A 72,089-nucleotide genomic window follows, 5' to 3' on the forward strand; every position below is an offset into this window, starting at 1 on the left:
GTGAGAGGGGACCAATTATGAAAGTGAACTTAGGCCCTAGGAAGCACAGAAAGTCAAAATCAGGAAGTCTAGGTTGAGTTATCAAGTCCAGAAACGGGTGAGGCCAGAAATGGGACCCTTGTACACTGTGTTCAGTTGCACAGGTTGTGGACTGCACAAGAGGCTGCCTACCATGGGGGGCAAGTAGGAACTGAAATCCAGCCTTTGTTCCTGACTACTCTTTTGCCTTGAGCTTGAACCCAGTTTCTTGGAGAGGCTTCCCACAGCGCCCTGTCTGGTGTGGTTTCTCCGCTGCTGTTCTGGTCCTTACTTCCCTCTTTGGTCTTCCTAGCTCTTGTCAAACTCGGAATTGTGCATCTACGTGCTGAACTTATTTATTACTGGATGTCCCCCCAGGCTGCCAGCTCCCGAGGGCAGGAGACCTCTCTGTCTGGTTCCCCGTGTGTAATCTAGCACCTAGCACATTGTGGGCATCGGTTCACATCTGCTGGATGAAGGACCAAGGGCAGAAGCAGAACAGGGGATGGGGGTAAAGAGAGAGGTTGAGATAAAAGTGCAGGGGGTAGGCAACAGCAGGTGAGTAGGTGAGACCCACACCCAGCTTTCCTAATTAACTGAGCCCTGTCTGGTTCCCAAGATTTCACCAGCTACTCCTGGGTTCCTGCTCAACCTGCCCTTGGCCCTTCCAGGCCCTTGTATTGAGCACCTGCTGTGTGCCAGCTCCTGCACTAGGTGTGGGAGATAGAGGAGGCTTGGACCTAGTCCAATCCTAAGCGAACTCGCTGTCCCTGGTGAGATGAGGCTCGTGGAGCAGAGAAGCTGGCATGGACGCAATGGGACGAGTGCAGAGAAGTGGCAGGGGAACCTTGTCTTGCTGGAGAACCAGAGAGGTCTCAGAGAGGAGAGGGCACCTGGGCTGGGACTCGAAGGAGGCATGTGATTTCCTGGGAGGAAAGAGAAGTGGGGAGAAGGGCACTCTGGCCCGAGGGAGCAGCAGCTGGATGGCCCAACAGCAAGTCGCGTTCTCTGTGGCTGCAGCATGGGCTGTGTCTCAGCTACTGGGCTAAGCGATTCAATACTTTCAACCACTCTGCCAGGTAATTATTATTTGTTCTATTTTACAGATGAGGAAACTGAGGCGCAGGCAGGCTAACTGGGATGGCCAAGGCCACACAGTGACAATGTAGTGAAGATGGTGGAGGTTTTGGGAAAGGATGTGAATGTGAGAAAGGGATCCTCGTATTAGTCCTGCTCAGGCTGCCACAACCAAGCACCACAAACTGGGGGGCTTAAACAGCAGAAACTTATGTACCCCACAGTCCTGAAGGCTGGAAGCCCACCATCAAGGTGTTGGCAGGGTTGGTTTCTCCTGAGGCCTCTCTCTTTTGCTTGCAGATGGTGGGCGCCCCTCTTGTTTGGGGGCTGACACGAGCTCCTAGAAACACCAGCCTTTTGGGAGAAGGCACTCCTTTTCCCTGTGTCTTAACGTGGTCTTCCTTCTGTGTGTTGTCTCTGTCCTAATCCCCTCTTCTTATAAGGACATCAGTCATAATGGATTAGGGTCCACCCTAAGGGCCTCCTCATTTTAGCTTAATTACCTCTTTAAAGACCCTATGTCCAGTACAGTCACATTCTGCGGTCCTGAGGGTTAAGGCTACAACATACGAATTTTTTCAGCTCATACCAGCTGTATGTGGAAGCTGGAGACCAGGGAGGAGCCACGGCACAGCCTGGTGAGGGGTGAGAGGATGCTCTGGGGGTGGAAGGTCCCAGCGTCCGTCCTGTCTCCAAATGCCTGCAGCCTGTCCTTAGAGATGAATTGGGATGTGGCTCTCAGGGAGAAAAGCCGTGATCTCCAGAAGGCCCGGCACAGATGCTCTCGAGGGGCATCCCCTCTCTCCATCCTGGTCTCCATACTGAATTTGGGACATCCTTTTCTTAAAGGAGACTAATTGATAATCCAGGGTGATAAATGTTATCACTGTCATCCCACTGAAAGCAACGGCAATGCCAGGTCCTGTAAATCACCCGGAGCTTAAGAGGAGAGTGAAATGAGCATTGCATTCGAAACCACAAAGCCCATTAATCACATGGCTACAAACCATAAATATGACAAGTACATCCATCAATCCCGCACCTTTCTTTCTGGTCTGCGAATGCATGCATTAGCAACTTAATGGATTTAGAAGGCATTTTCTCCTATGGACTCGGAAGCAGAGAGTATTTTATGATTAGCCTCATGGGCCCAAAAGGAAGGAAGAAGGAGTCACCTTTCACCAAAGTGCTCAGGGGCATCCCAGGCGGTGTCCAGGCAGTGGCTAAAACTACTGATTCTGCCTGTATTCTGGAGACGCAGGAAACGGAGCCTGGCTTCTGGTGGGAAGGGGCCTTCAGTGGCCACGACCTGCCTGCTCCCCCCACTCCACATTTGTCCCCCACAGCTGTGGCTCCTTGACCTGAAGGCTCAGGCCTGCCCTGAGCTAGTCTTTCCCCGGGATTGGAGAGCTTTAGGTAGCTCGAGTTTCATGCTTGGAACCACATCCATTCCTGCTATTTGAGCTACTTTGATTTTGGCTTAACGATGGGCTTCTGTCTCCCCTTTGAGCCTGTGTTTGCACGTTACACCTGAGTTCTGTTCACTTACTTGTTTGTCCTCCATTCATTTGTTCTATAAACACTTTCCAGCACTTTTATGCATGAGGCTCACTGTCTGTGCCTGACACATGGGAAACCTAGGTGAACAGACACAGCTCCTGCCCTTTGGGGCTCACGAGATGCACCCCGAGTGTGGCAACGCAGAGACAGAGGTCCACAGATGGCGAGAGCCCTATCCTCTGCTTAGTCATGGGAGCCCTTACTTGCCACCCGCATCCTGACATCACGACATGGCCTTGCTGGGTATATGGATTTCAACTCCCCAAAGATGCTGAGCTATTTTCAGTGTTTTAGCTCACATTCTTCAGTCTGGAAGGCCTTTCTCCCTGGTCGATGGCTACTCACTCTTCCAGACCCAACCAACTCAATGGTCCCCTTCTCAATGGAGCCGTGACCCAGTCCCCCAGGCAGCCTGGTCTTGCCCTCCCTTGAGCCCTTTGTCACTTATTTATCACCTGTCTGTGTCTTCTGCTGGTCTGTGAGTCCCGAAAGGGTGGGCACTGGGTCTCGTGCAAAGCCGAAGAGAGGAGCTGATGTTTGGCAGGTGATTAATAGATAGTACATAGCACACCCCTGACCTCACGGTAGCTCCTTCCATGTGCATTTCTGTCTTACATGTCTTTGCACCATGTATTAGTTTTCCATTGCTGCTGTAACTAATTACCACAAAACTTGGTGGCTTGAAACAACATGAATTTATGACGTTACATTTCTCACTGAGCTAGAAGTCTGAAACAGGTCTCCCTGAGCTAAAATCATAGTGCCGCCGGGCTGCTTTCGCCGGGCTCTGGGGAAGAATCCCTTTCCTTACCTTTGCCAGCTTCCAGAGGCCGTCCCTTGGCCCCCTTCCTCCACCTTCAAATTCCCGCAGTTGTTGCTTCTCTTTGGTCATTCTTGTGTACTCACATGTCCTTCTGACCACAGCCAGGAAAGAGTCTCTGATTTTAAGGACCCATGTGCTTAGATTGGGCCCACCTGGATAATCCAGGCTAACCTCTCATCTCTAGGTCCTTAACCTTGATCACATCTGCGAAGTTTCTTTTGACGTGTCAGGCAACATATTCACAAATTCTGGGGATTGGGGACACGGACATCTTTGTTATTTTGCCTACCACACACATACAGTTCCCTCTACCTGGAATTTCTTGCTCTTCTGTGTCCACCTGGCTAACTTCTATGGACCTTTCAAGGCTCATTCAAATATCCTTCTCCCCTGCCTTCCAAGAAACTTTCCCTGCACTCCTTGTGTGCTGGGAGTCAATCACTCCCTGCTTAAGTTTCTGTGAAGCCACCTGTATTCTACTGTAATTATTAGTGTATATCTCCTCCTCAGCTGACAAACAAACCAGTCTTTGGCATTGGGGTCTCTGACTTAGTTGTTTCTATATCCTTAAAATCTATTAAAATCTTGGACATAAAAGTGCTCTGTGTTTGTGGAATGAATGACTAATTATGTTTTTTTAAATGCAGTTGTATTGGAGAGAGTGGAATTCAAGGCTTACATCTTATAATTTAAAAGGAAATCTGATTTCAAACCTAATCATTCCTATAGGATTTCAAGTCTTACCCAAAGGCCTTTTATATCTTAAATGTTTTTTTCTTGATTACACTCTCACTGCTAACATTCTGATGTATTTCCTGCCATGTTCTTTTCTATGCCCATATTTAGGTATTCCAAAATTACATATTTTTACCTATGGTATTGTTACATATTCAGTTTTGTGTCTTGTATTGTTATTTAATATTTTATTGTGAGCAATTCTTCACGCCACTAAATGTTTTTGGAAAACATGACTTGTCATGCATGCTTGTATTTCATTATATGAATGTACCATTACATGTTCATTATGTGTACATTATATGAATATACTTGACCATTTCCTTGTTCAATGTCTGGGTCTCTATTGCAATTAATCTTGTGATGACTATCCCTTATATATGAATCTTTGTTTATATCTTTAATTATTTCCTTGGGTTAAATTTCGAGGGCCAGAATTATAATGGCAAAAGGATGTATACTTTTTTTTTTTTTTGTGGTACGTGGGCCTTCACTGTTGTGGCCTTTCCTGTTGCGGAGCACAGGCTCCGGATGCGCAGGCTCAGCGGCCATGGCTCACAGGCCCAGCCGCTCTGCGGCATGTGGGATCTTCCCGGACCGGGGCACGAACCCGTGTCCCGTGCATCGGCAGGTGGACTCTCAACCACTGCGCCACCAGGGAAGCCCGGATGTGTAACTTTTAATGACTATTTCAAAGAAGGTTGGAACAAATTTATACCTACCATGAGATATATCAGCTCAACTTTTGACATGTTCTAATGAATGTTTCTTAACAGGAAACAACTTTGTGTATTTCATGGGTAAAAAATTGTGTCTAATTGTCATTTTAATGTACATGTCTACGTTAGTGAGGGTTTGTATTTTGCTGTTTATTAACCTTTTTTTTTTTTTCCTTTTATAAACTTCCTGTTCTTTGCTCATCTTTCCACTAGGGGTGAATTGTTTTTTTTGTTATCTATATATCTTTGAATATAATGATATTAATCCCTGTGCTGTAATATTTCTGGTAAACATTTGCCCTCACTCTGTTATTTAAAAGCCTCTTTTCAGATAGGAGCTGGGGGCTGGGATCATTCAGTGTGTCCCCACCCGCTTTCCTTAGGGAATGACATTGACCTACCTCTGTCTCCAGTGAAGGCGACACGGCTCCCAGCCCCTGACTTCGAATCGTTCATTTTATCTTCAAGGGAGTTGAACTTGAAGCATTCTTCTGAGGTCCTCTGGGACGAAACCACTTTGCAGGCTTGAAATCATTCATTTCCCCCATTTCTTTTCTCTCTGCCGTTCCTCACAAATTATCTCTGGCAGCTATTAAGGATTTTTGTGTGACTTTATACTTTTGAGTGCTTAACGATCCTTTTCTGGTTCATCAGAGAAAGCAGAACCTTTTCCTCCTTCTTTTGCCTCCTTTGGAAATTCTGGGCTGTAGGCATCTTTCTAACAGAATGACAATTCTTAGAAGGGGTGAAGATCCTGGACAGCACCCATCACCCAGTCTGGATCCAGGCAGTTCAATAAGGGAAATAAAGGCCCAGAGGGTGTGGGGGTCCCTCAGGGCCTCACGGATACTTGATGATGAAGATGAACTGCATTAAGTGAGGACCGAAGGAAAGAGACAGTCCCTCTGCCTTGGACTGAATGTTTGTGCCCAGCCCCCAAATCCATATGTTGAAATGCTAACGCCCCCCCGCTGCCAGGTGATGGTTTTAGGAGGTGGGGGCCTTGGGAGGTGCTTAGGTCATGAGGGCAGAACCCTCATGAATGGGATTAGTGCCCTTATTACAGAGGCTCCAGAGAGCTCCCTTGCCTCCACCATGTGAGGTTATGCTGAGAAAATGGACCCTGAGCCAAGAACTTGGCCCTTATTGACACCAGATCTGCTGCCACCTTGATCTTGGATTTCCCAGCCTCCAGAACAGTGAGGAACACATTTCTGTTGTCTATAAGCCACTCCGTCTGTGATATTTTTGTAATAGCAGCCTGAACAGACTGAGACAGCCTTGCCTGGAGAGGCAGTAGGCTAAGGGTATGACATACCCAGAAACTGCCTTGAGAAGCATGTTCTCACCAGGGTGGCATGTTGTAGTCACAGGTCTACCGAAGCAGGACCCCCATGCTCTCTGGGTCTCAGAATCCTCCTCTATGAACCGATGGGACCTAAACATTTCAGGAGTTCCTTCTGGGTTTGCTATTCTGTGGTCATCCCTCCAGGGCAGAAGTGTATGTCCTGGTATTACCATCATTGGCTTTGGACCAATCCCCCACAAATACCAAGGGACAACTGTATACGGGGGTCCGTCTGGCAGAGCCTGAGCCCATGGGTAATCCTTCCTGCTGCTTGAGGCTTTGTCTCTACCACCAAAGTCTGAGTATAGGTGATAGAAACTTAGATACTAGACTTAGATACTTAGATTTATGCAAAATCCTGTAGTGTACACCCACTCACGGGGATTTTAAGGGAAGGACCTGGGAGCTAGTGGGCTGGAAACTCCAGGTCTGAAGCTTAAACTCTTTTGGACCTGACTTTTGCTGCTTCCGGCCACCAGGGCACAGCTGGCTTGAGCAGAAGGTGTATCCAGACATCAAATGGTGGTCATGTATGTTTATCACTAACCCTTCATAGTGCTAGTGGAGGAATTATAGAATATGGTAGAATGAGGCATTGCATCAGTTACTGTAGCCACAGTGACGCTGTATAACAAACAGCCCCAAATCCAATGACTTACAACAATAAGCATTTATTTAGCTCAGGAGTGTGCAGGGCTCAGCTGATCTGGGCCAGGCTTGGCTGATTTCAGCTGTGGTCACTGAGGTGTCTGGGGACAGCTGCTGGTCACCGAGTGGCTCTGCTGGTCTAGGCTGCCCTCTCTCTCATGTCTCGGGTTTGGCAGGTGTGGCTGAGCCAGGATGGCCTCGACTGGGGACAGGTCACATGTCTCTCACTGGAGGCCATCCAGGCATGTTTGCGGTGATGGCAAATGCAAGAGCGAGAGCAGAAACAAGCAAGTGCTTTGTCGTACCTCTGCTTCAGCTCCATTTGCTGACACCTCTTGCAGGCAAGAAAACCCCATGGCTGAGCCCAGAGTCGAGTCAAGGGTGTGAGCAGTTACACGGCAAAGGTCATGGACACAGGGAGGGGTGAAGAATTAGGCCTTTTAAAGCAACTGGTTTATCACAGACATGGAACTCTGCTGTAATTTTTTTGAGGGTGAGCATTTCAGATTTGGGGGGCTTCTGGACATTACATATCCCACATTTAGGGGTGAGTGCAAATGATCAGATCATATACTCAGGAAGGCTTCCCATTCTTACAGGGATGAGCTGGGCGATCAGGAGATGACTCGATTAGCAAGTTTTAAAAACCTGCCTTCTAGTGAGCCTTAACTTAGTCTGGGTGGGGAGACAGCGACAGCAGCCATGCCCCAAACAGTTGTTCACACATTATGCGGCATTTTACTTATTCAGCTTTTAGAGGGTGATAGGTGTGTGCTTGAATCAGGAACCCTTGCCCTCACTCCACTTCTCCTCGGATGTGATGCCCCCAGGTTGGCAACTGCCGCTATAGAGGAGGGAGGAGGGGACAACTATCTTTGCCTGTGGCTTTCCTGAAAGAGGTGATATTTAAGTTGGGTCTTGATGGATAAACAGGAGTTCACCAGGCAGAGAAAGAGAGAAACGTCATTTTAAATAGAGGCAGCAGCTATGTGCAAAGATACAGAAGCACAAGAGCGCCTGTGGGCAGGGGATCGTGCTCAGGAACAATAATAGCTGATATTCACTGAGCCCTTAATACGCGCCAGAGCCTTGCATGTAATATTTTTACTTCATCTTCGCAGAAAGCCTTTGCATGAGGTGCTGTCATTATTTCCATTTTATAGGCGAGGAAATTGAGGCACAGAAAAAGTAACTTATCCAGACTAGTAAAAGGCAGAACCAGGATTCAAACCCAGAGACCTCTGTCGTCAGGATGTGCTCACTCTTAACCCACTCTGCTGGTTACCCCAGAAGTTAGTTGGCACCCATGACTCAAACACAGGGGTGGGAGTACATTTCAGGATGAGCCAGAAGCCTGTTGGATTTGCCAAGGGGACCCCCTTTCCAGGGAGCTCCATCTGTGTGTGTTGGGAGATTTCTCTGACTCTAGTCCTCTCCTCGGGAGCAAGATTCGTCTGGGTTGTGCTCTTGTCTGAGTCCTGTTCACAGGCCCTCTGCCTTCGGATTCCCTCTCTAGGGAGGGGGTGAGTAGGGAGAAATGGGGAAGGCGGTCAGGGACCTGCTCCAGATGGGGCCCTCAGCCACTGGGGCGAAGGCCAGGCCCGGCCAGCCTTGCCCGAGGAAACTTCAGCCTTGGCCTACCCTCCTGCCTTTGGCCTGAGAGCTGTGTGGTTAGCTGTGCCAGAGACCAGAGGGACCTCAGAGGGCATGAGGAAGTGACATCCCAGGCCAGGTGATGTGTTTTACCCGCCCACCTGGACCTATCCCCAGAGCCCCAGGGGACCTCAGAGGAAAGTCAGTCCAATGCCCTCCTCTATGCAGGCAGCCCGGCAGGAGACAGATGCCTCCCTCAAACTGGACAGAGTGTACTCAAGGGACTGTTTACAAGGTGCAGGTGGAACTAGGAAACCTTCAATGCTGGTGAAGCTTCCCGGCCTGGAAGCATCTGGAGGCACCATCAGTCCTCCACCTGAAGTTGCAAAGGGTGCAGCTGCTCAGGACCTGGAGAGAGTTGTAGCCATAGGAGAGGCCAGGAGACCAGGGGCTTTGGGTCGAGGAAGGAGGGAGCTGGGGCATAAATACTCCAGCCCCTCTCTCCTCCCACCCTCCAGTCTCCTTCTGCTGCCTACCATTGGTGCTCCCCACAGGGAGCCAGAGGGTCAGGGGCAAGAAATCAGTGTGGCCCAGTGGCATCAGACCCAAGTTTAGTTCCTGGCTCTCACTTGCTGGCTGTGTGACTTTAAGCAGACACTGTAGGTGAATCTCAGGGTCCTTGCTGGAATAGTGGGGACAGTGACACTACAACCAGGATTCCAGTGAAGACTAAATGTGATGGTGGTTCACCCCTTCCAAGCCCTGTTCCTCATGGGTTTCTAAATATATCCTCTTGTAAGCTCCCCTCCATCCCTGTGTGGTATCATATTAGCATCTGTATTTCACAGACGAGGATGCTCAGCGAGGGTAGATGATTTGCCATCCCGGCGAATAAGCGGTAGCACCAAAGCCTTGACCACCGCGCAGGCCACCCCCTGTGACAAGCGATACCAACTTCATGGAGAGCCTGAGATACCTAAGCTCAGAACCTGGCACTTAATATCCTTACAGTAACACTATGTAGACGGATATGAATGAATAACTACTGGAACTGTATGAAGCACTTCCCTTGAAGTTGACCTTAGCAGTTGGGCTTATCATCCTCATGGATGGGAGGAAACAGATCTAGGGAGGTTAAATGCTTTGTCTCCATCCTACTCTTGCCGTCAGTTTAATTTTAGCACATGGTTTTGCAGCTTTGGGGAAAAATAAACCCAGTATTGTCACTGTCGCTCATGGGATTATGCGGTCTGGCATATTTAGAGGGGGGAAAAAATTGGGAAAGTTTGCAGAAAAGAAATGCTATGTTCTCCATCCAAGGGAAAAAAAAATACTTGGAATAAAATAAAATCCCTGCCTCTCAGTTTTTCAATATTTTTTTTTTTCTCTAAAATGTTATATCTCTGACAAGGAGCTAAACCTTGGCCTAGGCCAGGGTGACCTGTCACCATGAGTAAGGTGGAGGGAGAAAAATGAGCCAATTCGTTTCTAAATGGCTCTGTAACTCCAGGGTGTTATCGAGCAGAGACAAAGGACACCCCATAATTCTTGGGAAGGAAATCAGGATCTCCGGAAAGCGGCACAGACGCTGTCCGGTCCGCCGCAAACCCCCTGCCACCCTGGAATCCGAGCTCCATAAATACACAGAGAGATCGATCTCCAGGCACTGCTGATTTCCCCTGGCCATTATTGATTGTATTCTTAGATGAGTGGAGACTTTTCGACCAGAACCAAGCTCTGTGTATCTTTCTGGGAAGTCTTTGCAGTGCCGAGAGCTCGGCTGAGAGAGGAAGCTGTGTCTCTGTTCCCTTCTCGGGATGCTGCCCGGCAGCTGTGTCCTGGGCTAGGGGAAATTAGAGGTGTGTCTGTTCGTGGACTCCTCAGTCTTCCAGGAGGTATCAAGGTTGCGAGTTTCCGCAGGGGAGAAGAAAGTGGCTTCAGCTGATGGCATCTATAGATGTGTTCTATGTTCATAATATCAACCCCAATGATAATTCCTTGTGCGTGAACGCAGAGGGGGTGAGATAGCCCCTTGCAGGGTTTCTCAAACTTTAAGTGTGTAAGTTACCTGGGCATCTTGTTAAGATGCTGTCTCTGACTCAGTGGGTCTGGATGGTCCTGAGATTGTGCGTTGCTTACAAGCTCCCCAGGAGATGCTGGTGCTGACATTGCTGGATCTGAATAGCCGAGGGTAGACCCTCTCAGGCCGTGCTTGCGACCCTTTGCTCCTTAGGGCTGCCTTTAATTCCCTTCTTAACCCATTCATCGAACATATATGAGCTTCTGCTTTGTGCCAGGCCCTGTGCTGGGCGCTGGGGGCAGACAAGGGATGGAACACAGTGCCTGCCCTCAAATTACCCACAGTTGGATGGGAGAGACCACTGTTTCACAAGCACTGCTAGTGCAATGTGATTCGGTCCTTGAGTCCTGCTGGGGGACCACCTCCTAGGTGAGGCGCTAATAATTCTGCTGGGAGGCCTCAGGGAGGTGACACTGAAGCTGGATATTGAAGCGAGATAGGAGCCTTTGAGATGCAGAAGGTGGAGGCAGGCAGGGTGAATATCCGGAGGCCTGGAGGTTTGAGAATGTTTGCTAAGACCAAGGAAACCAGAATGTTGGTTCGGTGGATGTGGAGTGCTGATTTGGCTGTTACCACCAGCCTGGGAGTTTTTTGAGGTCAAAGGCCTCGTCTGGCCTATCTCTGCACCCCCAGCCCTGGCAAACTGCTCAGCAAATACCTAATTAAACCAAAATGAAGCTGATTTGTTCACTTTGGGCAGAAGTGCTCATGCTTTAGTGTACATCAGAATCTCCTGGTGGACTTGTTAAAGCAGATTCATGGCCCTCACCCTCAGAATTTCTAAAGCAGTAGGTCTGGGTTGGGGCCCAGAATTTGCATTTCTAACAAGTTCCCAGGCGAAGCTGTGCTGCTGATATAGGAACCACCCTTTGAGAAGGGACAGTCAACATTCAACATCATTGTTTTCAGATAAGTGATTAATTCCTCTAGGGGAAGGGGAGTGGGTGGGTTCAGAGAAGACAGTGTGGATTAATGTAGAAAGCATGGCCTTTAGAGCTGGATAGACCAGGTTTAATCAAGTTCTGCCACCTGTGTGACCTTTATGTGATGCTGCTTTCACTTTCCCCATCTGTAGAATGGGCACAGTCACACCCATCATGCATTGTGGTAATAGGCATTTCCGTCTCCTCCACAAAGAAAGGGACTGCAGATCTGGGCATCACAGGATAGAAGACAGACAGTCCGTAATACCCATCATAGGACTCTTTTGTAAACTCTCAAGTGAACCCAATTTAATCCAGCTTAAGAAATAAAATAAAAATTATTGGCATGTATAACTCCGAAGTGTAGGTGTCTGGAGTCAGGAATGCCTGGATCAGGAATTCAAATGATGCTCTCAGAGCTCTCTTTCCATCTTTTGGCTCAGATTTCTTCTGTATTGGCCCCACTGTCAGGTCGGCTCTCTCCCTGTAGCAGCTTTGATGATCTAGGTAGCGCCAGGATTTTATTGATCCCGGAGGAAGAGGTTGTCTCTCCCAATATCCCTGGCAAAAAGCCCAGAGATTCCTTTGATTGGCCTGGCCTGGGTCATGTGCCCATCCTGAACCAATCACTGAGCCTGGGGACGGAGAGCTGTGATTGGCCAAAACTTGGTCATATGGAGACTTAAAAAAAGAGAGTGTGGGGAGAATTGTTGAGAACTTCCCCTGGAAAGCTGCTTTATGGCCAGAGAAAATGGGGGCAGGGAAAGTATGCCTGGCATTTAAAAATTGCCTTGCTTTCAAAGGATTTCTAATCTGGTGTCCTTCATCATTTTAGAATTCCTCTCAGTCTGCCTGGCTTAATGAGGTTTTTGAAGGGCTGATAAGGACTTCAGAGCACCTCACATTATAATAGTACCGAGCATTCACATGACACAGAGGGGCAGGTGGTGTTTTATATATCAATTTTACTTATTCTTTTCAGTAAGTAGGCACTATTCTTATTTCTTTTCTTACAGATGAGGAAACGGAGGCACAGAGAGGTTAAGTAACTTGCCCAGTGTCACAGAGCTAATGATTGGCCGAGACAAACTGCAAACCCAGGCAGTCTAGTTGTCTGTGTGCTATGTACACCGTCTGGCAAATCTTGAAATCTTATTACTGAAAAATTGCTTAGAGATGATCTCAACCAGTGGCACTCCCCCATCTCCCTACCCCATCCCCCCCCCTTTTTTTTTTCAAACTTGAGGCCTAGAGAGGAGGATTCATTTGCTTGTGGTTATGCAACCCGGTAACACACAGGATTTTGTTTGTTTGCTTCCTTTTTTTAACATCTTTATTGGAGTGTAACGGCTTTACAGTGGTGTGTTAGTCTCTGCTTTAAAACAAGTGAATCAACTATACATATACATATATCCCCCATATCTCCTCCCTCTTGCCTTTCCCTCCCACCCTCCCTATCCCACCACTCTAGGTGGTCTCAAAGCACCAAGCTGGGTTTCCTTGGTGGCGCAGTGGTTGAGAGTCCGCCTGCCGATGCAGGGGACACGGGTTCGTGCCCCGGTCCGGGAAGATCCCACATGCCGCGGAGCGGCTGGGCCCGTGAGCCATGGCCGCTGAGCCTGCACGTCCGGAGCCTGTGCTCCGCAACGGGAGAGGCCACAACAGTGAGAGGCCTGCGTACCGCAAAAAAAAAAAAAAAAAAAAAAAAAAAAAAAAAAAAGCACCAAGCTGATCTCCCTGTGCTATGCGGCTGCTTCCCACTACCTATCTATTTTACATTTGGTAGTGTATGTATGTCCATGCCACTCTCTCACTTCGTCCCAGCTTACCATTCCCCCTCCCCGTGTCCTCAAGTCCATTCTCTACGTCTTCATCTTTATTCCTGTCCTGCCCCTAGGTTCTTAAGAACCTTTTTTTTTCTTTTTTTAGATTCTTTATATATGCGTTAGCATACGGTATTTGTTTTTCTCTTTCTGACTTACTTCACTCTGTATGACAGACTCTAGGTCCATCCACCTCACTACAAATAACTCAATTTTGTTTCTTTTTATGGCTGAGTAATACTCCATTGTATATATGTGCCACATCTTCTTTACCCATTCATCTGTCGATGGACACTTAGGTTGCTTCCAAGTCCTGCCTATTGTAAACAGAGCTGCAATGAACACTGTGGTACATGACTCTTTTTGAATTATGGTTTTCTCAGGGTATATGCCCAGTAGTGGGATTGCTGGGTCATATGGTAGTTCTATTTTTAGTTTTTTAAGGAACCTGCATACTGTTCTCCATAGTGGCTGTATCAATTTACATTCCCACCAACAGTGCAAGACAGTTCCCTTTTCTTCACACCCTCTCCAGCATTTATTGTTTGTAGATTTTTTGATGATGGCCATTCTGACCGGTGTGAGGTGATACCTCATTATAGTTTTGATTTGCATTTCTCTAATGATTAGTTATGTTGAGCATTCTTTCATGTGTTTGTTGGCAGTCTGTATATCTTCTTTGGAGAAATGTCTATTTAGGTCTTCTGCCCATTTTTGGATTGGGTTGTTTGTATTTTTGATATTGCACTGCATGAGCTGCTTGTATATTTTGGAGATTAATCCTTTGTCAATTGCTTCATTTGCAAATATTTTCTCCCATTCGGAGGGTTGTCTTTTCATCTTGTTTGTGTTTTCCTTTGCTGTACAAAAGCTTTTAAGTTTCATTAGGTCCCATTTGTTTATTTTTGTTTTTATTTCCATTACTCTAGGAGGTGGGTCAAAAAGGATCTTGTTGTGTGATTTATGTCATAGAGTGTTCTGCCTATGTTTTCCTCCAAGAGTTTTATACTGTCTGGCCTTCCATTTAGGTCTTTAATCCATTTTGAGTTTGTTTTTGTGTATGGTGTTAAGAAGTGTTCTAATTTCATTCTTTTACATGTAGCTGTCCAGTTTTCCCAGTACCACTTATTGAAGAGGCTGTCTTTCTCCATTGTATATTCTTGCCTCCTTTATCAAAATAAGGTGAGCATATGTGTGTGGCTTTATCTCTGGGCTTTCTATCCTGTTCCATTGATCAATATTTCTGTTGTTGTGCCAGTACCATACTGTCTTGATTACTGTCGCTTTGTAGTATCGTTTGAAGTCCGGGAGCCTGATTCCTCCAGCTCTGTTTTTTTTCTCAAGATTGCTTTGGCTATTCGGGGTCTTTTGTGTTTCCATATAAATTGTGAAATTTTTTGTTCTAGTTCTGTGAAAAATGCCATTGGTAGTTTGATAGGGATTTCATTGAATCTGTAGATTGCTTTGGGGAGTATAGTCATTTTCACAATGTTGATTCTTCCAATCCAAGAACACGGTATATCTCTCCAACTGCTTGTATCATCTTTAATTTCTTTCATCAGTGTCTTACAGTTTTCTGCATACAGGTCTTTTGTCTCCTTAGGTAGGTTTATGCCTAGGTATTTTATTCTTTTTGTTGCAGTGGTAAATGGGAGTGTTTCCTTAATTTCTCTTTCAGATTTTTCATCATTAGTGTATAGGAATGCAAGAGATTTCTCTGCATTAATTTTGTATCCTGCTACTTTATGAAATTCATTGATTAGCTCTAGTAGTTTTCTGGTAGCATCTCTAGGATTCTCTATGTATAGTATTGTGTCATCTACAAACAGTGACAGTTTTACTTCTTCTTTTCCGATTTATTCCTTTTATTCCTTTTTCTTCCCTGATTGCTGTGGCTAAAACTTCCAAAACTATGTTGAATAATAGTGGTGAGAGTGGACAACCTAGTCTTGTTCCTAATCTTAGAGGAAGTGGTTTCAGTTTTTCACCATTGAGAACAACATTGGCTGTGGGTTTGTCATATATGGGCTTTATTATGTTGAGGTAAGTTCCCTCTATGCCTGTTTTCTGGAGGGTTTTTATCATAAATGGGTGTTGAATTTTGTCAAAAGTTTTTTCTGCATCTATTGAGGTGATCTTATGGTTTTTCTCCTTCAATTTGTTAATATGGTTTATCACATTGATTTATTTGCATATATTGAAGAATCCTTGCATTTCTGGGATAAGCCCCACTTGATCATGGTGTATGATCCTTTTAATGTGCTGTTGGATCCTTTTTGCTAGTATTTTTTTGAGGATTTTTGCATCTGTGTTCATCAGTGATATTGGCCTGTAGTTTTCTTTTTTTGTGACATCTTTGTCTGGTTTTGGTCTCAGGGTGATGGTGGCCTTGTAGAATGAGTTTGGGAGTGTTCCTCCCTCTGCTATATTTTGGAAGAGTTTGAGAAGGGTAGTGATAGCTCTCTAAATGTTTGATAGAATTCACCTGTGAAGCCATCTGGTCCTGGGCTTTTGTTTGTTGGAAGACTTTTAATCACAGTCTCAATTTCCATGCTTGTGATTGGTCTGTTTATATTTTCTGTTTCTTCCTGGTTCAGTCTTGGAAGGTTGTGCTTTTCTAAGAATTTGTCCATTTCTTCCACGTTGTCCATTTTATTGGCATATAGTTGCCTGTAGTAATCTCTCATGATCCTTTGTATTTCTTCAGTGTCAGTTGTTATTTCTCCTCTTTCATTTCTAATTCTATTGATTTGAGTCTTCTCCCTTTTTTTCCTTTATGAGTCTGGCTAATGGTTTATCAATTTTGCTTATCTTCTCAAAGAACCGGCTTTTAGTTTTATTGATCTTTGCTATTGTTTCCTTCATTTCTTTTTCATTTATTTCTGATCTGATCTTTATGATTTCTTTCCTTCTGCTAACCTCGGGGTTTGTTTGTTCTTCTTTCTTTGATTGCCTTAGGTGTAATGTTAGGTTGTTTATTTGAGTTGTTTCTTGTTTCTTAAGGTAGGATTGTATTGCTATAAAATTCCCTCTTAGAACTGCTTTTGCTGCATCCCATAGGTTTTGGGTCATCGTGTTTTCATTGTAATTTGTTTCTAGGTATTTTTTGATTTTGTTTTTGATTTCTTCAGTGATGTCTTGGTTATTTAGTAGTGTAGTGTTTAGCCTCCACGTGTTTGTATTTTTTACAGATTTTTTTCCTGTAATTGATATCTAGTCTCACAGCGTTGTGGTCGGAAAAGATACTTGATACAATTTCAATTTTCTTAAATTTACCAAGGCTTGATTTGTGACCCAAGATATGATCTACCTTGGAGAATGTTCCATGAGCACTTGAGAAGAAAGTGTATTCTGTTGTTTTTGGATGGAATGTCCTATAAATATCAATTAAGTCCATCTTGTTTAATGTGTCATTTAAAGCTTGTATTTCCTTATTTATTTTCATTTTGGATGATCTGTCCATTGGTGAAAGTGGGGTGTTAAAGTCCCCTGCTATGATAACACACACGATTGAATGTTGGTCTTTGAACGCTGAATCTAGTGCCCTTTCTGCGACACTGTCCCTCTCCTGCCCCCTGCTGGGTTCTCTGGAAATAGTCACTCTTCCTAAGATTGTGAAGGAATCAGCTGGACTGCAGGCTGTGAGCCCTTGTCTTGGCATCCCCAGCACCTGGCCCTGTGGTCTGGTGCTTGTGGACACTCTCTACGTATGAGTGCTTTGGGGTAACACCAGAAAGCGTTTCCTTATGTGTGACCCAGTCCAACTCCATTTCTTCTGTTCCGACCACCGGCAGGCTGTGCCCACTGGGGCCACGGACAACTTACAAGCCTCGTGGATAAGCCCCTGCACGTTTGCCTCTGGTCGGCACTGCTCAGGAATGCCATTTTCCCTGCCACTCGAAGTGGGGTCTGAGGACCACCAGTACCAGCCTCTCCTGGGAGCGCCTTAGAAATTCAGAGTCTCAGGCCCCGTCCCCAACCTGCTGTCTGAATCTGACCTGGCGATTCCTATGCGAAGCCTCCTCGTCTCCCAGGCTCTTTGCCATCCTGCAGAGAGGGCAGCGTCACCACTAGGTGGGGGTGTTGCCTGGGCAGAGGCCAGAATGGAGCTGCGGGATCGCCAGGCTGAGCCGAGCAGAGGCAGAGCCAGCCAGGCTCTGGGCTGCAACCGAACAAATGTCTCAGGCTTCAAAGTGTCCCTACCGTCCGCACCCATGTGTCCCCCAACTCCCAGCAATCTTGGGATGTTTCAAGATACAAACTAGCCCTAAGGAGAAAGATTTCCCCCACATATACGATTCAGAGAAAGTGCCCCAGGCTCTATAGCCACCCTCAAAGCTGGGTTAATTCCATGTGTCGTTGAGGAGACAAGAGGGTCCAGGTGGCCCAGCTGGGAAGCGGCTAAGTTGGAGTCCCATTTGAGGGCCTTGGCTCCAAAGCCGACGCCCATCTGTCCCTCCGCACTGGCCCCGGTAATGCCCTGAACACCAAGCGCCTTGTTGGAATGAATGTCTATTCACATTGGGGACTTCTTTGAAGGATGTGGGCAGGAAGGCCATCAGGCTGTATAAGTCCTGGCCTTTTGTCCAAAATAACTTGTCACTGGGCATTGTGGGTCTAGATGTCACTCTCTCAAAGCTCTGTGTGTGTGTGTGTGTGTGTGTGTGTGTGTGTGTGTGTGTGTGTGTGTTTACCATCTTTTTTGTCAGGGAGTGATATTCCTCCAGTCCCTGGCTCTGCCACTAACTAGCTGTGGCAGACAGGTCACTCAACCTCTCTGAGCTGTGGTTTCCTCATCTCTGAGGTGGGGATGACAGTACTGTCTCTTGTGTTTGTTGTGAGGATTACAATCCAATGTCATTATCAAGTGAAGGTGCCTTCTCAGCTGCAGAGCACTGTACCGAGTGAGATGTGACTGGGGCTGAGGGGCAGGACAGACACTATTGTACCAATGTCATCCTGGCTGCGGAGGTCCCCTCACTGTTCCCCATCTTCCATCATTCTCACAATCCAGCCTCTACACAGCAGCCAGAGTGATGTCGTAAAACCAAAAATAAGATGCAAACTATTATATAGAGAATGGATAAATAACAAGGTCCTACTGTAGAGCACAGGGAACTACATTCAATACCTTGTGATAAACCATCATGGAAAAGAATATGAAAAAGAATGGACATATATGTATAACTGAATCACTTTCCTGTACAGCAGGAATTAACACAACATTGTAAATCAACTATACTTCAATAAGATAAATGTTAAAAAAAATCAAAAATAGTTTATGATCCCGCCCACCCCTTAAAACCCTTCAGTAGTTTCCCTTTGGCCTTAAAATGAAATCCAGTTCCTTACTCTGATCTACAAGACTCCTCCGCTGCCGTGTTCCCCGCTCAGCACATCCTACTCGCTCTCATTCCCTCCACCCCTTCTTGCTGTCTGTCCCTCACTCCCACCCTGGGATCTTCGCATTTGCTCTTCCCTGAGCCCACCTTGGGGTGGCTACCTCTTTCTTTTTTCATTCAGACCTCAATTTCAATGTCACTTGCTCAGAGAGTCTGTCTCAGCCCACCAGGTCCAAGTGGCCATCTAGCCCCTCTCTTGGGACAACCTCTGATTTAAAGTCTCTGCACAGCATCCTCACTGTCTGATATTCTGCTTGTCTACGAGTGTAGTCTCCCTGGCTAAAGCGTAATCAGTGTTTCAGAAGGGATCTCGCCTGCTTTGCTCACCTTGTCTCCCCAAGACCTAGGACAGTAGATGCCTGGCACACAGTAGGCACTCCGTAAATCTCTGCTGAACAAATAAATTCACAGTCCTGACTCCTGGGGATGCGCCCAACCCAGGAGGAATAGCCAGATACTTTCATGGGCTTGTGGCCCCGTGTAGCTGTGCCCCGGTGTGCTCACACCCGCGGGCATGGGGGAGAAGCCACCATCTCTGCCCCTTTGCACCCTGCCTCTGAGGGATTGGAGAAATTAGGAGGGAGACACCTGCTTGGCCAAATCGCTACATGAAAGCATGGGTTTTCTCCGAAGCCCGTTAATTCTCACGAGTTGGGAGAATAATGAAATCTCATTTTATAATGATGCAGTGTTATCTCACACTTTGGGTTCTGTTGTAATTATTAAGCAGGATGGAAAATAAAGCATCCAAATACCATAACTAACTTTCAGATCAGAACAGATGTCAGCTTGGGGAGGGCTAGCAGCTCTGGGGCAAGTGTTTTTTCTTTGCCTTCTTTCTGCCACTGCCTGCCCATCCCTTGCCTCTGTCCCCCCTTCTCTCCATCCGTCTAGACTTGCGTCCTTTAATTTCTTTGCGCACGTGGCCAGCAAATGTCCACCAAGTACTGCTGGGGGATGGGCACGTTTCTGGAGAAGGAGAAGGAGAGCGAATTCCTCCTCATTCTGCAGGGCTTAGCGCAAGCAAGCATCACCTCTCCCTCCTGGCTTCCTGAGCCCTTTCCTCTCCACCCTCCTGGGAGTTTGTTACTGCTTCCTCTGAGCAGCTGGGCACCCAGTGCAAACTCCATATTGAATTTGCACCTAGAACTTGGTGGAAGACGTGTTAGAGGTTTGCATGTCAGTCTCCCCTACCAGGCTGTCTGCGCCTTGAATGCAGGATCATTCCTTTCTTGTGTATCATCATATCCCAATGCCTGGAACAGAACCTGGCACTTAATAGCTGCTCAGTGAATATTTGTTGGATGAATTAAAGTTCTTATTCATTTCTCTCTCTCCAGGAACTAGTTCATGGTCATGCTTGGGAAACATTTGTAGAATGAATGACCAAGGGTTTATCTTCAGATGGAGAAGGGGAGAGACTCGGGTAGGGGGAGTCACGGGGGGCCAGAGGAGGAAGGAGGATGGGGGTCTGTATTCGTTTGCTAGGGCTGCTGTCACAAAGGACCATAGACTGGCAGGCCGTCACGTTTGTTACTCTTAAGGAGGTGAAACCTGGACCAAGAGACTCTAATGAGAAAATTGACGGTGACTCGGGTTGCAGGGTGTGGGTGGTGGGCATCTCCTTCCCCCTCTTGGCTGCCCTCTTCCAGCTGACAATGGACAGCGTCATTCGGGGCACATCTCTGGTCTGGCCACCAGGGGGAGACAGAGCTCCTAGCGCCCGCTCCACGGCTGGGAGCCAGACCCGCAGGGGCAAACCAGCTGGTGCCATCACCTGGTCACCGGTGTCCTGCTGCGGACCCGGTTACGAGGCAGCAGAGTGTGATAGCAAAAGCCCTGGCCCGCGTGTCACGAATCCCAGGTTGGGTGGGGGGGCTCGGTGGGTGTCCTTGGGCTTGTCACTCGTCGGCTCTGGGACGCCCCATTCGTAGCACCGAGCGGCTGTCCTCCCCACTCTCCAGCCTCCTCCCGGCCCTGGCGTTCGGCGAGGGGGATGCTGAGCCCCACATCTGGCTGCCATCTCCAGCTGTCACGCAGGATTAAAAATAGCAGCATAATGATGGCAACGTTTTGGGGGGTTATCTCCCTCCCGTTTTTGAGCATGTGAATTTCTTTTCTCCCAAGTTAGGGGAAGAGTCCTTGATACAATCAGGATTATCCCGTAATGCTTAATGAAGGTCTCCTGGTGCCGGGGCGCGGATTACACTAAGCCCTTGCTAACCCGCTGCGAGGATGATAGAAATCAGCACTGGTGCAAACCTGTCCCCTCAGTTCTAACGGGGCTGTCGGAGGAGGGGGTGTGAGACCTTGACCCTGAGGCTGTGGCCTGGCTTCCTGAGACAGGGATTCAACAAGGAGAGGGGGCTGGGTGCCTATTGTGCACCAGGCAGCGCTGCTGTCTTGGCAGGTGCTCTATGAGACGGGCACCGTTGGAAGGAGCCCTGGGGGGAGACGCCCCACTGGTTCCCACCCAGTTCTGCCTCTAGCTACTGTGCGCTGGAGAGTTAGCCACTCCTCTGCACAGCACCTTCTGAGAAAATGTGGAGAGTAGGTTCCATCCTGCACGTCAACATTATTTGATTGGTCCTGGCTGCCTGAATGTCTTGCTGAGAAGCACGTGAAGGCCGCATCCTTTGGGCTCTTCAAAGACAGAAGGCTATGATTGATTAGTGATGTCTGCCATGGCCCAGACTGGGAGAGTATAAATGCTACTCGCTTACCACCCCTGGACCAAATGAACTCTAAGGCTCATTCCAACTCTGGTATCTGATATTCGTCCCATGAGCAAAACATCCATAATATTCTTACTGTGGCTTCTTACTAGGTCCTTTAGACATCATTTTCTATCAAATATTGGTGGTGAGGAGTGTATGCGGTGGTCCTGTGGTTTGCTACGCAGCTCTCAGGCTGGAGCACCCATTTCTTTCCCTCAGTTGCTGGGATCGGAGGCTGCTGGTGGCTCACGGCTGAGTCCCTTTCTAGGCATTGCGCTCGGTTGAAGAGAGGGACTTTGTCCTAGATAATCTCCCAGCCCCCTGCCAGGAGCCACCTGTATTCGGTGACTGGTCCCTTGAGGAATATCATTTGGGACAACTTTGAAAGGCCATCCCAGCTCTGGAACTGTTCGTAGGAGCAGCTGAGCTTCTGTAATCACTGCGTCTGAGCCCAACTTTTCCCTCTGCCCAGTCCTGCAGCCTGTGCTTTCTCAGAGGTGCTGGAAAGGTCCCCGCCTACCCCACCCCCGCCAAGAAACAGCCTGCAGACACATCTCCATCTCAGAGTCGGTTTCTAGTGAACCCAACCTAAGGAGGGTGTGAGTCCAGAGCGGACCCATGCATGTCAGTGACCTGGGTCACCTCAGTTCCCACGTGTCTTGCTCCCCTGCCTTTGAGCGAATCTGATCCACTGGGTTCACAGCCTGTCGAGAGGAGAGGCCGTGCTTGCTGGGAAGGGCCAGCTAATCGGTAGGTGCCACTGTCCCTTCTCACCTAGTGACAGCCTTCCAACCATCTAATCAGATGATGTAACCTCCTGCAGTGCCTCCCAGCTCTTGGTCCTTGGTGCTGTGAAGCTGGCCCTCTGCCTGTCTCTAATCAGGACACTTCTCATTGGATTTAGGACCCACCAGGATAATCCAGGGTAAATTCTTCTTCTCAAGATCCTTAGTACTGTCTGCAAAGATCCTTTTTCCAGATAAGGTAGCACTCGCAGGTTTCGGGGTTTTGATGTGGATTTTTTTGGGGGGCCATTTCCTGGCCTGCCATGCCTACTAGGGATGGAAGGAGTGGGTGTTTGTAGGAGGCACAGTCTATTGTCAGGGCCTCCCGGGCCAAACCAGCATGAGAGCCGGGGAGGTCAGCTGTCCGGTCAGGGCGAGTCTCCTTTTCTTTCCCTGCCTTCTCACTGCCCTCCCCTCTGCTGCCTTCTCTGAGGAGGAGCTGTGTTGTGTTTCTCTCCACTGCCGCCCCCCCCACCCCCCAAATGGGATTCCAAGGACAAAATGGTCTGGAGATGGTCCTGGTGAGAGGAAGCACAGTTGTGGACCACTGCTGGCCCACCTGTCAGGGCCCCTTGTAAGTCTGTCCCCAAAGCTCAGCTTCTTTTTTTTTGTTGTTTGTTTGTTTTGCAGTACGCGGGCCTCTCACTGTTGTGGCCTCTCCTGTTGCGGAGCACAGGCTCAGCGGCCATGGCTTACGGGCCCAGCCGCTCCGCAGCATGTGGGATCTTCCCGGACCGGGGCACGAACCCGTGTCCCCTGCATCGGCAGGCGGACTCTCAACCACTGCGCCACCAGGGAAGCCCTCAGCTTCCTTTTTGACATGAGTTACAAATTCAGCTCATTTCTGGATCATGGCCCTTCTGGGAAATTAATGGAACCAAAAGAAATCTCGTTCTAAAATTTCGACACTTTTCATAAATCAGTAGTCCACTCAAAAGTCAATGTTCTTTTATGGCATTGACTTTTATATCGGCCTTAGTTTGGTCAGGAAAATGAAAGCCTCTCTATGTGTTCCAAGCAGGAAGGTTTACTACAGAAGCAGGGGCCTACGTAACAGTTGGAAAAGTGGGGGGGACAGAGGTCAGAGGAACTGCTCCCCAAATCCAGGGATGTTGACCTGGCCTGAAGCACTGAAGCAGGTGGTTCTCAAAAGTCTGCCAGGAAACAGTTGCAATGCCTGGGGACCTTTAGAACCTCCTTCCGACCACCTTGGTTGGTTGCAGTGAAGCCAGTGGTTCTCAAGATCTGCTACTTCTTGAGAATGATGCTTCCCCTTCTCTTCCGCCTTCCAAATCTCATGCCAGCTCCTTTCAGCGGCAGACCCTACCCCAGAGTCATATAGGCCAGGAGGTTCTGTAAAGTGTGATTCCCACATTGTCCTCTGTAATGCAGAGATCATAGGAGGAAGGGGTGAGGGAGCGGGCTGGAAACAAGACAACTGGCATGGGTTTCAAGTGATTGTGCCCCTTCTGAAACCTGCCTCTTTCTTTGCTTTCTCTAAAAAGAGGACCCTATCTGCCAGGGGTCGGGTAAGGGGCCCACAATATCTTTGGGAAATGAGATGGAGGAGAGCATCCGCTGTAAATTAAAGGATGCTTGGAGAGGGGACCATTGGTGAGGCAGTAGAAGCTGCCTTGTGTAGGGGACAAAGCCTGGGCCCTGCAGACAGATTGATTGGGGTCAAACCCTAGCTCGGCTCTTTGACAACGCTAGCCTTGGTTTCCCCACTTTTCATTGCGATGAAGATCTACTTGTCAAGGAAGGGGGATAGAACATATTTTATGTAATAGTATGTAGTTTGAGTGATAATTTTTAAATATTTAGATGTATGCTTATGGCTGCTTCTAGGGTATATGGGAGCTGGGGCAAATGTTTGCGGGTCCCTGTTTACGTGAACAACCCTGAGCCACGCCAGATCAGTGTGCCAGCCTCATTCCGTGGCCCAGTCCCAAATAATCTCAGGAAAGAAGTACCACGCCGGCCAGTGGGGACAGTTTGCTTGCACAGCCCCCTTCCTGGAACCGGAGTTGGGTCATGGGCCAGAGAAGGGGGCTGGGGGTGGGAGGGAGAGGGTCAGAGAGCACCACAAAGGGGAGAAGCGGGAACTGTGGTCCACGTAGGACCCAGCCTGCACTTGGAGCAACACTCCAGGCTGGTCAGAGGCCCTGGAGGAGGGTTAGAACTTTCGAGAAGGCATGCTAAATGTGGGGCCCCCGGGCCTGGGCCCGTCTCAGGGCAGTACTGCGCACGTCACGTGGGCCTCCATCTCGTCTCCCCACAAATGTTGGGGGTGGACCTGATCCTGCCCAGGACACAGTGTGGCCCAGCTAGGTCTCAGTCTAGTATTTCCCACATGAGCAGCAGGTCCCCCATATGTGGGTGCCCTCTGCCCAGACTCCCTCTCCTTAGGAGTGGGCTTCCCATTCCCCATGAGCCAACTCGGATACTGGAAGTGTTCTCCTTTCCCAAAGAGCATCTTTTCTCAGAAGCCTCTGATGGCTTTCTTCCTGCTCTCAGGTTAGAGTCAAGGCCCTAGCCTGGCATTCCAGGCCCTTCCTGAGCTGGCCCAATGAGCCTTTCCAGGCTTTTCTCCTGCTACTCTCCCTGTGCGATTGCCTCTGTAGCTACTGGGATGATCTTTTAATTCCAGTTCAATTTAAATTGGATGAGCGATTACCTGGTGCTGGGCGCTGGGCTGAGCACTAACTAATAAAACTCCCAGGCAGTGGTTTCTGGCCTTAGGCTCCTGTAATTCCCTCTTTTTAGAAGGATCTTCCCAGCAACCCTCCTCCTCCTCCAGATGTCACGTCCAATCCAATTCAAATTTATCACATATCACATATCAAAGATACTCACTGGTGAAGACCCAGGCTTTGGGGTCAGACAGTTTGAGTCCCGGCCCTGGCATGTACTAGCCGTCTAACCTCGGGTAATCTACCTCCTCTCTCTGAGCCTCAGTTCCTTCATCTGTAAAATGGGGATAACAGTAGCACTACCTCACAGGGTTGTTTTTTTTAACTTTTTATTTTATATTGGAGTATAGTTGATTAACAGTGTTGTGTTAATTTCAGGTGTACAGCTAAGTGATTCAGTTATACATATACATGTATCTATTCTTTTTCAAATCCTTTTCCTATTTAGGTTGTTACATAATATTGAGCAGAGTTCCCTGCGCTATACAGAAGGTCCCTGTGGTTATCTGTTTTAAATATAGCAGTATGTACATGTCAATTCCAAACTCCCTATCCCTCCCCCACTCCCGTGCCCCCTGGTGACCATAAGTTGAGGATTCAGTGAACTAATGAAGGTGATGAGGACACTTAGAGCCTGGCCTTAAGCCTAATATCTGGCACTAGTAAATGTTCAATAACTGTTAGTGGTTACTGTTATCCTGGCTGTTAATTGTTTACCTTCCTGGTCCTCTACACCCTGCTGGAATGAACGCACACAGGTGACGCAGCCCCTGCTCTCAAGGAGCTCACAAGTTGGGTGTAGAAGCAGATAGGTAATTCGAATACACCGCGAAAGTTCCATAATAGAGGTTTGAGCTTGTCTGCCGGGGGACTCAGGGAAGGCCTCACAGGAGGAGGTGTCCCTTGGGCTCACCTGGAAGGAAGGGCAGGGTGGTGGGCAGGTGGGGAGCATACATCTCCAAAGTGAGGGGGTCGAGCTGGGTGATGCCCGATGTCTGGTATAAGATGCCTGGAGCCAACTGGACAGTCAGGTAACCGTTAGGCTGCTGTCCCAGGCGAGGGCCTTGAGTTGACTCTGGCCTGGTCACCTTGTGGCGCCAGTGGCCGTGGGGAGCCCTCCTTGTGGGAGAGCCGAGGGGGCTCATTTTCTCTCTCCTCGCCTGCGTCTCTGGGACCTGATTCGGGCATGTTCCTCTGCTTGGAATGCCCGTTCCCCTCCTGGTGGACTCTTGAAGCTGAATCTGGCCTCTGCACCCCGACACCGAATTAAATCTCAGAAACAAGAGTTTTGGGTGAAGTAGGAAAGAATAGCTTTATTGCTTTGCCAGGCAAAGGGGGCCACAGCAGGCTAATGCCCTCAAAACTGTGTGTCCCAACCTGGAGAGCGTCCTGAGAAGTTCTATAGTCATGGTTCAAAGAGGGCTGCACTATTGTTTCTTTCTTTCTTTTTTTTTTTAACATCTTTATTGGACTATAATTGCTTTACAATGGTGTGTTAGTTTCTGCTTTATAACAAAGTGAATCAGTTATGCATATACATATGTTCCCATATCTCTTCCCTCTTGCGTCTCCCTCCCTCCCACCCTCCCTATCCCACCCCTCCAGGCGGTCACAAAGCACCGAGCTGATCTCCCTGTGCTATGCGGCTGCTTCCCACTAGCTATCTATCTTACGTTTGGTAGTGGATATATGTCCACGCCACTCTCTCACTTCGTCCCAGCTCACCCTTCCCCCTCCCCGAATGAAGAACCTGGGGGGTAAGACGGGAATAAAGACACAGACCTCCTAGAGCCTGGACTTGCACTATTGTTTCTTCACTGCTCCTCCCTTGTGTCCACATCCCCTCCCTTTCCTACTTAGCATCTGTTTGAACCTGCCCGTTGGAACTCAGCGAAAGGCACGGAGGCTGAATGAAGCCGATTTCCTGTAATCAGGAAACGGGGGACACGAAGGCTTTTGTGCCCAGGTGCCCCACAGAGTCCTGCTCGGTATCACTCTTGCCCTTCAGTACGTGGCCCAGGTGATCCCTTGTGTCTCCGTGAGCTCCCTCGGCACCGCCATAGACCCTGGCATCCCCACTCTCGTGACACCTATTGCTGTTGGCTATGGTGTTTTGTTTACCTGCTCGCCTTCTTCCCCAGTAGACCGAGGGCCTCGAGCACGAGGCCTCTGGAGGCAGGGTTGTGACTCAGTATTCCTCGAGTCCCAGTGCCTAGTAGAGCGACTGTTTGCTGATGGTTGTGTTGATTCCCAGAATTCCAGGCCTCGCGGGAGAGACCCCGCGTACAGATGAACCCATTTTAATTAGCTGGCCCGGCCTGTCTCCTAAACAGTCCCGTTTTGGGTTTTCTGCACATCCTGACTGCTGCATTCAGCCCCACCACCTCTTGGGAGATGGGGGGAAAATGAGGCAAATGGCTTTCAAAGGCCCAGTTACGGCAGCCACAGTAATTCATTCCAGGCGGCTCCAGCCCTGCTGGTCTCCCCAGTTCATTGGCTGTGATTTGGGGGTCCTGGATGGAGATGTTTGATGGTTGAAATGTGCCAGTGTGATGCCATCCACCATGTGCTGTCCCAGACTGTGCATCATCTCATCAAACCCCTCCCGTAAACTCTGAGTCAGTACCACTCCCACTTTACAGATGGGGAAACCGAGGCTTATGGAGGTGAGGGGACTTGCCCACTGTCATGCAGGTGACAGCAAAGGCAAGGACTGTGGGAATCCCGCTGCGCTTTTTCTTCTCAGCTGCTGGGAGCCTGGACCCACCGACCCTCCAGTTCTGGGGTCAGGAGAGACTGAGCAGTCAGCTGACCAAACCTTTGGCCAAACTACCTTTTTTTTAATTGATGTATAGTTGATTTACAATGTTGTGTTAATTTCTGGTGTACAGCAAAGTGACTCAATTATATAGATATGTATCTTTTTCATATTCTTTTCCATTATGGTTTATTACAGGACATTGAATATAGTTCCCTGTGCTATACAGTAGGACCTTGTTGTTTATGTGTTTTATATATAGTAGTTTGTATCTGCTGATCCCAAACTCCTAATTTATCCCTCGCCCGACCTTTCCCCATTGGTAACCATGTTTGTTGTCGAAGTCTGTGAGTCTGTTTCTATTTTGTAAATAAGTTCATTTGTATCATCTTTTTAGATTCCACATTTAAGTGATATCATAATTTGCCTTTCTCTGTCTGACTTACTTCACTTAGTATGATAATCTCTAGGTCCATCCATATTGCTGCAAATGGCATTATTTCACTCTTCTTTATGATTGAGTAGTATTCCATTGTGTGTGTGTGTGTGTGTGTGTGTGTGTGTGTGTGTGTATCACATCTTCTTTATCCATTCATCTGTCAGTGAACATTTAGGTTCCTTCCATGTCTTGGCTATTGTAAATAGTGCTGTTATGAACACTGGGGTGCATGTATCTTTTCTAATTAGAGTTTTCTGTGGATATATGCCCAGGAGTGGGATTGCTGGGTCATATGGCAGTTCTATTTTTAGTTTTTTAAGGAACCTCCATACTGTTCTCCATAGTGGCTGCACCAATTTACATTCCCACCAATTTACATTCCCACCAACAGTGTAGGAGGGTTCCCTTTCTCCACACCCTCTCCGGCATTTATCATTTGTAGACTCTTTAATGATGGTGGTGTGAGGTGGTATCTCATTGTAGTTTTGATTTGCATTATTTCGAACACCAGAACACCAGTGAACATTCTCCAAGAGAAACCCAGGAAGGGAAGAGGCGAGAAGGAAACTCTTTCAGCTGACCACCTGCTATGGGTCAGGTGCTCTGCTGGATACTGGAGATGCATTCTCAGTTCAACCTCACATTATTTCTGCCAGGGAACAAGGACAATCCCAATTTCTATGATGACAACACTCAAGTTCAAGTTCTCTGAATTGCCTGAGGCCATAGAGCTAGAAACTATCAAAACTGGGATTAGAACTCAAGTTCAAGGCTTCCACTAGCTCATATGCCATTATGAAGCTCATTATGCACGTTAGAAGAAGGTCCATCCTCCAGGCAGATGAAGCCCTGTACCAGGATGCACTGCTTCATGAATGGAACCAGGCGGTATTCCAGCAGACCTCCTCACTCCCTCAGCTGAGCACGTTTGTGCAGTGCGCGACCTCAACAAACGTACATGGCAGCCCTGCCTGAGTCTGCCTCCTAACCGTGTGCTCTTCAAGTCACGTCGTGCCACCTCTCAGCTGGGTGGAATTGCCTCCTCCATAGATATTCCTTCCATGTAGTAGTTGGACGAGAAACATAGAATCACAGAAGGAGTAGAACTGAGGTCATCAAATCCTAGTCCCTCATTTTCCAGATGAGGAAACAGACAACCAGAGGGTAGAAGTGACTGCTGAGGACACATCTTGAATCACGAAGAGAAACCGCTAGCTCACCAGCCTCCCCACCCAGTTCCCCTCTCCCCCAGGAAGGGGCTTGGCCTCAGACCACCTGTCCTCAGTTCTGGGAATTTTATCCCAAACCATAAGACCATCCAGGTCACTGCCAGGCCCTGATGCCTGGCACTGATCAATTTCCTTTCCTTTTCAGGACGACCAAGAGTTTGGGCCTTCACCCATCACCCTGAGGATTTTGCCACAATGTCTCTCCTGAGGACACACTCGTGGAAATTTGGTGAGTGACTTTTTTCCTGTATGTTACTCTCAAAGGGTAGAGCCCCCTCACTGTGGTTAGAATTAAATGAAAGAAAGCATTTGATGGCAGGCACATCGGTTCCCAAGTGCACGGAAGGGCTGTTCCCTCCCTCTGTCCTCTCCCTGGTCCTGCTGCTTTCAAATACAGGAGGGGCCATTCTTCAAGATATTCATGCTTACGAGAGCAGGGTTGTTGGCAGCGGAGATATTCAGAGGGTTTAATCCCTGGCAGTTCCTGGCACTGTCTAATCAGGACTGATGCAGGCTGTAACTAGGCAGGGTCCTGGGGACCCCTGTGGCTCCCTGAGGCCGCATGGTGGGTAGTCCTAGGGCAGAGGCAAGGGACAGGGTTGCGGGCTCAGAATAGAAATGACTCGATATTTGGCACATGGCCTTCCTGTACCCGTGCCTCTAGGCTTACTGTCACCCCTGGTTGTTGGTGAAAAGTGGTTGAGCTCTGATTCCACCCCCACCAGCCACTTTCCCCAAGTCTGGGCCACGCCCAGTGGAATCGGAGAAGTTGCCCGCTGAGCAAGTCAGAATTCCAGCTGGAAACTTTCTCTGGGATGGGGTGGGGTGCTGCCCTCTCCTCCCTTTACCTTTTCACCACTGTGCCCTGCTGGTGACCCAGGTTTATGGGGCTGCCTATCTTCTCCCACAGCTGCAAGGGGAGCTTGCACTGATTACACTTGACAAAGCACAAACACCCGTCCTGCTCTGGCGGGAAGGCAACATGGGCTCTAATTGTTTTATGGGCTTTTCACACCCAGAGAAGAGGGGGAGAAACGCCAGCCACACAGGGTTTCTATTCTACCGTTGCCTCCGTGTCAACCCCTCCTGAGTCCCCAGAAGGCTTCAGAGTGGTGGAGAGAAAACATCTCAGAATTGGCCTTTCCACTTGGTGAAAAGAGGCAGAGGGCTCCCCCAGAGCCAGACAAAGCCCCCCATCTTACTAGTCCTCCTGCCAGGCCTGATGGTGGGCACTGGGTTCTGAGCGCAGCCAAATGGGGGAGCTATGCGAAGCCTGCTGTGTGGAGTAGAAAAAATCACTGCTGTCATCAACATCACGGCACCCCTCCCATCCTCCAAACTCCAAAGGCTGGCTGGCATCTGTCATCTCCCGGTGCCGCCAACAGCCCAGGAGTGGGTGGGATGGGGGACGGCCAGGAAAAGCAAAGATTACTACCCACACTTCCCAGGAAAAGCAAAGATTATTACCCACACTTCCCAGGAAAAGCCAAGATTATTACCCACACTTCCCAGATGAGGAAACTGAGGCAAGGGATGGTAAGGGACCTGCCCACGATGGCACAGCCGAGCAGCGGAGCTGGGATCTGAAAGGCTCCTGAGTCACAGTGTGTCCTGTCCGGTCTGCATCTCAGCCTCACTCTAACCTCCTCTCCTCTTCCCCCAACCTCTTCCCTCTCCTCTGTCTCTTTCTCTCTTTGTGCCTGTCTCTCTGTGTCCGTTTCTCTCTCTTTTTTCTGTCTGTCTCTGTCTCTGTTTCTCTCTGTCTGCCTCTATGTCCCTATCCCTCTCTTTCCTTCTCTCTGTCTGTTTGTGACCCCTTTTCGGCCAGCAGCTGAGACAGTGAGCACACCTCAGATCCCATTCTCCCGTTTGCTCCCCTCTGCTATTTTGTTATCTACTTGTATACACCATTAGCTTTTATCTTGTTGTGTCACATATATCTCCGTACACTGCCTTGAAACCTCTGGGGAACAGAACAAGGCAGGGCAGAGATAAATACATTGAATTTAAATGTGCCAGGTTAGGTGAAAGCAAAGTTCACCTTTGCAACTGAGAGAGGATTCCGCAGCCGTGTGGGCTTCCCGCTGCTCCCCCACTCGGCTTCCCTCCTGCCCTCAGAGACTGGGCTGAAATTTGCAGTGAATTCACAGATGAAATCGCTTGAACTAGACCAGAGGTTTGCAGAGTGACCCGTGGCGCCTCCAGGCTTCTGTGCCCCCTGGTGCTGCAGCATCGGTACCTCAATGCTCCTGGCTCCCAGTTTCCCCCCGAGCCTTCTGCTTTTCCCGATTTGTTTATCACGCTTCGGTGTGAGATTGAAGGAAGATTTCCCACCTGAGGACAGTCTGAAAAGCCGTATAAGTAGATGGGCTCTACAGATCTTTCAAGTCCTGAAAGTTTGACGATAACGTCCCCTTTGGGAAGGAGCAGGATTCAGAGTCACCCCTGTGCTCCACAACCTGTCACTTCCAGGACCCCAAGATCTTTCAGTTCAGGGTGAAGCCAGCCAGGCTCCTTGGGTACAAAGTTAATGAGGTGCGTGCTCTCAGCGCTGGGCAATGCCCCTGCACTTTAAGGAGTGAGTGCCCCCTTAAGTTTGCGCCCTGCATCTTTTTTGTAAAATTTATTTTATTGAAATATAGTTGATTTACAATTTGTGTTAATTTCTGTTGTGCAGCAAAGTGATTCAGTTATACATATATATACACACGCTTTTTCATATTCGTTTCCATTGTAATTTATCATAGGACGGTAGGATCTTGTTGTTTATCCATTCTATATATACTAGTTTGCACCTGCTATCCCCCAACTCCCAATCCATCCCTCCCCCACCTCTCCTCCCCCTTGACAATCACAGTTCTGTTTTCTGTGTCTGTGGTTCTGTTTTGTAAATAAGTTCGTTTGTGTCGTATTTTAGATTCCACATGTAAGTGATTTCATATGGTGCTTGTCTTTCTCTGTCTGACTTACTTCACTTAGTAGGATCATCTCTAGGTCCATCCACGCTGCTGGAAATGCGCCCCGCATCCTGCTTGCCTTAGCGTAGTTCCCATTTCTGCTTTGGCTGCCTTTTTTCTCTCCTGCACTTTGCTCTCTTGGATCCTTTAAATGTGCTCAAGCCCCACCCCTGTTTTGAAAAACAAACACCTCCACTTCAGCCTTGACCCCACGCTCCCCTCCAGGTGCCACCCTGCCTCTCTCCTCCTCTTGGGCGCCTATATGTCCTCTTTCTCCTCCCTCCTCGGGCCCGCGCCGGTCTGGGTTCCCCCAACAAGCCGCTCTCACTGTGGTCGCCAGTGTTCTCCACGCTGCTAAATGTGTAGATATTTTTCGTTATCTCTCTTCTTCCTGAAAAGCCCATCTCTGTTGGCTTATTCGATGCAGTAGTGTCTTGGCCGTCCTCCCACTTCTCTGGACACTTGTCCTTTGTCCCTTATCTGGCATTAAGTGTCAGTGTTCCCTGAAGCTCCCTCCTAACTGCTCTGCTCTTCCCATCCACCGTCATGCCTTCAGTTACCACCTGTATCCCACGTCTTCAAAATCTCTATCTGTAGCCCAGCCCTCTCTGCAGGGTTCCAGACCAATACAGAAATGGTCACTTGTCACCTCCATTTGGATGTCTCCAGTGTACCATGAAATCCACATGTTTAAAACTGAACTCAAGCTCTCCCTGTCTCCCCCTCCACATCACCCCCAAATATCTGGTCCTGTTTGTTTTGTCTTTTCAATGTTTTCCTAACGGAGACCTGGATTATGTGGAAGAAGGTAGGTGTGTCTAGGTGGGAGGAGTCATGGAGGGCTCTGTGACCTTTAGTCCTAAGCAGGGGAAGGGAATTATTTAATTGTCAAAAACATGACAACACTGTCAAAAATAAGTTAAACGAGGCACATACGCTGTGAAGCATGAGTCAGTGTTCTGGTCACTCTGAGATGCTATATTCATGAAAAACTTTTCATCAAAAAAATTACGTGCTATGGTGAAGTCTGTGGATGGTAACACTTGGTGACATGAGCAAACTCTGTCATCGCATTCGAGAAGCCTCTGTGTCATCCCCCTACCCAACTCCCAGCTCACTGAAGGGGACTCTGCTGCCGACTTGCAGGAGGAGCTCCCCAGAGGTTGCCAGTGAAAGCAAAGCCCTGCTTGGTACATGCTGTTTCCCCTGCCTGGAATTCTGTTCCCTAATTCTCTCCCCTCTTCAGCCTGTCACTATTCCCTTCACTTGACCTAGTCTTACTCATCCTCTGGTTCTCAAGTTAAATGACACTTCTTCCAGGAAGCCTTCCCAGAATCCCTAATGTCCCCCAGGTCCCCCCCCTTACACATCCCTCCTGGTCCTTGAGCTTGCCCTTCCAGGCTCTAATCAAGTGATAACTTACCTATTATATGGGGTTGCCTGCGGCCAGCTCAGCATCACTGTCACCCTTTCAGTGTGGAATGAAGGCTGGGGCTGCCATTTCCCAGAATCCCCTTCCCAGGATGGTTCTGGGTTAGAGTTGGCCAACAAGGCACTTGGGGGACATGTGATCCGTGGAAGAGAAACAGAGCCATTGTTCTCCAGAGGCACTGCAGCTGACAGGTGTGCAGACGTGAGGCTGGAAGCAGCGCCCAGGTGGGCTTCTTGAGGGGCACCTATATCAAGGCTGCAGGCTGAGGTGGCTCATGGGAGCTTCCCAGTGGCCTCTGGGTGAGCTCTTGAAAACCAGCTCATCAGGGGTGGCTCCCTGCCTTCCAGCATCATGCAAACCTCAGATTTCCTACCCTGAATCCCTTCATACTTGGAATACACAGAGTGTCTTCTGTTTTCTTGACAGATTCCTCACTGGTAAAAAAAGTCATGTGTGTGAATAGTGTTAATATCTGTCTTCCTCCCAAACCACATAAGCCCCATGTGGTCAGAGCCAACATGATGTGTGGCTGTATCCCCAGATATCAGTCTAAACTGAAATAGAATCCACATAGTCCCATTTAACAGATTGGAAGACTGAGCCCCAGGGTAGATCACAAGATAGTGGCAGGGCCTCCGTCAACCTGTTTCTGAGTGCATTCTTTCCCTGCCACGAAGGCACTAGAAACGGAAGGAAGGACTTATTCCAAACAACTTTTGAGTGACTCTTTCAGATGTTAGCTTCCTCCCCCCAGTCAAGATGCTAGTCACACTGAAACCAAACCACAGGCTTCTCACTAATACAACTGAGTTATTATCACCACTTTCCAGTTGACAAAATTATTTCTTATCTTTGTATTTTACAGGTATAGCAATAAAAATTATTGTCAAGGGCATTATTACAAGTTTTAACTATTAATGGAATTATGATGCCTGATGAAGTGTGGGCAACAAAATATACTCCCCACAGCATGCAGGAACTTTTTGTTTATTATCTCTGGGCTTTACAGTTACCATAGCAATAAGGTTCATACTCACTGGGATTATTACCGTTTTCAACAACTAATAGAATTATTGTTTTTGAGTGTGGTTTTAAGCCTTAGAATAAAATGCAATCCCATCAACAGTACTGAAATTTTTAATGTCCTTCAACATTATCGTAAGTGATCGATATAATAACAGAACTCCTCTAAACCTGTCATTGTCACTTCTCCTTCAACCACGGGGTCTTTGTGTTTCTCTTGTTATGAGATCTAAATTTGTCAAGGGAGCATTTGAGGCATTCGCTCATTATACAAGCATTTAGTAAATAGACCTCATGCTAGAGGTGGAGACTTCCAGAATGAATAAGACAGCCTAGCATGGTAGTTAAGGGAGCTGGCTTTGGGGTCATCTGGACATGAGCTTGAATCCCAGTTCCGAGGGGTGTCCCTGGGCAAGTTTTCTTACTGTCTTTAAGTTTCCACTTCCTTAATCCAACCCCCCCTCCAAGAAACACCAAAAAACCCAAAGACAAAAACCCAAAAAGGAAACCATTTCCACCTCTGAGGGTTGGAGTGGGGGTCAAAGGTGACTATCTTGTACATGCACCCCTGTGTTCATAGCAGCACTGTTTACAATAGCTTAGACACGGAAGCAGCTTAATGTCTGTCGAGAGATGAATGGATAAGGAAGATGTAGTGTGTATATACAATGGGATATTTCTCAGCCATAAAAAAGAATGAAATAATGCTGTTTGCAGCAACATGGATGGGTCTAGAGATTATCATACTAAGTGAAGTAAGTCAGAGAAAGGCAAATACCATATGATATCACTGATATGTATGTGGAATTGAAATCTAAAATACAACACAAATGAGCATATTTATGAAACAGAAGCAGTCTCACAGATATAGAGAACAGACTTGTGGCTGCCAAGAGGGAGAGTGGGTAGAGGAGGGTTGGATTAGGAGTTTGGGATTAGCAAATGCAAATTATTACATAGAGAACGGATAAACAACAAGGTCCTACTGTATAGCACAGGGAACTATATTCGATATCCGGGGATAAACCATAATGGAAAAGAATATGAAAAAGAATATGTATACATATAGTTGAGTCACTTTGTTGTACAGCAGAAATTAACACGTGGTAAGTCAGCTCTACTTCAATACAATTTAAAAAGAAGTGACCATCTTTGCAATGTGCCTAGGAAGATGCGTGGCACAGAGCAGGTGCTCAGTGAAGGAAGGTAGTCGCTGTGTTGGTGGTTGTCGCTGTTGTGCTAGTCTAGCCCTTTCTCTGAAAGGACGTGCGTTCCAATGGGGAGGGGCATCAGCCTGCAGTTGTGACACATGCTGCACAGACAGCCATCTAACCCAGCCAGGAGACAGTGGGGTGGGGTGGGGGGCTTCCTGCTGGAGGTGACCCCTAAGCCGAGTCCTGAAGGATGGGTGGCATTGACATTGAGGGATAAAAGGAGATAAAGGGCCGTGGGCTTCCCCGTAGGCTAAATGACCCCCCACCAGGCCACTCTGTGACTTTGAGCAACTCCCCAAACTTCTTCCTTCTCAACGTGTGAAAATCCGTTACTAGTAATACAGGGAGCTCGGAGGGCCTGCAGGCTGTCTTTGGATGAAAGAAAGCATTATCATATTAACTAATTACATGAATTAAAATAAGTTAATTAAATAAATGGCTTAATGAGATTAGTGCATTTGTTGTTTAATGATCCGTGACCGCTATTGATAACAATCATGGATTCTGCACTATGACAGGTGACGAGTCTGTTGTCGAGCGGTGGAATTTGAACCAGAGGAGCCACATAGGTAGGGGGTCAGAGAGGATCCCTCCATGGTACTTTCCTGCTTGGGCTGCTACTCCCCTGGCCTTGTCCTGCAAAACCTTGGGGTGAGGAAGGTCAGAATGTGGCCAGGGGGCTTGTCTTCACCCCTCCATCAGGTGACTTCTCAGAGCTTGCGTTTCCTCACCTGTAAAGGGGCAGGGGCATCAGTGATACTGGAACTAGGTCCTGTTCACACCTGACTCGGGGATCCCCCCGAGCAGAGCCTGAGGCAGAGGCTGATGAGGGCGTCCCCAGCTTGGACCTCGGCCTTGCTGTCTATCTGGGTAAACTCATCAACTTGGCCTTCACAGACAAGGCACAGCCACGTGGCCGGAATCCATCATCTCCATCAATACTGGACACTGTGGTTCCGGGGCAGCATCTCCCACCCTTATCAGAAGGATAACAGGTCCTTGTATTGGTTTCCCTCCCGTCCGGTGTTTATTTCTCTTGGTCCTCACTCCTTCTTGGGTCACATTTCCAAATAAACCATCCACACACAAACCTTTGGGAGAACCCAGGCACAGACATTGGGTACCAGAAATGGCCCTAGTGGGGAATTCCCTGGTGGTCCAGTGGTTGGGACTCTGCACTTTCACTGCTGAGGGCTCGGCTTTGATCCCTGGTCAGGGAACTGAGATCCTGCAAGCCGCATGGTGGCTCAGCCAAAAAAAAAGGAATGGCCCTAGAAAGCAGTCCTGAGGATGACTCTAGCCTGCAGAGGACAGCTGCCCCCATATTTCTCAAAGATGCCGGTTTAGCCTCCTTCCGTCCTAACTGAACCCCCCCCCCAGCCTCCACCCGCTGTGTTCACGTACAGTCAGTGAAGGATGGATTCACCCATCTCACATAATAAACCCAGTCAGCCTTCTTGCCCTCAAGTCTCCTGGCCTCTTTCTCAGCACTATGCCAAAACATTTCCAGCATCTCCACCTTATTTGTTAGAGAACATCATTGTGTTTGAGCGTCAAGGAGCCATCCCAGCAGAGTGTTAGGGTGGCTCCAAGTATCCTTACCAGATGCTAAATGCCAGGTGACAGGTGGGTGCCCCCATGTCAGCGAATTCTTCCCTGCCCATCTTTATATTTCACTGGTGAAAACCCACACAGGCCTGCTTCTTAGCTGGGTCTCGAAACTCCTTTGGAGTGAAAACTGCCTCTACCCAGAGCAGCAATGGTACTTTCCTGCTTGGGCTGGGCTGAGACCTGATGTCATCCTGCAGGCAATGGGGAGCTCGAGGGGCTCAACTTCTGGGCCTCAGGAAAGGGCTTGGCAGGGTCTCTAGGCAAAGGGGCGCTCCTCTTTCTAAAAGAGGGGAGAGGGCTGTGTCTGCCAACCTGGTGGGTTAGAGGAATCTGGGTTCAGTGTTCTCAGGCCAGTTCATCCGACTGTCCTCATTCTGGGCCTCAGGGTCCTGCCCTTTGCCCCTGAGTTCCCTGATTATCATAGGAGGCCCCCTGCAGCTATGCATTCAGTTTTCTCTGTAGTCCTTCTACCTCAGAATTAGATCCCAGGCTGGCTTTTCAGCACACTCCACCACTGGGCAGCTGCAGGAGGTAAGGGGGAGAATCCTTAATGCTGCCACCGAGTCAGTGATACGGACGGAGTAAATGGACAAAGTAGGTGATTAAGTAGTTAATCCCACTAGGGAATTGTAAGTAGAAAAAAAAAGTATGGGAGACCCCTGTAAGTTAATGATCCCTCAAGAAAGCAGGTTTGCTTAACCACAAAACCAAGCAGGCTTGCTTAGCAACAAAACCATGCAAAAAAGCATGAGACATGCCCCCAAACAATAAAACGCTGGTGGCGTGAGGCCCACATCCTGCCCAGTGAGCTCAGTAAGTTAATGATTCCTAGGACATGCTTCTCTGTGCACACTGAAATCAAAAATATAAGGAAAAGGTGACATTATACTGAAACCTGAGATGATTTACCTATTTTAGTATATGTTACCGCCTTTCGCTCATTTCCATTGTGCCATGACAGTCCCAGCTCGACCATGGAGGGACAAGAAAACTCCCCCACCTGACAAGGAGGCAGAGCTGGTGATGGAAGCGTGATGTCTACTCAAGAGTGAGGAAGGGCTTCCCTGATGGCGTAGAGGTTGAGAGTCCGCCTGCCGATGCAGGGGACCATGGGTTCGTGCCCCGGTCCGGGAAGATCCCACATGTCGCGGAGCGGCTGGGCCCGTGAGCCATGGCCGCTGAGCCTGCGCGTCCGGAGCCTGTGCTCTGCAACGGGAGAGGCCACGACAGTGAGAGACCCGCGTACCGCAAAAAAAAAAAAAAAAAAAGGAAGGAAGAGGGAAGATCAAGGGAAATAAAAACAGGACAGAAGGTGCCCCACCAAGAATTGCCCCACGGGAGCTAGCTGCCCTACACTTCCAGTTCTCATCTTAATGGGTGCTGAGTGGGTGTCCCCCAGGCACCTGGGGACAGGAAGTGAGAAATGCGTATGGAGCCTGAGGTAGGGCACCATCAGGGTACGTGTGCATGAGACTGATGGAAGCCTACACCCTCCCCCTCCCCCAGCAGGGGCTAGAATAAGACATGAGGCGGAGAAGATTAGAAATGTCACCCAAGACGTGGCCAATCTGTAAAGTGCCAGGCAAAGTGCCTGGTACAAAGTTAGGGCACAGTTTAAAAGGCATTTATGGTTTTGTATTCCTGGTAACCTACATTTACTAAATAATGGATGAATGCAAAGAAAGAACAAGTATCTGGTCTTCTGTAAGTGGGCCTCATGCATATTTAAATGGCGAGGCTCACAGTCTAACAGAACATGAGCTCGGACCCCTGAGAGGTCTCTGTCTACCTCCTGCAAAGATGTCTGAGCTGGACCAACGGGACTTGAAACTGTCATTCTTCTTCTTTTTTTGGCCGTACCATGCATCATGTGGGATCTCAGTTCCCCAACCAGTGACAGAACCCACACCCACTGCAGTGGAAGTGCGGAGTCTCAACCACTGGACCGCCAGGGAAGTCCTGAAACTGTCATTCTCGAGAAGAGATTTTGGCCTGTGAACCTCCGAGGACTTCACAGTGGTAAGGAAGGACAAGGTAGGGGGACAGTCCCCAGAGAGCAGCGCCCTGAATAACCTGGTCTGGGGCAGTCCGCCTAGTGATTACATCCAAGGGCTCTGAGCCCCCACTGCCTGGCTTTGAACCCAGATTCTATCACTAATTAAAATGTGTGTGGGGGACATCTGCTTCCAGGAAGATGGAGTAGACAGACTTTTCCCTATTCCTCCTACAAAGCACAACCCAAAACCCTGGGCATTAAATAGAAAACAAATGTAAGAAGGTTCTGGAAGGTGGAGAGAAGAAGCCAGCCTGGATGGGGGCTTTGGGACGATATGATGAAGAGCTCCCTGGGAAGTATCAATCCAGATTCCTGAACCCAGTGAAAATACCCTTCAGGAATGAAGGGGATACCAAGACAGTCTCAGATGAAGGTAAAACGAAGAGCATTTGCCCCCAAAAGACCTAACCTAAAAGAATGGCTAAAGAAAGTTCTCCAGACAGTGTTTAAGGACGGGTTAGGGATCGGAGAGAAGTGGGTGTCATTTAAAAGGGCAACCTGAGGGATCTTTGTGATGATGGAAATGTTCTGCGTTCCTTTTTTAAATTGAAGTATAGTTGATTTACAAAATTATATTAGTTTCAGGCATACAACACGATTCAATGTTTTTATAGATTATACTCCATTTAAAGTTATTACAAAATAGTGGCTTTATTTCCCTGTGGTGTACAATATATCCTTGTTGCTCATTTATTTTATACATAGTAGTTTGTATCTCTTAATCCCCTACCCCTATATTGCCCCTCTCCCCTTTCCTCTCCCCTCTGGTAACCACTAGTTTGTTGTCTTTGTCTGAGAGTCCGTTTCTGTTTTGTTATGTTCATTCATTTGTTTTATTTCTTTGATTCCACATATAAGTGATAACATAGAGTATTTGTGTTTGTCTGTCGGACTTATTTCACTAACTGTAATACCATCCAGGTCCATCCATGTTGCTGCAAGTGGCAGAAGTTCATTCTTTTCATGGCTGAGTAATATTCCATTGTGTGTATCTATCGCTCTATGTATCTATCTATCTATCATCATCTCACATCTTCTTTATCCATTCTTCTGTTGACGGACACTTAGGTTGCTTCCAAATCTTGGCAATTGTAAATAATGCTGCTCTGAACATTGGGGTGCATGTATGAAATGTTCTGTGTCCTGAGTGTACCACTGTCATTATCCTGATTGTATACATTGTATATATTGTACTACAGTTTTGCAAGATGTTATCATTGGGGGAAACAAGTTAAAGGGCACTTAGGGTCTCTCTGTAGTATTTCTTAGAGCTGCATGTAAAACTCCAATTGTCTCAATATAAAAAAGTTTAATTAAAAATGAATGACCTTCAGCCAACTACTCACTTCTCTCAGCCTTAGGTTTTCCTCTCTGTGAAATGGAGATCATAGGAGGATCCCCACATGTAAAATAGAACATCAGAGTGTGGTTCTGGTGACTACATTAGCTAAAACAACTCCCTAGAACAGCACCTGACGTGTAGTCTTTTCTTGTCATATGTTACCGATAATTAGCGCTACCAATATAAAGAACCACCTTGCTTTGGGCAGCAGTCAAGCCCTACACATGGTTTCTCTCCCCTTACAACAATCTGGGAGGCAGATGCTACCTGAATGGCCATTTCCCAGATGGGAAGACTGGAGCTTCAATAAGTTGCCCAGGGTCACACAGCTAACGGGAGGCACATGTATGCTTTGAACCCAGGCCTCCTTGCTCCTCTGCCCAGGTTCTGAACCACTGGGCCACAGAAGCCCAGATAGTGGTTCTTCCTCCAAGAAGAAGTTATTTTTCTTATTTGTGTCCCTCTTTTCATCCCTTAAGTAATGACCACAAAGGTCTCTGGCGTTTGCCTTTGTCAGGGAGAGGCCATGCCCTGTGCCCCCATCCTACCCCTTTAGCCGGCCAGAAACCCAAAAGTTGGAGTAGGTGGGGGCAATCTGAAAGAAGGCAAGACAAGTAGGCAGGCTGGGGTCCTGGAGCCCGTGACAAGGGGTGTAAAAAGAGCGAGAGGAGTTGGTCAAGGCTAGAAAAGATCCCCGAGGGGCTTATCAGGTGTGAGCCGGAAAGACAGACCCGCGCTTAGATCCACCTCTCCCTATTTGCTGATGCTGTGACCTTGAACAAGCGGCCTAACCTGAGTCCCAGTCACTTCATTGGGAAGCAGGGCCTGCGTCGGCACCTGGGGGGCAGGGGCGCTGAAGACCAGATGAGGTCCCAGCAGTGAGCACATGGCGCCATTGCTGGTACACGGTCGGTGCTTAATAAATGTGCTCTACCGCTCTTCCCGCTGGTGGCTGATTTCCGGGGGTGGGGCTCAGAGAGTGCAGACGACTCCATTGCTTCAGAAGCCAGAGGCCCAGTGCAGTGGTGGTTTTCTGGGACTCAAGGAAGCTTCTTTTGAGACTGTCGTGTTGAGGGTATAAAGAGGTTGAGGAGGGAGGGACGAACTGGGCTGTCCACAAGCGCCCCTTTCCTCAGGATTGAGGGCAGGCGGCTCAAGCCCCAGGTCTTTTGAGTAAAAGCCAGCTGTGTGGCTCAGGAAATGAGGATTTCAAAACAGCAACAATATATAATAATGAAAGTAGCAACCGCAAGGCATTATTAGCAGGCTAGTTTATCAGCAGAGTACTCTCAGCAGGCATTAACTAATGAAAACTCCTCCAAGGTGAGCAGTTATTGATTTGTGAGGAAGGGGAAAAAGAACTCCAAGAGGATGTATTTATGTCCAGCCACGCTGAACAATTAGTCAGTCTCAGCCACAGGTTCCTTTGTCTTATCGTGGCTCCATTCCCAGTGGCAAAAAGAGGCACAGGGAGGGACAGTCATCGCAGTGAGGGGGGCCCTACTGTCCCCCAAACACACCAGCATTTGCCACCTGCCAGCCTTTGCCTGTACCTTGAAGTGAGACAAAGGAGGAAGGTAAATGGGGGCCGAAATAGCATCTTTATTACTGATGGAGCAGGACATAGAGGATGTGGCTTAGATCCGGGGGCCAGAATCTGACAGCCCACAAGGGGTGCTGTCTCCTTCCTTCCCTGCATCCCTCCACGGGCAGGGGTCCCCATGGAGGGGGCTTGTGAGCTTGTGGCTCCCGAGAAACTGGGAAGAGGAGGGGCCGGGCTGCACAGGCCCACCTGTCCGCAGGCATGAGGGGCAGCGGGGGCGGGTGGGTGCTGATCTGTGTCTCCCACGTGGAAGTCAGTAGCAGGAGTGAGGTGAGGCTAATGCGTCCTTCATTAACGGAGCGTGTGGAGCGCTTAGTAAACATCTGTGTGATGAGAGTGTGTCTGCAAATCGGGGAGGGTGATGCTTGCTCTCCTGCGCTGGCTGAGGATTCCCGGAGGCTGAACCAATTCGGCTAAAATACGCTGCCCTGCAGACACTTTATTAGGAGAGTCTGTGGGGACAGAGCTCTGGACCTGTGTTCTGGTCCTAGCTGGGCTTTGTGTGTGGCCTTGGACGTGCCACCTCTCTGAGCCTCTGTCCCCTCATCTGCAGGATGAAGATAATCATAATATATGGTCCCAGGGATGCATGAACCAATGGCGGGGGACTTGCCACGGATGCTGCAATCCTCAGGAAGGGTTCGGGGCTGCTGCTTAGATTTTAGGGCTCTGCACTGCCCCGCTCGCTGCTGTGGCAGCATCTGGTCATCTGGTCGGCTTTCCCTCCTTGGAGCCCAGAGGGTTCCCGCCTGAGTGAGCCCTGGGATGCTCTGGCCTGGGCCCACCGAGCCACACCCCTCCTCCTGGCTGTGGCAGCACCACTTTATAAAGCCTGCGGCCACCCTCCACCAAAGCTACACCCCAGGTACAGGTTTTTATCCTGCAGCCATAAAGTAGGATTGGGGAAGGATTTACAATCAGGGCTATAAAGTAATAACAGCAGAGAGGCTATTTCGTTGGGTTCAAGTGGAGGTGAGTGAGGGGTTCAAAAGTTCAAGACCTCAAGGCATTTCCTGGCGACTGATAACGCTCCCTGGGCACTGAAACCATCTGGTGTCCCAGACACAGAGGTTTCTTGAAGACTGAATAAGGGGGGTCAGTGTTCATGGTTCTTGGCTTGGACTGATAGACACCTGTTGGCTCAGGTGGTGCCCCAAGACAGGCACTGGGGGTGGGGTGCCATCTTCCCCATCTTACACCTGTATGCCACCTGGGGAGATGTCAGTAGGGCTCCTGCCCTACTCTGAGCATGTAAATGGAGGGGCAGAGCATGGCCAGAGAAATCAACCGTGCCCTGCCATACGGGGTCTGACAGGCCTAGGTTCCTCTCCTGACTCCCACTTACTGGCTGTGTGACCTTGGGCAAGTCCCTCCACCTCTCTGGGCCTGATTCCTCATCTGTCCACAGGGAGGGCAACACCTGTAACTGAGGTCATAGCCTGGCACACAGTTGGGTGATGGAAGAAGCTCCTTGGTCTTCCCTTTGCCGTCCTTCTCTTCTTTCCTGTGGGGCCCTCCACCTTCCTAGGACTCAGAGAAGTGGACCTGAAGGGGCCTTGGAATCATTCCCGGGAAGAGGTGAGAGGTAGAGTCAGAAGCCCAAAGAACTAAATTCTGGTTCCAGCCTGGATCCTTCCTAGCTCTGTGACCTCAGGCAAGTTTCTTAACCTCTCTGAGTCCCAGTTTCTACCTTCATAGGAAGCAGATTTTGGTACTGATGTTCTGAGGCTGTTCATATGGACACCCCACTGGCTGCTGAATCTGTCCTAGAAGAGCCTTCAATATATACATTTTTAGGGGCCCAGGGAGGTGGGGGGACTTCCCAGCATCAGAAGAAGGAAGGTGCTTCTTACATGTCCTAATTGGGGTTACTCAGGTTTTAAAAGACAGAGTCTCGTGTCAATGGCAAGACAGATTTGGTGAAGTGGTCAATGTGGCTGGCCACAGAAACCTTAGTGTTCAAATCTTTATCTCCACAAGAGTCCAGCAGCATTTTGGGGACCCTTTAGGGCAGGAGTTAGAAAGTGATGGCTTGTGGGAAAAATCCGGCCCATTGACTGTTTTGTAAATAAAGTTTTATTGGAACACAGCCACACCCATATATTTGCATATTGCCTCTGGCTGCTTATGAGCTACAAGTGCAGAGTTAAGTAGCTGCTACAGAGACCATAAGGCTTGTAAAACCTAAAATACTTGCTACCTGGCCCTTTATAGAACACATTTGCAACCCTCACCCTGGCAGCTGGGGATCTGAGGCTGGGATCTGTGCTTGAATCCGCTGCCCACCCTTCATTTTACAGGAGAGGAAGCTGAAGGTCAGTGACTTGTCCAATGCCGTGCGATGGTGGGATGGCCTCTGAGGGTCAGGGTACAATGTGGCGAGCTCAGTCCCGTTCTCACCCAGGGGTCACACTGAGGACAGTGGAAATGAATGAATATACAAGGGAATCCTTGTATGTTTTAGAGGGATCATTGAAATTCCCATGACCAGCATCGGCAGATTCTGAACTCAGAGCCCTGCCTGCTCCTGCCTGGCTCGTCTGTTAAGTTCAGAGCCTTCAGCATCCCTCTGCATTGGAGACACAGGCCAGGGCCAGCTGAGCACGTCGGAAAGTGCTCAGGACCCCAGCCCGTAATCTAATCCACCACCCCAAGCTCTCTGCCTGACATTCCCCCCTGTTTATGTTGTAGGCCCATCATGCCCACACTGGCTTAATCCACTAGGCGTACACCGAAATGCAGAGCTTTACAGGACTCTTTAGAGACACCTCTTTGAGTGAGTCATTTGAGAGAGTGTTTTCCTGTCAGAAAGTTGTGTTGGTGGCGTGCCGGCGCTGGCTGCGTGATCTGGAGCTTCGGGTGGTGGAATCTCTCCCTCCTTCCTCCCATGCCCACCAGACTCAGGAGGCTCCTTGTCCTGGGTTGGCGGGTGGGGGGGGGGGGGCTTGGAGATCTCCTGGATGCCCCGAGGCCAGCAAAGGGGTCCAAGACACAGCTGGAGTGAGCGTCCCTTTCTCTGGACTCCCTCTGTGGAGCAGGGTTGCAGTGTCGGGCAGAAGAGAGGGCAAAAGCTACGGAGGCTGATGGACTTGGGTTTGAATTCTGAATTGGTCACTAGCTGTATGGTTTTGAGCCTGTTCTAAGACCTCTGGGCACCCCTTTCTGCATCTGTAAATGAAGACAGTGAGGATTCCTCCGTTGATTCAGCTGATGTGTACAAGAGTTCCTTCCAGATCCCAGCAGCGGCCACGTGGGTTAAACGCAGTAATTGCCCTGAAGGACAGGGACTCAGCAAGGCCCCCTGGGATGGCCATTTGTATTCTTCTTGTTCTCGGCTTCCGTCCTGGCTTCTTGACCTTTCGCTTCTCTGGGGCCATGGAAATGACCTGGCTGTTTGCACAGAATGCAGGATGGGGCTGTGGGAGAATGGCGAGGATGGACAGGGGTCTAGATACCCTGCCCTGGGAGGGATCAGGGACCAATGAGATGGGGAAGATGAGGCTCACGTGGACACAGTCCCTTCAGCCAGTGTGCAGGAGGGGGTCTGGAAAAGGGCAGAGACAGGGCCAGAGTGGTGGCCAACATGGTGGGCTCTAGTGCCCGATGGCTTGGGTTCCAAACTCCCACCTGCCACCTGGGTCTGTGCACTCCATGCGGGTGATTGACCAGGATCTCGTCTGTGCACCAGGGATAGTCACAGACCCTAGTTCACGGGTGCCGTCTGGATTAGATGCATTCAGCCGTCAGAATGGAGCCTGGTATGTGGGAATGGCCCACGGATGTGGGTGTTATTGTTCTAGGGTTCCAAGGGCAGAGCTTTGAGTGGAGGGCAGGGAAGTACAGTGGTTAGGTATATTGATGTTCTTGGCCTTTGGGTCGGACCGTCAGAGTTTGAGTCCTTGATCTGTGCCTCCCTAGCTGGATAAGCATGGAAAAGTAACGGAACTTCTCTTAAATCAGATTCCTCAGCTGTAGAAGAGTCACATGCTGATTTCAGAGAGCTTGAGAGGTTTCTTTGAGATCACATATGGAAAATACTTAGCACAGAGCCAGGCACATAGTAGGTGTTCAATAAACGGTAGCCATAATTATTACTTGTATCAATAGATGAATAGGTCAAGGAGGTGAATTTCAGTTCAGCTTAATGAAGGGCTCTGGATGGAATTCCACTTCCAACCGTGGGGGTGGGCTGCCCCATCAGGTAATGAGTGCCCTGTGAATGGAGGCATTCAAGCAGGGGCTGAGGGATCGTTTCTCAGGATGAAATGAAAGAAACCCGTTAGTGAGAGGAGGCTGCACTAGACCATACCCAAAGTAACTTCCAGCTTGAAAATGAGCCTCCTAAGGCTTGTCATCTTGTGCAGCCATAGACGTTAACCCTAGGAGGGTGTTTTCCTAACCGTTTGAGGGAACATATTAAGCTGCCCTAAAAGATGTTCTTAGTTAAATGAAGTTGGAAAGTGCTGTATACTATGGCCCATCTTAAAAAATCACATTCACATCAGCAAATTCAAGGCTCTGAGAAAAAAAAAAATAGCCAAGGAACTTTAATTTTGTTTTGTTTTTAGAGTCCGTCCCTATTCAGATATTGCCGGGCAACAGTGTTCAACAGAATATACTCTAAAAACACGGGTCTAGGAGAATTCCCACCTCTTGGGCAGGCTCTACATGTCCAAGCTGCGGTTACATGACCTATTTAAGTTGGTGATCCGCGTCACACTGAAACCCACACCCTTGCAGAAGCTCCTGGGCCTGTGAGCTTTCCTTTCCAAAACCCTGTCATCCCCAAGAAGGCCTGCATTTATAACCTGTCAAATCAGACCTGATCTGGCTTCTGTTACTGGTTCCTATGAGAGACGGTGACCCCTGGATGTCGGAGGAATGTCCTGCTGTCCTGTCCTTGACCTTTAAAAAGGCATTCAGCCCCTTGGGGTGAAGATCAGCTCCCTGCTGTCAATTCTGCCCTGCTTTTGCCAGAGGCTTCATAGCCCATCTGATTGCCCTGAGCCGCCAGGGAGGGTCATCCCCTGTCACACCTCTACCTGTGTGCACACAGCACAATGACAGTAAAGGAATTACTAGAACTGTGTAGGAAATTGCTTATGATCTGACTGCCCTCCTGGAAGGCAAACTCAGAGAGCGTGTCCGACTTGTTTGCTCCTGAATCCCCAGCACCAGTGCAGCTCCCTGGCACATAGTAGGTGCTCAGCAAACGCTGCTGAATGAATGAACATCTGTTTCCTGCTGGTCATTTGAAAGTTGAAACTGAACTTTGCTTTAGGGCCATAAATGCAATTTCAGAGATCACATGCTGGATAAGAAGACAACTTTGTCCTGGGCTTGATTGCATCAAGGAATGTTCAAGAAATGTTCAAGGAAGGACCCACGCCTGGAGAATCAGAGTTCCTGGGATTTCATACCCAAGGGCTTCTCGATTCTTTGTTCCAGTCAAGGTCACCTGCTGCTTTCCCACCGGCCTTCTCTTCCTGCCTCCGGGATTTTGTTCATGCTGTTTCCCCTTCTGGAGAACTAGACCTCCGTGTCTCTCTATCTCTGCCTGTGTCTCTGTCTCTGTCTTTCTCTTGGCAGTTAGGAATCCACCCCACCTTCTTGAAGCCTTTTCAGACCCCTCAAAGCATTCACTCATCTCCCATCCTTTACTGAACTCCTTTGGCAGAATTAATTTTGCCACAGTTTTGAACCTTACCTTGGAATTTAGCTGTTTCATTGCTTATTTCTCCAACCAGATGCCATCTTTCCTGGAGGCCACGTGTCACGCCTTCTAGACTGAGAGGGCTATGGCACAGCACTGGGCCCAATGGGGCTGAGCAGGATACCCTCAGTACCACTGACAGACAGCTTGCTGTGTGCCAGGAATATGCCAGATGGCCTCACACATTGCCTTCTTGAGCCACCGGTTCTCTTGTCATCGCATCGTACAGATGAGGACATTGGGACATTACAGAAGCTAGCACAGCCTGTAGAGCTGGGACACAAGCCCAGGACTTCCAGAATCTGGGTACTTAACTCATCACACTCCATAGGTTTAAATCTACGGCGGCCTCAGGATGAGGCCTGACCTCTGGTTTCTTCATTTCTTGGACTAAGGCCACTGTCACAATATAGTTCATGTATCTGTTGGAGACAGATGGTCCTGGGTTCCGGACCTGGCTGCATTCCTTACCATCCTTTGGCCTCTGGCCTGCTGTTTCCCCTCCCTAAGAGCACAGTTCCTCTTCTGGAGAGTGAAGACAGCAAGAACACCCCCGCAGGGCCGTGGAGAGGATCGAGAGGGAGACACTCTATGAGAGGCAGTTATTCTCCTTCCTATCCCCTCCCTTTTAATGCTTTAAGCACCTCTGACATCTTTATCTGATTTTGATTGCAATCTTTGTAACTTTGGAGATTTAAGCAAATCTCCTAGCATATGGCAAGCATCCTACGATTGTGTGTGAATTGATCCAATTTACATTCAGGAGAAACATCTTGTGGAATTTCATCTGAACACAGGGCGACAGAGGCCGAGAGATCCAGGTTTGACTCCTAGCCTACATTTTTCTTACACTTAATCTGTGCCTAAGGGCGGTTCATCAGCCTCATGGAGCCTTGGGCTCTTTACACACGCAGTGGAGGTACTAGGACTCAACTCCTTGGCTTATCTTTTCCCCTGTCTGTCTTTATTTCCCCCCAGCTTTATGGAGATATAATTGACATATAACATCGTGTAAGCTTAAGGTGTACAACAGGATGACTGGACACATACATATATTGCAAAATGGTCGCCATGATAAAGTTAGTTAACACTTTCATCACCTCACATAATTACCATCTTTTTTCTTGCGTTGAGAATGTTTAAGATTCACTCTCGTAAAGAGAACCCTCTAACACCGTTGGTGGGAATGTAAACTGGTGCAGCCACTATGGAAAACAGTATGGAGCTTCCTCAAAAAACCAAAAATAGAGTTGCCATATGATCCAGCAAGCCCACTCCTGGGCATATATCCAGACAAAATTATAATTCAAAAATATACATGCACTCCTATGTTCATTGCAGCACTATTCACAATAGCCAAGACATGGAAGCAACCTAAGTGTCCACGGACAGATGAATGGATAAAGAAGATGTGGGGTGTGTGTGTGTGTGTGTGTGTGTGTGTGTGTGTGTGTGTGTGTAATGGAATAGTACTCAGCCATAAAAAAAGAATGAAATAATGCCATTTACAGCTACATGGATGGACCTAGAGATTATCATACTAAGTGAAGTAAGTCAGAAAGAGAAAGACAAACACCATATGATATCACTTATGTGTGAAATCTGAAATACAACACAAATGAACCTCTCTACGAAACAGAAACAGACTCGTAGACATAGAGGACAGACTTGCGGTTGCCAAGCGGGAGAGGGGGTGGGGGAGGGATGGACTGGGGGTTTGGGGTCAGCAGATTATATTATATTATATATCTCTATTATATAGAGAATGGATAAACAACAAGGTCCTACTGTAGAGCACAGGGAACTATATTCAATATCCTGTGATAAACCATAATGGAAGAGAATATGAGAAAGAATGTATATATATATGTGTGTAACTGAATCACTTTGCTGTATAGCAGAAATTAACACAACATGGTAAATCAACTATAATAAGTATACATTAAAAAGAAGATTTACTCTTAGGGACTTTCAGTATGTATTACAGCTTTGTTAGCTATAGTCATTATGCTGTATATTACATCCCCAGAACTTATTTATCTTATGACTGGTAGTTTGTACCCTTTGACCAACATCTCCCTAATTCCTTCACCCTCAGCTCCTAGCAACCACCATTCTACTCTCTGTTTCTCTGACTTCCGTTTTTTTAGGTTTCACCTATAAGTGAGAACATACGGTATTTGTCTCTCTGACTTACTACACTTAGCATTCATTGAGTTATTTTAAGACTTAAATGAGATAATGAAGATGAAGCAATTAACATAGTGCCTAGCACATACTGAGTGATAAAAATAGTTGGTTTTGATAATAATAGTTATTCCCATTTTCATGCTAATTAGTCAATGTGGAAGAAACATGTCAGAAGAGGTCAAGCTATTTGCCCAAGATCACCCAGAAAAGTCTAGGCGGGGTTGGCGTCAAGTGCATTGCCTTCATTCCTGTGCACCACCCAAAGGCAAAAGGGAAGACCTCAGTGAATGTTATTCATTCACTCAACAAACATTTATCAAGTGCCTACTATGCACCAGGCACTGTGGTGTGAGCTAGAGGCACACAGTCCATCAGGACTTAGTCCTTCCCTCCAGGGGCTGAGGGCCTAGAAAGCAAGAAGGACAAAAAGAAAATCTTAACATAGTCTGGTCACTACGGTGCTCCAGGCACAGGGATGCTATTGGTCACCTCACCTGGTCTGTGGCGTCAGGGACCCTGGTGGAGAGGGCAGGAGCTGAGCTGTGAAGTTGGAGATAACTATTCAAAGGAAGGGAAGGGTTGTTCTTGACAGAGGGAACAGCATATGCAAAGGCACAGAGATGTGAAAAGCATAATCCAGAAAAGCGTCTGCTTCTGGAAAGTAGATTAGTTGTTGCATTTTCCCAGTGACTTCCACTAAGTACAATTAAACACCCTGGACATGGTATGTAAAACAAACACAAAAAGACTCTGAAAGGTGGAGAGAAGAAGGAGACTGGCTTGGGATCTTGGGACCCAAGGAAGGACTGGTGGGGCATTCCCAGGGTTTTCTCTTTGCCTCATATTTCCAAGAATTGGAGTTGAAGCTAGAAACCTGGACCCACCAAGAAAATAGACAAAAAGCCCCACAGAAGCCTGCTCTTTCTAGCCAAAGGGCCAGAAAATGGGGATCCAAGCGTCACAGAGACTTTTTGAATAAACGTCCCTATTCCAATCAGAGTTTTCAGGAAAAACCGAAAAAAACTTGGAGAGATTTCACTGAAAAAGATAGAAAGATGGAAAAATAAACACATGAAAATAGATTCAACATCATCGGCCATTAGAGAAATGCAAATTTAAATCACAATGAGATATCACTACATACCTATCATAGTGGCTAAAATTAAAAATAGTGACGACACCCATCGGTCAGAACGGCCATCATTAAAAAGTCTACAAATAATAAATGCTGGAGAGGGTGTGGAGAAAAGGGAGCCCTACTACACTGTTGGTGGGAATGTAAACTGGTACAGCCACTAAGGAGAACAGTATGGAGGTTACTTAAAAAACTAAAAATAGAGTTACCATATGATCCAGCAATCCCACTCCTGGGCATAAATCTAGAAAAGATGAAAACTCTAATTTGAAAAGATTATATATATATATATATATATATACATACACATATACATATATATATATATATACACAATGGAATACTACTCAGCCATAAAAAGAATGAAATAATGCCATTTGCAGCAACATGGATGGACCTAGAGTTTATCATACTAAGTGAAGTAAGTCAGACAGAGAAAGACAAATATCATATGATATCACTTGTATGTGGAATTAAAAAAATGATGTAAATGAAGTTATTTACAAAACAGAAACAGACTCATAGACATAGAAAACAAACTTACGATTACCAAAGGGGAAAGAGGGGGAGAGGGATAAATTTGGAGTTTGGGATTAATAGATACACACTACAGTGTATAAAATAGATAAACAACAAGGACCTACTGTATAGCACAGGGAACTAAATTCAATATACTGTGATAGCCTATAATGAAAAAGAATCAGAAAAAGAATAAATAAATAAGGACTTTCCTGTGGTCCAGTGAGTAAGACTCCATACTCCCAATGCAGGGGGCCTGGGTTCCATCCCTGGTTGGGGAACTAGATCCTACATACATGCCGCAACTAAAGAGTCCGCATACTGCAACTAAAAGATCCCAGGTGCTGCAACTAAGAGCTGGTGCAGGGCTTCCCTGGTGGTACAGTGGTTGAGAGTCTGCCTGCCGATGCAGGGGACACGGGTTCATGCCCCAGTCCGGGAAGATCCCACATGCCACGGAGCGGCTGGGCCTGTGAGCCATGGCCGCTGAGCCTGCGCGTCCGGAGCCTGTGCTCCGCAACGGGAGAGGCCACAGTGGTGAGAGGCCCACGTACCGCAAAAAAAAAAAAAAAAAAAAAAAGGAAGGGAGAGAAAGACTAGGTTCTTGTCCTATTGACAGTACCATGTGACCCCGTGCAAGGCCCTTCGCCTCTCTGCCTCCTTCTCTGATGAAAACTAAGGCATTTGCATGAGGGATCTCTAAGGGCAATGATTCCCCATATACTGTTATCCTCAAAGGGTATCCCAGTGTGCTTAGTCCCAGGATCCTCCCCGGGGAGGCAGGACTAACATGCCACCCTCCCCCATGTGCTGCTCTCAGAGGGCTCCTGGGCCAGACTTCTTTGCCTGGGACAGCATGGCCTTGACTCAGAAGGACCCTGAAGGAGGCATGTTGATGAGGGAGTTTAAGACACCAGCAAGAAGCAACGCCTGTCACTGAGCATAGCCCTGGACCCCCAGCACTTCCTGGCCCTTTTGGCTGAGGACCCCTGGACATCCTGCCTCCATGGAGGGGCTCCTTTTCACGGCAGAAGGCTGTGGACTCTGGGGCCCAAATGGGGCTACCTGTCTCATCAAGCAAAGCCAGAAATGAGGCCAGGCAGCACTGGTGGTGGGCGGCACCTCCCAGGGGCATCATTCACTGAGTGGTGTTGATGTGGTACCCAAGGCCTCCAGAGACGGATTATCCAATCTTCCCTCCTCCTTCTACAGATGGGGACACTGAGACCCAGAGGTGTTGGGGCCGCTGTCCAGATGCATCCAGCCGTGAGGAAAGCTTGGACTTGAACCAGAATCTTCCCATTGCTAACCCAGGACCCTCTGTCCTCTGCCCTGGGTTGCATCTTCCCAGAGGGCTTTGGAAACACCCTGGAGAATGAGCCGTGGGGGTGGTGACATAGAGAACAAAACTGGCTAAGTGGTTGCCCACCCCCCGCCCCCCACCCTGAGTCTTGTGACCCTCCAGCCCCTAGCGAGCATCCCAGGTTGTGCAAGCATCACACCAAAGTTCCCTGGAGGGCAGGGTGCTCGTAGATCTGGGTCAAGTGATTCAAGGAAGGAAGATTTCCTTGCCTGTGATGGAACGAACTTTAAGTCTGGGTTTAAACTCATCAGAAGTGTGCTGGGGTGGCATTTCCCACTGCTGTATGGAGGGGAATGTGAGCTCACCTACGTGAGCTGTGCACCTTGCCGCCCAGGGACTCTGCAGATGAAATCTGATCTTCCCTTTGAGTATAAAATTCCAGTTCATCAGCTCAAAGCCTCCCTTTGAAAGACTGAAGAGCCCAGTGCTTTCCCTGGTCTTCAAAAGGTAAGTGGGTGGAGCAAGTCTGATGGGGGAAAATTGGTTCCGGAGGTTAATGTGGTGGGCAGGATGCAAGCCCAGCGCGACTGCAATTTCTTTCAGCATGAATGATGCAGGTGGAGAGGGGGCAGGACAGAAGCTGAGAGACGCTGGGCCTCCGATTAGCGTAAAGAGTCACAAAAGTTTTCTGCATACAGGTCTTTTGTCTCCTTAGGTAGGTTTATTCCTAGGTATTTTATTCTTTTTGATGCAATGGTAAATGGGAGTGTTTCCTTAACTTCTCTTTCAGATTTTTCGTCATTAGTGTATAGGAATGCCAGAGATTTCTGTGCATTAATTTTGTATCCTGCTACTTTACCAACTTCATTGATTAGCGCTAGGAGTTTTCTGGTAGCATTTCTAGGATTCTCTGTGTGTAGTATCATGTCATCTACAAACAGTGACAGTTTTACTTCTTTTCCGATTTGATACAGATTGCCAACAAACACATGAAAGGATGCTCAACATCACTAATCGTTAGAGAAATGCAAATCAAAACCACAATGCGGTGTCACCTCACACCAGTCAGAATGGCCATCATGAAAAAATCTATAAACAATAAATGCTGGAGAGGGTGTGGAGAAAAGGGAACCCTCGTGCACTGTTGGTGGGAATGTAAATTGATACAACCACTATGGAGAACAGTATGGAGGTTCCTTAAAAAACTACAAATAGAATTACCATACGACCCAGCAATCCCACTACTGGGCATATACCCTGAGAAAACCATAATTCAAAAGGAGTCATGTACCACAATGTTCATTGCAGCACTATTTACAATAGCCAGGACATGGAAGCAACGTAAGTGTCCATCGACAGATGAATGGATAAAGAAGATGTGGCACATATATACAATGGAATATTACTCAGCCATAAAAAGAAACAAAATTGAGTTATTTGTTTTGGATGGATCTAGAGTCTGTCATACAGAGTGAAGTAAGTCAGAAAGAGAAAGACAAATACAATATACTAAAGCATATATATGGAATCTAAAAAAAAATGGTTCTGAAGAACCTAGGAGCAGGACAGGAATAAAGACACAGAGAATGGACTTGAGGACACGGGGAGGGGGAAGGATAAGCTGGGACGAAGTGAGAGAGTAACATTGACACATATATATACTAGCAAATGTAAAATAGATAGCTCGTGGGAAGCAGCCACATAGCACAGGGAGATCAGCTCGGTGCTTTGTGACCACCTAGAGGGGTGGGATAGGGAGGGTGGGAGGGAGACACAAGAGGGAGGGGATATGGGGATAAATGTATATGTATAACTGATTCACTTTGTTATACAGCAGAAACTAACACAACATTGTAAAGCAATTATACTCCAATAAAGATGTTAAAAAAAATAAGTCACAAAAGTCTTTTGGGGTCTCCTCTTTGGAAGCCCCTGGCAGAGAAGGAAGACTTCATGTGGAGGTGGGGTTCTTAGCTTTTTGAAACTGTAGAATCTTCTGGCTGTCTGGCAAAACTCATGACCGTTTCTCTGAATAATGAATTGATGACATAAAATACAGATTTTAAAGGTAATTAATTATACTGAAATCCAGCTGTCAAAATAGTAAAACAGTTGTGATACCGTGGCATACATGTGCTTCTTTATTAATACATTAGCTATTTTGAGGTATCTGCAGGTCATAGGTACTGTGAATACACCACCGTGTAATTTTTTGTCTGCAGTCTTCATGGAAGGAAATGCTGCATCTTAGTTAGAGGTTCATGAAAATACAGACGCACACGCCCACGGAGGTGGATGTATAATAAGAAAATAGTCTGAGCCAAAGTCTCAGAAAAGGTTAGTGTTTTGAATAAATTGATTGCAGTAAGGTTAAATGGAAAGATAAATAATACCCTTGTTTGCTTTATGAGATCTTTTTTTCTCAGTCTTTTAAAAACGTTTTAACACGGTAAAATGTGTTAAATATATAGTTTGTAATAAAGATACGTTTTTATTTATTTATTTTTATTTAAAATTTTTTTTTGCGGTACGCAGGCCTCTCACCGCTGTGGCCTCTCCCGTTGCGGAGCACAGGCTCCGGACGCGCAGGCTCAGCGGCCACGGCTCGCGGGCCCAGCCGCTCCGCGGCACGTGGGATCTTCCTGGGCCGGGGCACGAACCCGCGTCCCCTGCATCGGCAGGCAGACTCTCAACCACTGTGCCACCAGGGAAGCCCCCTTTTTATTTTATTTTATTTTTTCAGCATAGGAGGGAATTTATACTTATTTTTCCCTCTGTTAAGCCACAGCTGAGGTGTAAGTGTACTGTTTGGTTCTCATGAATTGGACCTATTGTATCCCAGGTGGGAGAGACACCCACCCCCCCAATAAGGAAATGATCTCTTGAGGGCTAGATGCTCCTCCCCCCACCCAGAGTCCACGTGGACTGGGTCTGGGGGAAACTCTTTGGAGTATGAAGCTCTACTACTTATTATGGGTGACCATAGATTTTACTTGAGCCTCATTTTTCACAAGCTATAGAGTGGGGATTGTAATCCAAACCCCACGGGGATGTGATGCGGAGTAGAGGCTAGACAAATCCGAGTTCCCTTGTGGTCCTGTAGTTGTGCAGTACCCTCTCCTTTCACTGCAAGACTCCCCCCCGACCCCCAGCTTTACCAAGGTATAATTGGCAAATAAAAATTGTATGTATTTAACGTGTACAACGTGATGGTTTGATATACGTATACATTGTGAAGTGATTACCACAGTCAAATTAATTGACACGTCTATCACCTCACATAGTTATTTCTTTTTTCCATGTGGTGAGAACACTGAGGGTCTATTCTCTTAGCAAATTTCAAGACTGCAATAGAGTATTATTAACTATAGTTGCCAAGCTGCACATTACATCCCCAGAACTTATTCATCTTGTAACTGAAAGTTTGTACCCTTTGACCAACCTCCCCCCATTTCCCCCAGCCCCCAGCCCCTGGTAATCATGGGTCTACTCTCTGGTTCTATGAGTTCAACTTTTTAATATTTCACATGTAGGTGAGATCATACAGTATTTGTCTTTCTCTGTCTGGCTAATTTCACTTAGCATAATGTCCGCCAGATTCATCCATGTTGTTCCAAATGGCAGGTAATCCTTCTTTTTCTATGGCTGAACAATATTCCATTATGTGTATGTACATACCGTATCTTCTTTATCCATCCATCTATAGAGGGACTTTTATGTTGTTTCCATATCTTGGCTATTATGAATAACACTGCAATGAACATGGAGTGCAGATATCTCTTTGAGATACTGATTTCATTTCATTTGGATATATACCTGGTAGTGGGATTGTTGGATCACATGGTAGTTCTACTTTTTAGTTTTTTGAGGAACCCCCCATGATGTGTTCCATACTGGCTGTACCAATTTACATTCCCACCAACAGTGCACAAGAGTTCCCTTTTCTCTACACCCTTGTCAATACTTACCTGTTGTCATTTTGACAATAGCCATCCTAACAGGTGTGAGGTGATATCTCATTCTGCTTTTGACTTGCATTTCCCTGATGATTAGTGATGTTAAGCCCCTTTTCATGTACTTGTTGGCCATTTGTATGTTGTCTTTGGAAAAATGTCTTTTGAGGTCCTTTGCCCATTTTAAAAATGGGTTATTTGGGGGTTTTCTTATTGTTTGTTTATGTTTTTGCTATAGAGTTGTGAAAGTTCCTTGTATATTTTGAATGTTAACCATTTATTGGATATATGGTTTGCAAATATTTTCTCACATTCTGCAGGTTGCCTTTTAGTTTTGTTGATGGTTTCCTTTGCTGTGCAGAAGCCTTTTGGTTTGATGTAATCCCATTTGTTTATTTTTGCTTTTGTTGCCTGTGCTTTTGGTGTTATATCCAAAAAAATCAATGCCAAGATCAATGCCAGGGAGCTTTCCCCTATGTTTTCTTCTAGGAGTTTTATGGTTTCAGGTCTTATATTTGTCTTTAATCCATTTTGAGTTGATTTCTGTGAGTGGTGTAAGAGTTCAGTTTTATTCTTTTGCATTGGATAGCCAATTTTTCAAACACCATTTATTTATCCCTTCGCCATTTTGTATTCTTGGTATCCTTGTCAAGGATTAGATTAGTTGACCATATATGTGTGGTTTTATTTGGGTTTTATCTGGGTACTCTATTCTATTCCATTGGTCTATGTGTATGTTTTTATGCCAGTACTATACTGTTTTGATTACCATAGCTTTGTAATATAGTTTACAATCTTCTTTCTCAAGATTCCTTTAGCTATTTGGGTCTTTTGTGGTTTTATAAGAATTTGGGGATTGCTTTTTCTATTTCTGTGAAATATGCTGTTAGAATTTTGATAGGGATGACTGCAAGACTCTTAGTTATCCTCACGCTCTGGAGGTGGGTTGTATTTATTGGTGCCACATGACTCAATTGAATAATTCTTTACTGAGAATCTATAAAGACATGTATGTGCTCCAGATTGGGAGCTCCGAAAGTGGGGGTAGGGAGGCACAAAGACCATGGAAAATATTTTATTTACATCTCCTGGAAACTTTTTTTTTTTTTTTTTGCGTTACGCGGGCCTCTCACTGTCATGGCCTCTCCCGTTGCGGAGCACAGGCTCTGGATACGCAGGCTCAGCGGCCATGGCTCACGGGCCCAGCCGCTCCGCGGCATGTGGGATCTTCCCGGACCGGGGCACGAACCCACGTCCCCTGCATCGGCAGGCGGACTCTCAACCACTGCGCCACCAGGGAAGCCCTCCTGGAAACTTTTAAATCTAAGCATACAGTAGCTATGATGTTCTTAGCATCTACTAGGATTAAATGTGCCAAGTGCCTCTCTGTACCTCAGTTTCCCCTTGATAAAATAGGAATACTACCAGTGTCTACCTCCTAGGGATATTAGGAGGGGTCAATGAGTAATATTAGAAAGTGTTCAGAATGGCACATATTACTGATTCTGTGCTTGCTAAGTAAGTACATAGTCCCTTATCTGGGGAGCATTTTTGCAAAGTTTACAGCTTCCAGTTGTCAGATGAGGAAATTGAGGCTTGAGCCGGAGATTGTTGACATTTGTCAAGGGAGAGGGACTCTATGGTCTCAATCTGATCAGTCAGGGGCGCCGTCAAAGATTCTCAGAACCAGAAGGATGCATGGGGTTGTCTAGGCCACTGATGCTAGACTGTGCTGTACCATTCCTCCCTCATCCACAGTGTTCTCCCAGCCCCACTCACCACACTGGCCTCCCTTTGGTTCTTTGAATACACTCAAAGTATTTCCACTGCAGAGCCTTTGGACACGTTGAACTGTATGCTTGGTTCACTGCTCCTAGAGCTTAGCTCTCAGCTCAGGTGTCTTGATCCCACGGAGGCTTTGCCTGGCCACCGTAACTTCACTAGCCTCTCTCCCACTACTAGGACATCACCGTTTTAAGATCTTTATAGTTCTCTGTCATTATTACATTTATTTTTGTTTACTTGGCTCTTACCTGTTTCTCTTCCCTTCCCATCAGAATATTTTTCTGCCTTCAGTCAGTGCTTTGAACAATAGATTCTCAGGTATTTACTAATTGACTGAGTACTACACCCCTAAGGGCTGTTCAGCTTCGGCTCATATGCACATGTTGTCAGGGAGCTCATTCCTTCCTGAGGCCATCTGTTCTGCTGTCTGCGGCTTTGACTGTTAGAAAGTTCCTTCTTTAACTGGATCAATTCTGCCCTTTTGGTATGCACAGACTAAGTCTCTTTCTATCACCTTTGGAGGTGAGGCCAGTTGGTGATCCGATTTTTGGTTTGTCAGAAGATTCTCTTTTTCCTTTCCTTTTCCTCTTTCACATGGCCTCTCAGGTAAGACCAAAAAAAATGGAGGTTGTCCCCTATTATCTTCCAAAGGTATCCACAGATGGCTGACTGCCCACTGTTGAATGCAAATACTTGTCCTAACGAGGGGTGTGTTATAGAACAGAAAGCCACTCAGTTTAACTTCAGTCCAAGAATGAGAAGGAAACTAGGATAAAAAGATCCATATTTCTAGATGCTTCTTGTGTTGTTATTAATAGATTTCCTGTGGGGGTGAAAAGGTTCAGTGGTCAAAGTCTGAACACACTGGGTTTCACTGAGTTAAACTTTCCTGTAGATCTTAGATTCTTTCCTATAACTCTTGCCAGAATCTTTGAGATGCAGTGGGGCCTGTGGTTTCTACGAGGGAGTCACAGTTTATGAATTGCCCAAACCCATTCACCCTAGGAATATTTTCATTCAACACCCGTGAACATCTCACGAACCACAGATGTCCAGGGTTTCTGATTTGGGAAATACTTTCGTAGGTGTTTCTTCAGCTTTTCTAGCCAAGATCTCATGATTCTAGAGAGGAACCTTCTAGAGACAGAACACTTTTCTCTTACAAAATCTACAAGGATAGGCCTGCCTTGCCCACATCGGATGAAGGACCAGGCACGCGAATGGGGCCCTAAAAATTTTCCTCTTTTCCCATCACCCTGGGAGGCCATCTTTCCTCCTTCTCCTCTGTCTTCATTCCCCACCCCCAACCAGGTTCTTAGTTTATAACCCCTTTCGAATAACATCTCAGGATTCTTGGGGAGATAAGAATCACCAGGAATTGTTTGAGAGCTGTAAATGAATTAAGTTGGTTAGGATTTCTAATCACGAAATGGCTTCATTGCCTCCTGCCGATAACAGGGCTGTAACCTTCCTCCCCTGGGGAGTACAGGTCCCCACCCCAGGGGTCACACAGCGGTCAGGGCCCTGGCAGCTGGGGAAGAAGAGAGAGGCTTTCTCCCCCCCCCTACCCCGCGCCGCTGTCTCCAGGAACGGCTAGGAGCAGCCTGGGCTGATGACAGCCCGGGTGGTGGTCCCACAGGGACCCTGTCGGCAACTCCCCTGCCTGTGTCACCCCCTCGACTTCCTGGGGACCTTGGCAGGCCCCTGCCACTCTTGCCACTTGGACTGCCCTTCTATCCCGTGTGGAATCCTGGCGCCTAGTCCCATTTATTTATTCTGTTGTCCAGAGTTTACCACGGTGGGGCTTTGTAGGGAAAAGACAAGTGTCTGTATAACTAGTCATAATGCTGGATTTATTAATTCATCTATCCATCCTTCGTCAAATATTTATGGGGCATTTACCGTATGCAAGACAGTGTACTAGAAAGGAAAACAGACTCTATGAATAAGGGGAGTAGTGTATACACACACACCCTTTATACATTCATAGTATAAAGAATAGTATATATACATATGCACATATATGTACATATATATACTATATATGTTATAAACGTATATAACATATACATTTGTTTAAAGCTTTGACATCCGGCAAGTCTGAGTTGAAATCAGACCTTTGCTGTGTGACATTCAGTTGCATCCCCCTCTGACACTTAAGGTGCCTGTGTCATAGGACTGGGGTGAGAATTAAAGCATTTGGCTCATATAGGACCCTCCATACATGGAGGCCACTATTATCACAATAAAGGTACACAGAGTTGTGGGAGTGAAACGGAGGAATCATTTTAAAGGGTAATTTATAACTTATCTTCGATATCTATCTAGAGAGATATGCATGTAACAGCCACCAGCAGATTCTGAGCAATTACTTCAGAAGAGAGATCAAGGGCAAGGTGGGCAGGGCAGCGTTTGAGTGGGGCCTTGAAGCATGTGTAGAATTCCAATAGCTGGGGAGGGGGGAGGGCATTCCTAGCCAAGGAAAATGCAGGGCAAAGGGTGTGAGATAGGAACGTACCTGATGTGTTCCAGGAGCCTCAGATGATTTAGTGTGGTTGGAATGCGGGGCTCACCAAGGGCTGCAGGAGAAGAGGGAGTCAGAGAGGTGAGGGAGAAGGGACCTTTGGAAAACCTAGTTCCTGTGTTCTTTGCATTGGCCTTAAACTTCTCTTCCTGTAATTCCTGTATCGGTCCTGATGCTGCCCTCTGGGGTGCTTGCACAGAGCGAGTCCTCCCTCTTTCTCCTGACAAGCCCTTCAAACCTTAGATTTCCTGGAGTCCCTCACCTGTGTCCCAAACATACCCGGTGCTTTCATGCGACCTTCAGGAGACCTGGCTTTTAGAACCTGTGCTCCTGTGCCTTCCAGGTCATTTTTTTTCTGCTCTGCACTCCCTCTTTTAAATGAATGGCTTCCGGATTAAAATTCCTTTATTAGGAAAAATTTCTAGCATATACAAAACTAGAGACGATAGCTTATGGACTCCCGCACGCTCATCAATAATTTTCCACAACTATGATCATTTTTGCCAGTCGTTTTCTCTGTTCTCTCCTCCTCTGTTTTGTTTGCTGAAGTAGTTTGAAGCAAATCCCAAATATTACATCTTTTCATGCATAAGATTTTAGTATGCATCACTAACAAAAGAGGGATGTTAAAAACCTGACCATGTTATTTTGACAGTCAACACAATGAACAGAAAATGTCAATATCCTCTATTACTCATGTTCGGAGTTCCTTGATTGTATTCGAGATTTTATGATTAAAAAAATCAAGATCCAGAAAAGATTCATATATTGCCTTTGCTTATTATATCTCCTGTTTCTTTTACTCATTAACAATTCCTCCCCTGTCTCTTCCATGCTACAGATTTGTTGGAGAAACACAATCATTTGTTCTGTTGACTATCCCATATTCTGAATATGACTAATTGCTCCTTCCTGGTATTTAATTTAATTTATTCTTCTATTGTCTATACTTCCTGAAATAGGTAGTTAAGTCTACAGCATAATTGGAGTCAAGTTCTTTTTTTTTTCTTTTTTAGGGGAGAACAATTCACAGATGGTGGCGTGTGTTCCCCACTGCCTAATGTTTAGGAGTCACGCAAGGAGTGTTGTTCCACTGTTAAATGAGGCGGAAACTGATGGGGGTTTAGATGGTGTCAGTCTGATCTCTCTATAGGTCGTCTCTTCTGGACATCTCTTCTGTCTACCCTTCTCTCTTAAAAAGAAGCACCGAGGGGCTTCCCTGGTGGCGCAGTGGTTGAGAATCTGCCTGCTAATACAGGGGACACGGGTTCGAGCCCTGGTCTGGGAGGATCCCACATGCCGCGGAGCAGCTAGGCCCGTGAGCCACAACTACTGAGCCTGTGCGTCTGGAGCCTGTGCTCCGCAACAAGAGAGGCCGTGATAGTGAGAGGCCCGCGCACCGCGATGAAGAGTGGCCCCTGCTTGCCACAACTAGAGAAAGCCCTCGCACAGAAACGAAGACCCAACACAGCCAAAAATAAATTAATTAATTAATAAACTCCTACCCCCAACATCTAAAAAAGAAAAAGAGCACCAAGAAAGGGATGCATCACTCCAGCTGTTGTTGGATTATAGAAAAGAAGTATCACCCACACCCCTTATTCTGTACCTCACACTTCTGTTCATGCAGCCAAAGGCTCCCTGAACTCATTCTGGGGCTGCAGCACACTGCTAACTTCCAGTAAGCTCACTTTAAAAAAAAGAAACTATTTATTTATTCACTGTTGGCTGCGTTGGGTCTTCGTTGCTGCGCACGGGCTTTCTCTAGTTGTGGCGAGCAGAGGATACTCTTAGTTGCGGTGTTCAGGCTTCTCATTGTGGTGGCTTCTCTTGTTGCAGAACATGGGCTCTAGGCACATGGGCTTCAGTAGTTGTGGCACGCGGGCTCAGTAGTTGTGGCTCGCAGGCTCTAGAGCACAGGCTCAGTAGCTGTGGCACACGGGCTTAGTTGCTCCGCGGCATGTGGGATCTTCCTGGACCAGGGCTTGAAACCGTGTCCCCTGCACTGGTAGGCAGATTCTTAATCACTGCGCCACCAGGGAAGCCCTAAGCGCACTTTGAATAAATCCCCTAAGCCTCTTTTTCATGGGTTACTGATAAGCCACCTCTCTTTCTTCAGGAACTTTCCCATTTGGTTTTTTGGTCTGAAGTAAACCTTATATTTATACAAATAAACCTTATATATCTTATACATATATAACATTTATATATGTATTATATTATTCAAAGTGAAGTTTTGTTTTGTCTCAGCCAACTCTTCAAGGTTCATTTCCACTGTGATTTTGTCATTATAGGAAGGCTGATAGGAGAAGGGACTGCTGAGAGCCTTGATTTTAGCTCCTTCACTTTATAGATGAAGAAAATGAAGTATAGAGAAATTCCCTTTCTTGAATTAAGTTGCTCAGGGTCATGCACCATGGGGCAGACAGTTATGCTGGTGACCCCTGCTGAACCACACTTCTGGGTGGTCACTCGATTATGTAGCCTCCGCCCACATGGGGGAGTGGTCCTGTGACTCTCCGGCCAATGAGACATTAGCAAGCAATGTTAGCAGAGGCTCCGTGAGCACTTAGGTACTGGTGCTTGTCTTCTTGGAAGGGTCACTCTGGCGATGCCAATGGGGAGGGACCTCCAGTGGCTGAGAACACAGGGTGATGGGGCTAGAGAGACACCCAGGTAGCTGTCCACAACCTGCTGCTCCATGAAGAAGGACAGCAGAGGGTTGAGCTTCTCTGGAGCATCTGAAAGCTTCAAATACCTAATGATATAAGTATAAACTCAAGGCTTCAATCTCGACTTCAAGCAAATGAACCAACAAAGATCAAGACATGCTCTTGAGGGCCTGGAAGTGAGGACTAGAGACCCCAGATGCAGTAGCATGGTTTGAGCATGGCGTGGGACACACAGGGTGCTCAAAACCACAACCAGATCCATTCCTTGGTCACAGTGCTTTGAGGATCTTCACGAGGGCTTTAGTATAAATAGCTGGGCATTGCTATTAGGAAAGAGAGCCTGCCCTTGGTAGTTTGCTGAGTTGAAGTCTGCAGAGAAAGCTCGACTGAGTTCTCCTTCCAGGTTGCTTGTGGGTTCAGCCATCTGCAGCCCATCCTTTTGTTGTCTTTATGCAGTAATGCTGGGATTACAGAATCCATTCAGGTACTGTCTGAACAGGTACCTGGATTGGGTAGGTGACTCCTCTCTCTAATTACACCAAGGAAGATTTTGGAATCTAGCTTGATTCATATTTTATGGAGCCTAAGTTTTATGCAATTCAGGGGACCTTTTCAAAGCAGGAGAATGCAATATTCCAAGTATCAACTTCAGTCCAAGATCTTGGAAGGGACCCGTACAAAGGAGGAACCTCCAAAATGAAGTTTCATAGCTTTTCAGTAAATCCATCTCTGCTCCCATTTATGTAACAATTCCTTCAGCCAAAGTGTTCTTTCTCCTACTTCTTTACCTCTCAAACTCCTACTAATACTTGAAGTATAAGTAAAATGTTCCCTTCTCTGGAAGTCTCTGGTTTCCCTAGGCAGATTGAATCACCTCAATACGGTGCTCCCACACTGCTCCATTTAACTCATATCCCCCCAGATCCTAATGTTCTGTCTAACCTAAGTGTCTGTCCTCTCCTGCCAGATCCACTCTTGAGGCCAGGGACTGTGTCTTCTTGTTTTTGTTTCTCTAGGACCCAGAAGAGGACTCTGTAAGTGTTTATGGGATGGATGAGCCCTTGTCGAATCCTGGAGACTACTACCCATTCCTTTGTAAGACTCAAGGTCAACTATTGGCTTGATAAAGCTGGAACACGCCCAGCATGGAGGAGAAACAGTGAAGGTAAACTGTGGTCAGAGGTCTTTACTACACAAACACACACACACACACACACACACACACACACACACACACACACACAGATTCACAGCTTCCCAAGGTGCTACCAAAGGGCAGGGCTCTGTTGTAAGAAGTGGAAAAGTCCTTTCGTGTGATGCAGCAAGTTCTTTCTGCCCATCCACTGCATTTAACTCCAGGTCAAGGAACCAGACAATTAGCTGGAGTGACTCAGCCCTGAGGGGGACTAATTATTTTAGCTGAGACCCAAGAGAAAGATTAGTAATAGCTTCCATTTGGAACCTTTCTTTGCAGAGCCTGAGGCTCATGGCAAACACTTTCATGAACCCTGATCTTTTCGTTAACACTGAACCTTTGTGGGGATAGGGGAAGGGGTCAGTGCTTATTCGAGCCAATTTCCGGCTAGAACCCCCGGGACCAGAGAGAAAGTGAGTCAATGTCTCCTGGGAGCTCAGGTGGCGAGTTGGGCTCAGACCTTGGCTTTCTGAGGAACAAAGACCATCAGAACTGGAAGAGGCCCCAGGAGCCACATCTTGACCAATGTTATTTTGGAGTGGAGGAAGCTGAGCTGTCGAGACGGGGAGCAAATTGGCCACTGCTGCACACGATGGGGACGGGACCAGAGCTGAGGCTTCCTGAATTCTAGGTCAGACGTTTGTTTTGTACCATGAAAGTCTGAATAAAGAGCACCTAGAGACCCGCTGTGGAAGATGTTAAGTCTAACCAGCGCCCTGGGAGGGGAGAAGGAGGGAGAGGCAGATGACCTGCCACTCCTTGTCTCCGTCTTTGGGGGCTTGTTATCTTTTAACTAAATGATCCTCCTCCTTTGTGTACAAGAAAAAGAATTTGTTTATTTGGTTGCTCTTGACTCCCAGCCTGGTTTTTAGAGAAATCATGGCAAAGGAGATAGGGCCATAGTTCTGGATTCAGAAGGCCTGAGTTCAGGACCCAGCTCTGTGCTTTCTGACCTTGTCACCCTGGCAAGTCACTGCCTGTGTGGTAGCCACAGTTGTTTTGAATGATCAGACACCCCTTTCCAACCTTCTCCTCCATTGCCAGCCTCCATCAAACAAACATGCTTGGAGAATCTAAATATTTGTTCTCTCAACTTCCCTCGCGTCTAGGTGTGGCTTTTTACAAAGTTTTGGCTACACAGTCTTAAGTGGAAGTCTGCTGGGGGGTTTCTGGGAGGGCTTTTTTTTAATCTATTTTTTTAAATTGAAGTATAGTTGATTTACAATGTTGTGTTAATTTCTGCTGTACAGCAAAGTGACTCAGGTATACACATATATACATTCTTTTTAATATTCTTTTCCATTATGGTTTATCCCAGGATATTGAATATAGTTCCTTGTGCTATACAGTAGGACCTTGTTGTTTATCCATTCTATATATACTAGTTTGCATCTACTAACTCCAAACTCCCACCTCCCCTCCCCCTTGGCAACCACAAGTTTGTTCTCTATGTCTGTGAGTCTTTTTGTTTTTCCTGATAGAAGAGACAGACATCACTGACACTGCTTTCTTTGCTTCCTCCTAATTGAGTGCAGATGTGATGGCTGGAACCGAAGCAGACACTATGTGTCCGTGGGAGAAAGGTCAAGTGAATCGTACACATGCTGGCCATACTTCCAGGTTTCTTGTTAGATGAGAAACCCAAATTCACATTGGTATAAGTTACTGTTGGTTTCTTGTAGCTGAAAGCATTCTTATGTGGTATAAAATAGATAAAATTTTAGGTTATCTCTAGTGAATGACTATTATTTGTCAACCCAGAATCCATTTCCCTTTCTTCTGGTAGCAGCATCCCAGTTTTCCCAGGGGACCCCCTGTTCCTCTACTGTCAATCCACATGGTTGGGGTGGAGCTGACTTCACCTCTGGTTGTACCCTAGGGTCCGTCAGAACAGTTCACACCCTCCCCTCAACCTTCGGGATAGACAGATTGAGAGATGCTTTGTGCCTTGGGTGTGGCTAGTGGCACCCAATGCCAGGACCTTTGTGATAATCCTGGGAAAGGGAGACTCTTCCCCTCAGACCTGAGAGGCTGGCTGACGCAGAGGAAAGCAGAGCGGAGAGATGGGAATGAGGTGGAGACATAACTGAGTTTTAGATGCAGCCCCACTCACACTCTTCAGTTACTTGAGCTGACTCTTCCATTTCAGGAGTCCAGACTTAGTGACGAGGTGGGGCCACTTAGCTTTAAACAATAGTTGTCACCAGAGCAGGGGCTCAAATCCTTGTCGAAAGTGAATCCATGTTTTGCCGAATTCTGCAGATGATCTGTTACGAGCCAGAACGCAGTCCCCGGGCTCCTCTTCCTTATTTGCCCTGTTAACATCTTGCTCAGAAATTTACTAGAGGATTTCTCTCAAGCCATCGCCGCTGTTCCTGTGCGGATCTGCCCTCTTATTAGACCACCATGCAGCAAATCAGCTTCTTGGTCTAATGGCCATAAAAGGTCTTTTCCACCTGACCATCTTCTGCATTTATTTACCTGAGATTACATTAAAAATCCATCCTACAGCCAAGAGCTCTTGGCCCGGCACCTTCTCTTCTCAGATTCCGAGCCTGCCTGCTCTGTGTGTTCTTTTATTCTGTGAATGAACGTGATCTCCATTGGTTTTTGTCCCAGAGCTCCTGGTCCACTTCTCCTTGTGCCCTGTGTCTTCCCTTCCCGCCTCCAGAGGACGCTTTCCAGACCTCCATCCCCTCCTATGATTCTCTGCAGTGGCTCATTGGGTGATCCCCCTGTCCCCACATGGGACCCCTCCAGCACCAGAAGAGGCAGAAAAGCATTTTCTTTGATAGCAAGAGGGCATATTTTAAAGCACAAGAGAAGTGAGAAAAAGCAACCATTGTCCTGTTATTTGTTAACATTTAATTTCTAGAAGTATATACTTAGGGCAAAAAATTCAAACACTGCCAGGCATCAGGGAAAACAAATATTCCTCTCTCCATTCTGTGAGACCATCAGCCCACTCTCTGGAAGTAATTGCTGTCAGGGTTTGTTTTGTATTTGTCTAGGAACTTTCTAGATATATAGATGTGAGTACGCACACACACATAACAAATATTGAGTGTCTACTATGTGCCAGGCCCTGTTTTGGGAATACGGCAGTGTACAAATCAGATAATATCCTTGACCTCATGGAACTTTCATTGTACTGTTGGGAGATAGACAATGAATAAAGAAATGCATAATATGTCAGGTATTGATAAGTACTGTAAAAATTTAAAAATGGGGTAAGGGGTAGGGAATGACAAGGTGTGTATGTGCGTGCTCTCTTAGGAAGGATGGCCTGAGGGGGGCTGTCTGAGTACTATTTGATTGAGGGAGTGAGCCAGGCAAATAGCTAGAAAAGGATGTTTCAGGCAGTGACAGGAAGTGCAAAAGCCCTGGGGTAGGATTGTATTCAGCACTGTGGAGCAGTAGCTGGTAGGAGGCCAGCAAGGCCGGAGCAGGGAGCCCTGGGGAAGATGATGGGAGCCACGGAAACTTCCGTGTTGGCCACGGGAAGGACTTTTTGACTTTATTCCACGTGAGGCAGGGAAGAACTTGAGGGTTTGAGTCATGATCTGACTCACATTCTCCCAGCATCCCTCTGGCTGCGGAGTGAAGAATAGAGCCCAGGTGGGGCGAGGCGAGCACAAGGAAACAGTGGGGAGATGCTCGTGGCTGGCATCAAGGAGATAGAGTTGGATGCTGGGTTTGCTACTTGATTAGAAAAGATAGTCATCAGACAAATATCATATGATATCACTTATATGTGGAATCTAAAAAAATGATACCAATGAACTTATTTACAAAACAAAAATAGACTCACAGACACAGAAAACAAAGTTATGGTTACCAAAGGGGAAAGGGAGGGGGAGGGATAAATTGGGAGTTTGGGATTAACATATACACACTACTATATATAAAATAGATAAACAACAAGGACCCACTGTTTAGCACAGGGAACTATATTCATAATAACCTATAATGGAAAAGAATCGGAAAAAGAAAATATATTTATAACTGAATCACTTTACTATATACCTGAAACTTAACACAGCTTTGTAAATCAACTATACGTCAATTAAAAATATATATTTATAAAGAAAAGATAGTCATCAAAATTGCTGTAAAGATCTGAGCGTGAGCAACTGGAAGAAAGGCGTTGCCATGTGCTGAGGAGAAAGGCTGAGGAAGAAGCACGTTTGGGGTGGGGAGCGAATAGAGTTTGTTTTTAGACGTGTTAAATTTGAGAGTGATGTCAGGTGGCCGCGGCCTGCAGCAGCCTGAAGCAGGGTTTCGGTTCCCAGCCAGAGACTGAGGTCGGGTCGCAGCGGTGAGAGCACCAAATGCTAGCCACTCGACCAGTGGCCAGTGACAAGGCCCTGGCCCTTCGGCTTTGCAGAAAAGAATTCCCACAAAGATGGAAAGTAGTGAAACAAGTAAAGTGTTTATTAGAAGAAAACAGAGTACAGTACGTGGGGATAGACACACGGGGGGGCTCAGAGAGGGAGAGAGTCACGCTCTCGTGGTAGTTTAAATCTGGGTTTTCTTTGGCCAATCATTTCGATTTGCCTGGTTCAGAGTCCGTATTTGGTACATCTCAGGATCCTCCCGGGTGTGCGCGCATCTCTTAGCCAAGATGGAGTCTACTGAAGAGGCCTGTGGGTAGTTAGCATCACTTACTATGGGGTGACGCCCCCTCCCGTTTGACCTCCAAGGAGCTTTTCTGTGCATGTGTAGTCGGGGAGGTCTCCTGACTTTGAGAATGAGGAATATGTGGTCTCATGTTCTATCTGGGCAGGGCCCAGCCTCCTCCCTCGATTGTCTGGCTGTTTTCGTCTTGGAGTATCGGTCCACAGAGAACGAACTCCAACTGTTTGCCCCGGGGGCCCACCTATCTCCTGCCTCAAGGTGACATTAGACAGTCAAGCGGAGGTGTCAGGAGCACTCAAGGAAGAAGTCTAGATGAGAAATTCATTTGGGTGTTATGGTGGATGGTAAGCATGACATGCACTTTGTAGCTCTTCCTGTCAAGAGGAGGATTGTTTTCCCACCCCTTGAATCCGGGCTGGGCTTGTGACTTGCTTTCACCAGTGGATGCAGTGGAAGTGAGAAGTGAATTCTCAGGCCAAGCCTCAACAGCCCTTGTACCTTCTGCCTTTGTGCTGTTGGAATCTTGTGACCACACTACGAGGAAGCCTACTGAGGCCCGGTCACCCTGTGGCCTCAGCTAACAGCCTACCAGACCCAGGCCTGTCTGTGAGTAAGGCCACCTGAGATTCCCCCGGTGGCCACTGACCGACTAGCTGACCGCAGACACATGAGCAGGCCCAGCCGAGATCAGCTAAGTCAGCAGGGAATAGACCAGGAGCCCGGTCAAGCCTGAGCCAAAGAAATCATTATTTCAAGCAACTAAGTGTTGGTGGGATTTATTACGGTGCAGAAACCATCACATTCTGATGATGTGTTTAAATATCAGGATATCTGATCTTTTTCTTACTCAGCTGAGCCCATGATATTGTTCTGAAACATGCCTTTTCCATTCAGTGATGTGTCTAATGACAGTTTCCCATGAGGTGTATTTCAGTCTCTCTCATTATGTTTTTCTTTTTTTTTTTAAACTTATTTATTTATCTATTTTGGGCTGTGTTGGGTCTTCATTTCTGGGCGAGGGCTTTCTCTAGTTGTGGCAAGCGGGGGCCACTCTTCATCGCAGTGCGTGGGCCTCTCACTATCGTGGCCTCTCTTGTTGCGGAGCACAGGCTCCAGACGCACAGGCTCAGTAGTTGTGGCTCACGGGCCTAGTTGCTCCGCGGCATGTGGGATCCTCCCAGACCAGGGCTCGAACCCGTGTCCCCTGCATTAGCAGGCAGATTCTCAACCACTGCGCCACCAGGGAAGCCCCTCTCTCGTTATTTTTAACAGCTGGATGAATATGCTATAATCAGTCATATCAACCAGTGTCTTATTTTGGTGGTTTCCAGGGTTTGCTGTCACAAAGCCTTGGTGAACATTCTTATAGACAGTATTTATATCCATGTGTATTTATCAGATAAGTTCTTGCAAAAACAATTACTGAGTCAAAGAGATGTGCATTTAGAATATGAGTAGTTGTGAAGTTATCGTCCAAGATAATTTATTAATTTATACTTCCTTCTATATGAGAGTGACTTTCATCTAGCCTTTACCAACACTTTGAAATATTTGCCAGCCTGAAAGGTAAAAAAAATGTATTGCATTACTGTTTTACTTACTTTTTTTTTTGTGGTACGCGGGCCTCTCACTGTTGTGACCTCTCCCGTTGCGGAGCACGGGCTCCGGACGCGCAGGCTCAGTGGCCATGGCTCAGGGACCCAGCCGCTCCAGGGCATGTGGGATCTTCCCAGACTGGGGCACGAACCCATGTCCCCTGCATCGGCAGGCAAACTCTCAACCACTGCGCCACCAGGGAAGCCCTACTTACATTTTTAAATGATGGATGAGGTTGAGACTATTTTTGTAGGTTTA

The sequence above is a fragment of the Phocoena sinus genome, chromosome 10 (assembly GCF_008692025.1).
Source record: "Phocoena sinus isolate mPhoSin1 chromosome 10, mPhoSin1.pri, whole genome shotgun sequence".
Taxonomy (NCBI): domain Eukaryota; kingdom Metazoa; phylum Chordata; class Mammalia; order Artiodactyla; family Phocoenidae; genus Phocoena; species Phocoena sinus.